Genomic DNA, 70,984 nt, shown 5'->3' on the forward strand with positions numbered 1-70,984 from the left:
AAGAAGTCAATAAAAGTTCAAATCAAAGGGGATGTTCTTCACTGGGGATCATCTTCATAAATGAACATTTTTTTTCAAAATGGAATAACAGGTTTATATAGAATTTGCAAAATGACTTCCTAGTGGGCAAGTAGGTTATCCCCATTTTATAGATGAGAAAATTGAAGGATCATAGATCCAAAGCTAGAGGCAGCTAGATGGCCCATCGGATAGAGTCCAGGGCCTAGAGTCAGGATGGCTCATCTCCCTGAATTCAAATCTGATTTCAGACGTTTGCTAGCTGTGTGATCCTAGACAAGTCACTTCACCCAGTTTGCCTCGGTTTCCTCATCTGTAAAATGAGCTGGAGAAGGAAACCACTCCAGTATCTTTGCCAAGAAAACCTCAAAAGGGGTCACAGAAAGTCAGGAGGACTAAACAAGATCTAAAGCTGGAAGGGACCTTGGGGTCAAGTCCTATCCCCACGTTTTTTGCAGATTAGGACACTGTGCCTAGGAGAGGTGAATGAACCCAAGTGAAAGAATCTCAAGAGGACACACCTTATTAAGTATATGAGACAAGATTCAAACTCAGCTCTTCCAGCCAGACTGAATCCAGCACTTTATCCACTACACTGCACTGCCTCTAAATGACTCACTTAGTGGTCACACATCTCTCTAGTAACAATCCAAAGTAGATTTTGAACCCAGGTCTCCTGACTCTTAATTCTATGAAACTAAATTGGAACTGTGGTTGAAATGACTGTAAGGGAGAAGTCTGGCTCCTTCATTTAGCAGACTGAGGTCAAAACTTACTCCCAAGTTTCTCCCTCACTTCCCAGCCTGTGCTGCCCACCCTCCGGAGACGTCCCCCACCCACCCACTCCCACCCTCCGGGCCGTCCTTCACCCACCCCCTTGGGTCTTGCTCAGAGCCGTCCTGCTCCCGTGGGCAGAAGGAGCCAAGCTGCCAGTCCCCCAGGGGCGGGCGGTACAGCAGGACAGCACGGCTGTCACAGTCAGTACCTCGGCCTCAGTTTCCTTATTTGTTATATTCCCTTTTCTATAATTAGGTGTCTTTCCAGCATCGCTTCCTTACACTGGGCGTATCTCATAGATACTTTTCTCCCTGGGCTTGGTCCACCTCCCTGAGGAACGTCGCTTTAGGGCAGAGGCTCTCATTGCGGGGAGGGGTGGTATGCCTAGACAGTAGGTGATACATAAATGCTTGTAGAATGGATTCGGAATCGGTGGTTTAGGACCGGAAGGAACTTCAAAGATCATATCGTCCAAACGCCTTCTTTTGGAGATGAGGAAACCGAGGCCCAAAAAGATGAAAGAGATTGATGCCCAAGGTCACACAGATAAAGGAAGATACACTGGACTTGCCCAGGGTCACAGCTACTAAGTGAAGTCAGAATTCGAACCCACGTCCTCCGACTCCGAGCCCAGCTCTCTTTCTAGCTCAGTTCCCTGAAATGAATGAAAGCTCAAACCCCAGGCCTTGCCCCTCTACAGGAGCGGCAGGTGGGGGCTTCCACAGCCCCTCCACCCGACCCAGTGAAGTCCACGGAATCCCGGCTTGCCTGCAGGACCTTTAAATGTCGGACAACAGCACTTCTCCCGCCCTCCGCCCTGGCCCCCTTTAAGACGCCCACCTCCCAACAAGCGGCGCTCTGATTGGCCGCTTCTCCCAGTCCTGGCGCTGCCTTGGCAACCGAGTGGCTGGGACGCCTGTGCAGGGTCCTCCTGCATCACTCACTGCTCCGCCGGTGCCTGCCCCGGCCCCCGCCCCGGCTCTGGCCCTGGCCCCGTGGCGCCATGTCGGTGCGCTCGCTGCCCTTGCTCTTCCTGAACCTGGGCGGGGAGATGCTCTACATCCTGGACCAGCGCCTGCGGGCGCAGAACATCCCGGCCGACAAGGCCCGCAAAGGTGAGAGCGAGCCCGCGGAGCGGGGCGCGTCCGCCCGGGACCCCGCGGGGGCTGGGGACGCTGCTCCGGGGGCCCCCCAAAACGGGAGACTGCTCCGTGAGATCTCCCGCCAGGGGCTGGGGACGCTGCTCCAGGGGGCTCCCCAAAACAGGAGACTCTGCTCCCAGGGACGCCCCAAAAAAATAACAGGCGACTCTGCTCTGAGGCCTCCTTCAGAAGCTAAGGGTACAGCTCCCAAGGCCTCCCTAAAAACTGTAGACTCTGCTCCCAGCGACCCCCCCCAGAGGCTGGGGACGCTGCTCCAGGGGGCCCCCCGAAACGGGAGACTGATCCCTGAGACCTCCCTCCAGGGGCTGCGGGTACTGCTCCCAGGGCCCCCCTAAAAACTGGAGACTCTGCTTCCAGGTACTCCCCGCAAAAAAATCAGGAGACTCTGCTCTGAGGCCTCCCTCAGGAGCTAAAGGTACTGCTCCCAGGGACCCCCTAAAAACTAGAGACTGCTCCCAGGGACCTCCCCTAGGGGCTGAGGACACTGCTCCCTGAGACCCCCCCCAAAGCATGGAACCCTATCCCCCTGAGACCCTCAAAACCAAGGAATACTTCTAAAACCCTTCCCAAAAGCAGGGGGCTTATCTCCCCAGACCCTTCCCCAAAGTAGGGAATTGCCTCAGATGATGCTCCCCCAAAACATCCTCCAAAGCAACGGACTTATCTGCCTGAGACCCCTCAAAAGCGGAAGATCCTTCCATGAACCATCCTCAGCTGTTGTTTTTTAATTATTCCTCAAAAGCAGAGGACCCTGGTCCCTGAGACCCTCAAAATTAATGGATGTTGCTCCTCTAGACCCCTTCACCCCAAGCCAGGAAAGCTGCTCCCTGTGACCATCTCCTCAAAAAAGTGAGAGACTGTTTCTAGACTCCCTCTTTAAACTCTATACCTTGAAACTCTCCCTCAAAAAAATCCTCTCCCTCCAAAACCCTCTTCAGGTACTGTACATTCTCCAGCATGAAAGAAGTTGTCCTTGGACCCCTTTCTCAGACCCTGATCCCTCCATAGCAACCTCAGACCTTTATCTTCCGGTTTCCTTTCCTCACACTCTGCTCCCCTGATCCCATCTCTAAAGACAGGGGGACTTTGCTCCACCAATATGCCCGTCCAATACCTTCTGAAGAACTTCTCTCCCATCACCTCAGGCCTTCCATTCAAATTCTGTTCCTTAGATGCCACCACTCAAAACTGGAGGACCCTGCTCCCCACCACACACCGCCTCCCTTCAAGTTCTGTCCCCATTATCTTTTTTTTGTTTGTTTCTTTGTTTGTTTTTAGGCAATTGGGGTTAAATGACTTGCCCAGGGTCACATAGCTAGTAAGTGTCTGAGGTCAAATTTGAACTCCTGTCCCCCTGACTCCAGGACTAGTGTTCTATCCACTGCACCACCTAGCTGCCCCCTGTCCCCATTATCTTATCCTTAGAACCAGGAGACCTAATACCTTCCCATCCAGACTGAAAACACTGTTCCCCTGACATCCTCCCTCAGACATTACTCCCTCAGCACCCTCCTCTCAAACTGGGACACTACTCAATCACCCAACCCTTTAGAAGTGGATGACTCTTGTTTCCCCAAGATTCCTGATCTTACACACATGGTCCCTCTGATATCTGAGGATTCCTAGTCTGGCTTGATTCTCCTCCTCCAAACTAGAAGCACTTGCTAACAATGGAAGTTATTATTATTATTATTATTATTATTATTATTATTATCATTATTATTATTATAAAAACTGAAATGTGTAACAGTGATTTAAGTTGTGTAACGGACTTGACCTATCTTATCTCATTTGCTACTTTGACATTACCTTCCAACAAACTCCTCTTCTCAATAAGAGTCTTAGTTCCCATAGTTCCATGTTCTTTCCTGATCAAGACCCCAGTGTATTCCCTTCCTTTGCCCTCAGCCCACTTTTCCTTAATGGTCCTTATTCTCTAGCATGGGACCTCCTGGCACTCCCATAACACAGCTTTTTGCAGCTTAGGCACCCTCCCAACAACCTCCCTTCCCAGCTAAAAAGTCTCGTGTCTCTATCCTGAGAAGCTCTCTTCCCCATCCTTTTCCCACAAGAGTTGGAACTGATCCCACAAGTTATCTATCATCATAGTAATTATTGTGGAAAGTTGAAGTGCCGTGCAGCATCCTATGGCCGAATAAGACAGTTTAGGGAAGTCTTAGATCTTACTGGGGAATTCCTTAGCCTCTCTGAGAAGTATGGGAATTGTCCTTATTCAAGGCATGGATTCCTGAGATTGGAAAGGTGACTGTCCATTTCCAAGACACCAAATCTGAGCCCCAAAGCAATGATAGTAAGGAGCAGCATGGTACAGTGGAAGGAATCCTAGCTCATGAGTCAGTATCTGGATTCAAATCCTGCCTCTGGATTCCTGCTTGTGTGACCTAAGGCAATCTAATTAACTTCCTTGGGCTTCAATTTTCTCATCTATAAAATGAAAGGGTTGACCCTTTGAAGTCTGTTCTAGATGTATGATCCTATAAGAGTCCCAGCTGTCTTTTGCTTGCTTCCCCTTGCCTACAACCCCACCCCAACAGACCTTTTTAATCACCCTTTTCTACAGACCCCTCATTCATGTACTGCCCAACAAAAAATTTACATATATACCTATATATGCATTTACATGTATGATATACATATGTACACATACATATATATGTAATATTTTTCTTATCAGACAGTCTTGAATTATCTCATGCAAGCCACCCCTGGTCCAGCATCATCAGTGAAGATGTTGCAGGCTCCCCCCTTAATATGGTCTTTGTTTCAGAATTCACCAGAAAGCAAGTTCAGCCTCAATGGAGCAACCTCTGAGGGTTGCCCACTGACTGTTGTAAAAGTTTAAAGCAAGGGGCAGCTAGGTGGCGCAGTGGATAGAGCACCAGCTCTGGATTCAGGAGGACCTGAGTTTAAATGCGGCCTCAGACACATAACACTTAACTAGCTGTGTGACCCTGGGCAAGTCACTTAACCCCCATTTCCCAACTAAAAAAAAAAAAAGTTAAAGCAAGAGTAAGAATGTTGTGTTTCTTTAGTCTTCTCTTAAAAACACTCATAAAAATAAGTTTCTACCACATTTTTGTATTCCTCATTTTACAAGAAGGGAGACTGACCTTATAGAGAGCTTAAATGACTTGGCTGGGACTTTAAGAATGCAGACAGCAGGGAGCCGATCAACTAGTTGGTACTATCTAGGTTAGGTTCTGTTTTTATATTTATTTATTTTATTTTATATTTATGATTCCAAATCATCTCTGGACTCCTTAGTCCAAAAAGTACTCCTTAAAACTGAACTATGAGTTCAAACCCAGAGAGGAATAGAACCAGAAAGGACCTAGGAAAGGTATGTGGTACATCCTCCCTCTTTCCAAGGAAATACAAGGCCTCCTAAGATCAGTCAACCAACCAATATTTATTGAGTGCCTTCTATAATTACTGTGTGTTGCAAATTGAGCATACTGCCAGGGGATTCCAGTTGTGGAAGATGTGGTGAAGCCTAAAACATTATAGTGCAATGGGAAGATTATTGGATTGGAGTTTGTTTCAGATCTTTTACTTAATACCTGGGTGATTTGATCTCCCTGAGCCTCAGGTTGCTTATCTGTAAAATGGGGGGGTGACTAGATGACCTTTATGGACCCTCGCAGTTTTAATTCTGTGATTCCATAAACTAGACAAAGAAGTCAGCTAGAGAATTAATAGAGCTCCGGCTTCTTGACTGCAAATAGGCACTTTGGAGCCTGTGGAAGAAACTAGCCATAAAAACAGCACCACAGAGACATCTGCTGGACATGGGCTTTATTGCCAGTGGACTCATTCATTCACCACCTGCTCACTCACCAACTATCTCAGCAATAGGGAAATAGACTGAACGTCCTTTAGACAGGATGAGCTCTTTGCAGCAGCGCCTTATTCCCAAGCACGCAATGTGACGGGACAAAGTGGAAATTCCACAGCTTTTCGTTATTTTTTGAGTTCCCAGAAGCCCACCGTTCAAACCTGCCTCCTAAGCAAACGTAAAAGAAAGAAAGAAACTTTGATAGAATGCCCAAGACATCACTATCAGCTTCAGAGAAGCCAGACTCATGGTGCTGCTTCATCAATCTTTCACCTCCAGAACACCATAACTCTCATGAAAGGTGGTGAATTTTACAGTTGCTGATTCTCTAGGATGTAATCACTTTGCTGCTAAATAAACTTTAATACTGGAGATTGTAGTTATGAACTATTGTCTTGCAGCACTGTTGGCTAGAATTAGCCCCTTGTATTCCATGTAAGTCAAAAAGTTACAAATACCCTTTTGTCATAACATCAAAAACACCTTCTGGCTGTAAACGCCTCCAATAATTACTGATTTCTCAATAGATATGTGTACCTACACTTATTTAAATCTCTGAGCAAACTAGATTAGAGATAAAAATCTTTTCTCATCCATTTTTGTTCATAATCAATGTCAAATGGACTTCAGTAGAAAAGGAGAAAGAACTTTTTAAAAACTACTTCAAACATAAAACAAGTAGGATTTTCAAGGACATTTCAAGCCCAGTGAATTTTGCCCGGTTTGATCTTCCTTTGAGTGAGTGATCCTGTGAGTATCTGCCTGAACAGCTATCCTTGGGAATATTCTATTCAGAAATCCATTTGTTGCTTAACTTGCCTTGCTTTGCAATGGGAAGTGTGGTAAAAACAGATATTGCCCTCTTGTTTTATTTACTTTGCAAGTTGCCCAACTTGAAAGGCTCTAGCTGAAGGGAAACCTTAACCGTAGAAGAAATCAAGCTGCATGTCAATACATTCTACTGTCTGCTTCTTGTTCTGTTCCCCCCCACACACACACACACAGACATCCCTCTTCTATGACACAGTCTTCACAATGAAGAGTTATTTTCAATATTGCATGCCTGTATAGCACTAGAGGAGATGTCTTCTCAAGCTATTAAAAAAGAACGCCAAGCTGAACCTTCTGATAGCCGAATCTGCTGACCCTTTCCTTTCTTCCCCTCATTACTACTGAAGCACTCTGTAGGCATTGGCCCTGCCTAGGAGATATCAGTAACGCTTTCTCTCTTCCCTTTAGAAGGAACAAATGACAGGCAAAGCTTTCTTGGCAAATGTGAAATGCTAATATTTTTTAAAATGACATTCTATTGGTTGGCTAGTTAGAGTTAGTGTCTTTTAAAAACTTCATTTGAAAAAAAAAAATGTCCTTGCCTCATGAACTGGTGTTTTTTTTTTTTATATGCTTCTTGTAGATGAATGGACAGAGGTGGACAGGAAAAGAGGTATGGTATCCGTTAGCTGCATGTCTTAGATCTCCATCCACAAGTATTAGTCCTCCAAATGTAGCAGTAGTCACTAACAGAGTGAAAAGCCTTGAGCCTGGCACCAAGACATTTTATTTTCTGTTAGAGTCTCAAAAGAAATAGATCCGGTAGTGCAAATGAGACCCCAAGAGCACTTTGCAGAGGAATCTTTGTACCTCCCTCTGCCCACCCCTGTACTCAGGGGACTCTGTCCTAAAGTACTGCAGGGCCTAGGAGGATAGTAGCGACACCTGTGTTTTTGGTAGGATTGTTTTGTAGTCCTTGGAAACAAGCTTACTGTGATATCACATAACCAACCAGGGCATGGTTTCAATAAGGAGTAACATTCATTGCCAGAATCACTTTCCTAATCAAATCTCAATGTCCATTGAGCAAGCTACAGAAATGTGGCTGCATGGATGTGGAATGCATGAAATTCATGCATGCTGTATGGTTTTATTCCTAATTCACCAGTCTCCAGCTAACCTGCATCTTAATTCGGTCCAAGTCCTCCAGGCCTGGTATCTCTATGGTGATGGAACATTTAGGAAACCTACTTTTCAAAACAAAACAGTAGATTTGTCTCAGCATTTCAATGACATAAGGATATTGGGTCATTTGGCACTCTGATGTATCTTTGGTATCTGCTCTGGATGATGTTTTGAATTTAATCCAGTATTCCCAATGCTCTGACATATGCTAACAAGTATCTAGAGGAAATCATTCTGGGCAAAGGGGATCAGACTCTTCATAGAGGAGTCAACACTCAAGTTGAGCTTTGAACAAAGTTAGGGATTTTGATAAATGAGAGCGCGGAAGAAGTGCATTCCAGCCTGAGCAAAGGCATGGAGGCTGAAGATGGATTGTCCTCGTGAGGAAAAGAAAAGAGGCCAGTTTGTCAGGATTGTAGAGGATGTAAAAAGAAGCCTGGAAAGACGTGCTGGAGTAAGGTTGTAAAAGGATTTAAGTGCCAAAGAGAATTTGTATTGGATCTTAGAAGCATCTAGGAGACACTGGAGTTTATCAAGAAGGGGCGTGAGATAGTCACATCTGTGCTTGGGAAGTAACACTTTGGCAGCTGTCTGAAGAAGAGATTGGAGGGGAAAGAGACTTGAGGCTGAGATACCAGTTAAGGGGCTGTTGTAATTATCCAGGTGGAAAGTGATGAGAGCCCAAACTAGTGTGGTGGCCATGTGAGTGCAGAGAAGGGGAGAGATTCAAGAGGTGTTGTAGGGGTAGAATCAACAAGACTTGGCAACTGATAGATGTGGGGGATAAGGGAGAGTGAAGAGTTGGGAATGACTCCAGTATTGTGAACCAGGGTGATGGGAAAGATGGTGGTATCCTTGACAAAAATAAGAACAATTAGAAAGAAGAATGGGTTTGGGGATAGAGTGGGGGGGGAGATAATGAATTCTGTTTTGGACATGTTGAGTTTGATATATTGATGGGACGTACAGTTGGCAGTTGGCAGTATAAGCCTGGTGCTCAAGAGACCAGGACTGGATATAGAGATCTGGGAGTCATCTACATAGAAATGATCATTGAACTCACGGGAGCTGAGGAAGCTGTCAAAAGCAAATGTGTGTAGAAAGCAGAAAAGAGCCCTCCATCGCACTTGACATCTGACCTGTTTCTTTTTGGGTCCAGTCACTCAACCAGTTCTGAGCTTACCTAACTGTACTATTATCTAACCAACATCACTCCCTCTTAGCTACAAGAATAGCATAAGATACTTCTTGTCATAGGTTTTAGAGGTCAAAGGGCCCTTAGAGGCCATCTAGTCCAACCCTTCATTTTATAGATGACAAATTGAGGCACAGGGAGGTTAAAAGGCTTGCCCAGAGACATCCAGGTTATAGTAAGGAGCAGAACTGAAATTTTAGCCCAGGACCTCTGACTCCAAATCCAGTGTACTTTCCACCATGCCACACTGCTATCTGTCTAGTGCCTTGCTTAAATCTTAGTATATGGTATGGTATAATGTCTATACCATTCCCCTGATTTTATGAGTCTCTAATTAAAAGGCTGTATTCCCTATCAAAAATGGAAATTAGGTTAGTCAAATATGACAGTTTCTTAATGAAGCTTTTCTGGAATTTTATTGATCATTATTTCCCTTTCTAAAGGCTCAAAACCATCATTCTAATAATGTATTCCAGAACTGTACTAGGAACTGGATTTAAGCTCACTAGCCTACAGTTTATAGATTTCACTCTCCTTTTTTGAAAATCAGAACATTTGCACTTCTCCAGTCTTGTAACCTCTCTACTAATTCCCTAGGGTCCTTCAACAATAGTTTGACAGTGGCCCTGCAATCATATTTGCTAGGATTTGGGGTCTGGGGTTTTGCCAAAGAGAGGAAGGTTGTTTTGTTGTTGGGGGGAGGGTTTCTTTTTTGTCTCCTAAGATGTAGTTTCTCTAGGTCGAATGACTTGAACTAAGGACAGCTAGGTGATAACTTCCCAACTTTTCACTTATCTTCATTTTCAACTCCCGGTTAGCTATTTTTGTTCTATCCTTCCCATTGTGAATGTCAGCCTTTTTGGGAGAAACAGAAAAGCAAAATAATCGCTGAGATTTTCAGCCTTCTCACCATTATCTATTATCTTCAGATCATCCACCTTCAGCAGCAGTCCTCCCCATTCTTTGATCTACTTTTTGTCCGAAATGTAGCTGACACTGTTACTGGGCCATCAGACAGCTCTTTTATATCCATTCTCATTTATTATCTGCCTTGCTTCTACCACCTTCCGAACATTTCTTTTTTAAAATTTGGGCTGGTTAACTACCCTATGCAAGCACCTCGTTTTTTTTGGCAATTTCTCCCTTTTCCTCTTTATCCTAATCAGTTCTGGTTGGATCCATTAACTGTCATTCTGGAGAGCTCTCTCCTTCTTGGGTCAATTCACATACAGAATATTTTGAACCCTACCCATCTTTTCTGAGGCATTTGAAATATTTCGTAAAATCTAGAGTGGCGTCTATCATAAACTCTTTCACTGGATGGTCCCTCACCCTTATGATTCATATCATTATTACTTCAACAAACACTTTGCTTATCAAAATCACTTTCAGAATAGCAGGACCCCTTACTGTATCTTCTACCTTTTGAAGGATGAAATTATCATTAATGCAAGCTAATAATTCCTCGGTTGCTTGGCTCTTGACAGATGAGAAGTCCAGCAGACGTCCATAATGCTGAAGCCCCAAATCACTACAATGCCAAGACTTTATTCGGGCTTGTTATCTGGTTTCCAAACTCATCAAATTCCTTTCCGTCCAGGTTTGTGGTAGTCTTTTACAACAATATCACTCTTGTTCCTTTGAGCCTCACCCAAATGCATTCTCAGATTTCCTCTCATGAGTATATCTTCTTAATAAATAACACAGCACATCCACCATTTTCTCTCTTCTATAATTTCTAAATAAAATATATTTCCATGGCCAAATTCTGTTCAGGAATTCCATCTCATCAATTTTTATTGATCCATCTGAGGTCAGATTTGCTTTCTTGTGTTTGAATCTCTAGTTCGTTCTGTTTATTACCTATATTTCTGTACATTTCTATATAGACATCTGAGGCCGTGTGTTTTATTGCTGCCTGTCTTCTTGGATATTGTTTCCCATGAATAATTGTGCCTCTCTTCTGCTATTCTTTTTTCCTTTAATCTCTGGTATCAGACTTGCCACATATATATGACCCTTTTTCTCCCTCTCTCCCCTTTCAGTTTAAAGGCTGTCTTCATTAGAGTTGCAAGGCTCCAAGCAAACATATTTTTGCCAGCCCTTGTTAGGTACACTGTATCCCTAACCATCAATCCTATTTATAAACCATAGTATAAAATTCCAACTCCTATTCTCAGACAATATCCTGACAGAATACTTCCCAACTCTACCTTTTTTTTTTTACTACCTTCAATCAACACTATACACTACCTTCAAGCAACGGTAGTGGTTAAAATTTTCCTCAAGACTCTTAGGTCTTCAGTTCCTTGCCCAAGACTTTATAATCCTTAGTGTTGCCTTCCCAAAATTTCCTTTTATAGTGTCGTTTGTCCCCATATGAATCACCAGGAGGAAATAGTCATCATCAGTTTTAACAAGACCCAGAAGGCACCCTCTCATAGAGAGAACACTTTCAGCATTGCTATCAAGTCAACAAATCATTGCTCATCTTTTCTCCCTTTAGTCATTACAGGATGACCTCTCATTTGATGGGACTTGTGGGTCCACATCATCATTCCCTGGAACAACAGTAGTTTCTTCCTAAAATGACCCAACTTCCCCTTTCCATGAAAAGAAGCTCTTATCTATTACTTAGGTCTAAATATTCAGCAGGCCTTCCTTTTCTGTGTCATGCTTTCCCATCTTCTAAGCCCCCAATAGATTCCTTGTATGTCTTTTTACGTCTTTTTTCTTGTTTATTTCTTCTTTGAAGCTTTTCTTCCATGTTTTCAGGGAAGTATTTATTTGTTCTGGTAATCTGGAGAGTAGAGACATCTCTCTGCATTCTTTTTGCTCTCTCTTCTAGCATGTAGACTAACTTGCACTTTGTACAGTAGAGATTTGTCTTTGTCCTGTGAGACTGGCAAACGTGGCTCAATTTCTGCAGGTGATAGCACATTTCTTCTTGTCTTCCATATTTGTCTGAAGCTAGACCCTTTGTCTTCTTTTTGGTGAAAGACTCAACTCGCTCTTGTGACCGGCTCCTATGGCTAAGTCTCTTGACTCCACTGACAATTCCCAAAAAGACAATTTATTTAGAGCAGGCTCCCAGGCTTTCCTCAAGACAGGACACGGCTATCCTCACAGCTGTCTTTAATTATTAGTTAGCATATGCCTGCCGCATCTTAATATAGTCAGAAGCAAGCCACAAGCAGACATCCAATTATCTAATTCAATTTAATTACCCACCTTGTTTCTTCTTGTCGCTGTACTTCCTTGGCTGCTTGGCACTCTCAATAATCTGACTTGCATTACTGGCAAAGCTTTATGGCTTTTATCGAGATGGCTGTTCTACTATGCCAAACTGAAAAACAACAACGATAACAGCAGAAGTACCTAACATACATCACAAGCAGTTCTTAATAAACAAAGCTGTCTGATAACGGAGTAGGCTGCTGCATGTGGTAATGAATTTCTCATCAGTAGAAGTTTTCACCCTTTAGGCAGAGCTTATATTACATGTCTTCTTGGGTCCCTTTCAAATAAGTCTATATATACTTTTCTGTGTTCCCCTTAAGCAATATTTAGTCCACACTTAGGATTCTGTTGATTCAGTGACTTCAAGGCTTATAATATACATTCAGATAACCTTTCACATATATATCTCCTTTGCTAAAGTCCTACTTTGATGCCTATTGTGGTATGGAAATGACCCTGTGTTCTCAAAGGTTATGCTAGCAGATTATAAATTCTGAAAAGTCCTATAAAGGTAGAAAAGTTTTAAGTATGGGCCTGGTGATGTATGTCTGTTGTCTGTTTTTGTTTTGTTTTTGGCTAGGCAATGGAATTAAATGACTTGCCCAGGGTCACACAGCTAGTAAGTGTTATGTGTCTGAGGCCGGATTTGAACTCAGGTCCTCCTGAATCCAGGTCCAGTGCTCTATCCACTGCGCCACCTGGATGCCCCTATGTATGTCTGTTGTCCAGGGATCAGCCTAGCTGATATAGAATCTTATCTCAGTTCCCGAAAGAATTGGCAGATATGATTGCATAGCCACTATCAATGATATTTGAAAGATTTTGGAAAATAGAAGGAAGTACCACAAAACTGGATACGTGCAAATGTCCCAAATTTTTTTTAAAGAAGAGTACATAGTCTACTCTAGTTCAGTGATCTTGACTTCAGTTCCTGGAAAATTTCTAAAAGGGATGACTAGAGATAATTAGTGAATGTCTAGAAAAAGAAGCAGTGATTCCAAAGAACTACTAAGACTTCATCAAGAGCAAATCATCCCAGACTAGCCTCATTTTCTTTTTTGACAGGATGGTTAAACCAATAGGTCAATGTTGTGGATCTAGTTTACTTAGATTTTAGCAAAACTTTTGATAAAAATATCATACTATTCTTGCGTATATGTTGGAGAACTCAGAGGTGAGGAACCAGCAGCCTTGAGGCTACATGTGGCCTTCTAGGTCCTTGGGTATGGCCTTTTGACTGAGTCCAAGTTTTACAGAACAAATCCTTTTATTAAGGGGATTTGTTCTGTGAAGTTTGGATTCAGTCAAGGGGCTGCACTTGAGGACCTAGGGGGCCACATGTGGCCTCGAGGCCAAAGGTTCCCCACCCCTGATTTAGGTAACATTATCCAGATGGGCCACTCAAAGAATAGCTGTTCCATAGCGCAAGGTCTCCAGTAGAATACATCAGGATTTATTCCTTAGTCCTGTGCTCTTTAACATTTTTATCTGTGACCTGGATAAAGACATGGAAGGCACGCTCATTGAATTTTGGCAGAGTTAATATCCAAAAGATTCTCGACAGGCTAGAGTATTAGGCTGAATATAAAGATGAAATTCAGTAGGAGTAAGTGTAAAGTCTTGACACTTGGGTACAAAACAATCAACCTGTGTGTGTAAGACGGAGGTTGTATGGATGGGCAGCAGTTGGTATGAATAGGATCTGGAGGTTTTAAAGGACCTCAAGTACAACATGGGTACACAGTGTGATATGCAGCCAAAAATGCCAATGCAATTTCAAGCTGCATCAGGAGAAGCACAGCTTCCTAAAGCAGGAAAATAATAATACCACAGTACTTTGTTCTTATGAGACCTCATGTGAAGTACTATAGTTGGTTCTGGGCACCGTACTGTAAGAAAGACATTGATAAGCTAAAGAGGAGTCAGAGGGCAACCAGATGGACCATGAGATCATGACATATAAGGATCAGAGATCATGACATATAAGGATCAATCAGAGGAACTTGGCATATGTTTAGCCTGGAGAAAGGAAGTTAGGGGAGCGCATGATAGCAGTATTTCCATACTTAAAGGGCTGTCATGTAGAAGAGGGACCAGGCTCAGAAACAGAAGCAGTTGGTGGAAGTGAAAGAGGCTGAATGTGAGGAGAAAGGCCCTCACAACTAGCACTCATCACTGAGGGACAGCTCCCCTTGAGAAGCTTCTCAGACTTCAGGAGGCCGGAGGACTCTGTGTGGGGGATGTTAGAGCAGGAATAGGGATTCCTTTGTGTCAGGGTTAGACTAGATGATTCCTGAGATGATGATGCCTTCCATCTCTCAAAACCTATGAATCTGGGATTCTGGGATCACAATTTAGCATGTAATGATGCACTTTTTGTCCTCAGAATTCTTAAAGTCTGTCTGCTAAACTCTTAGAGGACTTACAATTTGTTTTAGAGGAAGTATTACCTTCTTGACACTCGGCAAGCATTTATTAAGTGCTTACTGTGTACCAGGCGCTGTGCTGCCAGTTTTCCTGGATTTTCTGAGGATATAGCAAAAAAGCAGGAACAGTCCCTGTCCTCAAGAAGCTTACATTTTAACAGGAGGGACAGTCACAAAAATCAGAACCTAAAAGATCAATACAGATTAGGTGGAAGGTAAGCTATGAAGGGATGATGGCATCAACAGCTGGAGAAATGAGGAAAGGCCTCCTAGAGAAGGTAAGATTTGAGCTGAGTCTTTAAAAGAGCCAAATATTCTAGGATTTGGAGGTTAGGATTTTGGAAAGAGAGCATTCCAGGTGTGGGGAACAGTCAGTGCAAAGGTATAGAGCAGGAAATGGAGTTGTAAGCAAGGAAGAGCAAATAGGCCAGTGTTGCCAGATCATAGAGTACATGGAAGGGAGTGGCATGTAAGAAGACTGGAAAGAGAGGAAGCTCAGCAGAATAGGGATTGGAGTGGGGGACCAATTAGAAGGCCATGGTAATAGTCCAGGCAAGCAATGATGAGGGTCTGAAGTAGGGATGTGACCAAGTGGAAAGAAAGGGACATGTTATAGAGATGTTGTAGAGAAAGAACTAGAGCTTAGGAGAGAGGTCTGGGCTAGATAAATAGGAGAACAGGCTGCATAAAGATGATCATTGAACCCATGGGAGCCAATAAATCAGAGAGTGTAGAGAGAAAAGAGGAGAGAGCTCAGGACAGAGGTTTGGAAGATACCCACAATTAGTGGACATGACGTGGACAAAGATCTGGCAAAAGAGACTAAAGAGTGGTCAGACAAGTAGGAGAAGAGTGACAGAAATCTAATGAGGAGAGAGTATACAGGAGGAGATGCTCAACAGTATCAAATGCTATAGAGCAAGAAGGATGAAGATCAAGTAGAGGCCAATAGACTTGACAATTAAGATATCATTGGTAACTTTGGAGAGAGCAGTTGCAGTTGAATAACAAGGTCTGAAGCCATATTGCAGAGGGTTTAGGAGAGAATAAGAAAAGAAGGGGAGAAACCAGTGGTAGATGGCTTTTCCAAGTTTAGATGAGAAAGGCAGATATATGATGACAATTGGTGGGCATGGTAGGATCTGGTGAGGATTTTGTAAAGATAGTGAAGCCTTGGGTATGTTTGTAGGCATCAGACACAGTGCCAGTGGGTAAGCAGAGATTAAAGATTGGACATAATAAGGAAGACAAGTCTGCTGGAGTAAGTAGGATCAAGGGTTTGTGTAGGAGGGTTGGCCTTGACAAGTGGAAGGACGACCTCATCATCAGAGGCTGGAATGAAGGAGGGCATATTGGGGGAACGTGTCAGAGGAATGTGAGATGAGTAGGGGAGAGAAGGGAAGCCGTCTCGGCAAATGGCTTCAGTTGTTTCGGTAAAGTATGTGGCAACATTCTCAGCATCAAGAGTAGGGGGAGAGTAGCTACTAAAGGAGGCTAAAGGGTTTGGAACAGCTGCTGTGGTGAATGGGATAGGGTATCAGGGAGGATTAGCAGGCTTGCCTTGCCATAGTGAGAGTCTGGTTGAGATTAACTAACCTAGATTGAAAGTGGATCCAGTTTGCCCTGTTTCATGATTTCATCCAGTTCCATTCAGGATTGTGTGATTAGGGACAAAGGAGGTTGATGGTGAGAATAATTCGTGGTTGAGGTTTATCCTGGTTTAATTGGCCGTAGTATGACATAGGAGCAAAGGAATCAAAATGAAGAGTCAAGGATAGTGTGGAGTTGGACTGGGGTCAAGATTGAGAAGAATGGAGAGTGTAACCAAAGCACGGATAATGGCCTAGAATGATGCTGAGGAACAGAGGGGTTAGAGGTACTTCTGTTGCACTTTTCCTGGGAAGGGAAGGGCGACCTTGCCCATGCCCTCAGCCATCATCCTGGGAAGCTACCCCTGAGCAGATGCAGCCTGGCAATGACTCCTGCAGCAACTGTGGCCAAAGCTGCTGAAGACCCAGAAAGGAGTGTTCTTGTCACCAAAGTCCTTGGCGCCATCCAATGACTCAGCATCAGAAAGTAATAGGATTTAATCAGTAGAAATGAAACCAAAGAAGAAGCATCACCGTCTGCTTAGCCAGTGTATGCTAAGATCCACAGGACTTCTCCATTTGACTTGTGGCTGAAAACCTTCCATTTGTGTTGTCCCCCTCATTGGCATATGAGCTCCTTAAGTGTAGGGACTGTCTTCCCTTTCTGTTTGTGTCCTCGGCTCTTAGCACAGTGCTTTGCGCATAGTAAGTGCTTAATAAATGCTTTGTTCATTCCCACTGTATGGATCTTGTATATACATGTTTGTTTGCATGTTGTCTCCGCCATTAGACTGTAAGATACCTGGGGGCGTGATCTTGTTTTTTGCCTGTCTTTGTATTCCCAGCATTGCTTAGTAATACTTATAGACTGACTGCAGCATCTGGTACTGCCCTATCTCATGGTTTTATAGACACCAGTAATGTGTTTTGATCACATGACCTCCTATTTGAGTGTCAAAGACTGTTATTTGGTACAAATAGATGTATAAGATTGTGGTATATCTTTGGCATGAAATGGACTATTTAAAAACATGGTCATTTTTGTGGTCATAAAATGAGATATTCTTTAAAGAAACAGCTATTCACTAAGCCTGTGCTTTGGAGGGCATTATAGACAAGGGGAAGATAGAAAGATGATATGCTCCCCACTTTCATAGAACCTTCACTCTAATAATTATCATACAAAAAAGAACCCACTGAGTGCATAAGAAAGGGGCAGTGTTGTAAGGGTCCTGAGGAAAGAAAGATTCTTCTCATTGAGGGGACCAGGAAAGCTTTTGTGGAGGAGGTAACATGTAAACCAAGCTTGAAGAAGGTTTCAACAAAGACCGAGATGAGAGTATTCCAGGCAGAGGGAATGGCCTGGATAAAAGTACCGAGTTGTTTAGGGAAGGACAAGTAGCTTAGTTTGGTTGGAGCATGATGAGTTAGTGGTGTGATAGGGCTGGAAAGGTAGAAAGGGGGTGGATTCCAGAAGATCTTCTGTGTCGTGCCAAGGAGTTTGGACTTTATTCCATAGGTCACTGGAGAGATCAGGCATGTGCATGAGGAAGATTATTTTGTCGGAGCAGTGACATAATTTAGAACAGGGAGATACAGGAGACAGATCATGAGACTATTGTAACAACCCAGGTACGAGCCTTCATTGAAAGTCTAAGCAAGGGTGATAGCAATGGATCACCAGACCCCAACCATAAAACAGCAAGGGTTTTCTCTCTCCTCTGACACTTCATCTTCCTTGCATCCCACCCGCAGGGAGTCAACTCCATTTGTGCTCTTGCCTCCTCTCTGCCAGGGTTCTTGGACTGCTCTCCTAAAAGGAGCTATTATAACCAGGATAGACTATTCACATTTCAGAAGGGAAGATTTGACTTCCTTTTTTCCTTTGCCAGCATGGTTAACTCATTACCTGGGGAGCCCAGCTCTCCTTTAGAATAGCTTCCTTTGGTCCTAATCTCTTTTTTTCCCTGGATTCCTGCAGGGTACTCAAAGGTCCCAGAGAAAAGAAAGTATCCCAGAGCTAGCTGATAGCTATTTCTAAGTTTTAACAGACTCACAGGGTTGCCAGTGCTACTTTGTAGGGTGGATTCTTACTACTTTCCTCTCTGCCCTAACCACTATTATCTCTGAGAAAAGGACTCTATTCTTTTTTAAGCTTCCTGATGGGGTCTCATTTGTGTAATGATGGATAAGGCACTTAACCTCTCTAAGCTTGAGTTGCCACATTTGTAAAATGGAGATATCACATTTGCACTCTATACCTCTCAGGACTGTTTATGGGAAGTGTTTTTAGACCTTAAATTGTTAGATAAATTTGAATCATTAGCCTCAAAGCAACCACTTACTTGTTTTTTTTTCATCGTTTCAGAATAGTTAAGGTATGAAGGAAACAAAAGATATGTGTTTTAGAGTAAGAAAATACCATGAGCTTGAAGGTAATGAATTTGATGTTGTTGGGTTTTTTAACCCATTAAGGTGAAATGTTAGTATACATTAAGATAAAGCAAAAAGGAAGTTGTTTTTTTTTTTAAATAAATACTTAGTGGGAAAAGAATCAAGGCTATGGCCAACAATTATCCTATTATGTGATTTGAGGCGAATCTTTCTGCCCCAGTTTCCTTATCTGTAAAATGAAGGGATTGCACCAAATTATCTTTCAAGACCCTTACTGTTCTAACAATCTAGATCTAAATTATAAGACATGAGGAATGAATATACGATGTTGATTTGATGTTGGTTATTTTCAAGTGAATAACATGGTTGCTAGAGTAGAATTCGAAATTCAAGAAATAGGAAGTAATGAGGATTGCCACACCATTATTTTGTGGATTGTAGAAAAAAAAATTTTAAACTGTTATTTTAGCCATGGCCCTTCCATCCAGAGTTGGAACAGAATTGACCAATTAGAAAATGTTTTTAAGATGTCTTATGGCTTCATTATTGCTTACAGATAGGGAGGGACTTATATATTCATTATTACAAATATTTCCTACCCAGTTCTGAGCCCTGAAAACTCTGACTTAGCTATACAACTTAGCACTCGCTATGGGGAAGAGGAAAGCAGCCATGTCAGCTTTCTCACATTTTGGAGTAATAATTCACCTTTCAAACTCTCCTGTTTCTTTAATGCCATGCCTTCCTCCTTGTGACCTAGGTTGAGAGTCACCTCTGACTCCTCCCTCTTCCCATATCCAGTCAGTTGCCAAAATTCTGTTGGATCTGTTTCTATCCTGTCTTTCGTGCCCATCCTTCCTCTCCACTCACACTTCTGCTGCTCTGGTCCAGGCCCTGACGTCCTCTTCTCTGGGCTATGATAGGCTTATGAAAGCCTCCAGTCTCTCCCCCTCCAAGCCATCCTTCACACAGCTGCTAAAATTAGCTTCCTGACACACAGTTATAACTGCCATGCCTTCAGTGGCCTATGAAGTCCTTACGGTGGCATTTAAGGCCCTTCACAATCTGGCTTCCACCTCCCTTCCAGCTTTATTTCAGATCATCCCCTTCACGACCTTCCAGCTACACTGGACTGTCCTTTGAGCACAGCCTGTCTCCCACCTCCATGAGTTTGAGCAGGCTGGCCACAGTGCCTCAGCCACTTTGCCTCTTCAGTGCTGCTTTTAGTAATCCTCATCTTCCTTTCAATTCAACCAAAATGTGTTAAATGTCTACTACATGCATGACTCAGCTTGGCTACCAGGGGTGTCCTCTCCCTCTTAAAATTTCCTTGGAGCATTTTCCCAGGATTTCTCCTTTACCCTGTCACCCCCTGCTTTGTACTATTCTTTTCTATGAAAACCTATTCCTCCTCCTACCCCAGAAGGCTGCAGATCCTTGAGAGCCCAGATTGCAATTTTTATCTTTACATCCCTCACTCATAACCTAACATAGTGCCTTGCACATTTGGGGTTTTCTTGGCAAAGATACTGGAGTGGTTTGCCATTGCCTCCTCCAGTTCATTTTACAGATGAGGAAACTAAAGCAAACAGGGTTCAGTGACTTGCCCAGGATCACACAGCCAGTAAGTGTCTGAGGCCAGATTTGAACTCACAGCCTCCTGACTCCAGGGCCAGCGCTCTATCCACTGCAAGGCTTTCCATCCTCTGTTTGTGAGCTGTGTTTTCTGTTGTAGCACTCCTCTCCTGGTAGCATTTTATAAAAAGTGCAGCCAAGCCTAGACCTGTGTACTCCCAGGTGCGTCCTTCTTGGATGCTTCTGAAGAGTTTCCTCTTGCACACTACTCAGCTAGGTTCTGTTTTTTTCTTTACAGTTATGAATGACATCATCACAACCATGTTCAATAAAAAATTTTTGGAGGAGCTGTTCAAGCCCCAAGAGCTCTATTCCAGGAAGGCCCTGAGAGCAATCTACGATCGCCTGGCTCACTGCTCCATCATGAGACTAAACCAGGCCAGCATGGACAAGGTGAGCAGACTCTCTCTGTTCTCTGGCTTACATTTCTTCTGCCCTTCCTTATTTTTGTTTTATTGCCTCAGTCTGAATTGATAACCTAAACTAAATAGTCTTCCCTCTTCTCCCACTTAATTCATTTTCATTCTTATCTGATTTCCAATTCTTATTGGACCTTCAGTTAGGTGTATTATTGCAGAAAACCAGAAATCTAAAAACCACCTTTAAATTAAAATATTTTCAAATTTGTACCAATCTAGTAACATAAAATTGTCACTTCAGGAAAACAAGTTGGGGCATTTCAATCTGAGGAATAGTAGTTCTGCTTAGAGGTGCTGCATTATGTAGCTTATAAAAATCTTGAAGTCTGACTCTATGGATACCACACTTGCCAGGTGTTTGCTTCCATCCTCAAGGAAATATCAGATGCCGGGGCAGCTAGGTGGCTCAGTGGATCGAGCACCAGCCCTGAAGTCAGGAGGACCTGAGTTCAAATCTGGCCTCAGACTAAACACTTGACACTTATTAGCTGTGTGACCTTGGGCAAGGCACTTAACCCCAATTGCCTGGAAAAAAAAAAAAATAACTGCCTCAGCCCATGTACCAAGGAGATCTTGAGCTGTGGCACATCTTTGGAGCTTCATCCAACCCTGCAGCCCACTGTCGTTTGATTCATCTTGGCCCCCAGTCACTTTCCTTCCCCATTCTCACCTCCCACTGTACTACAGAAGTTGGTGTTTATGTACCAGAAACGTGGCTGCATCAAGAGTCAAGAGACCTGGTTCAGATGCTGGCTCTGACATTGACTACCTCTGTGACCATGGAATCAGCAGTCAACCTCTCTGAGCTTTCGCTTCATTTATCACAGGGAGCTAATAATATTACACTCTCCATCTTACACAGTCATCAGAAAGAAAGTGCTCTGTAAGCTTTTAAAGGACTATGGAAATATAAAACGTTGATACTTGGATGATCATCAAACACCACTCATTTAAGTGTTACAGCATAATATAATTAACATAGCCCATTAAGTAATACAATAATAAGGCGATTATCCAGTGTGAGTTACTACATTGGAGGCAACTGGATGGCACTACTGTGCTGTAGAATATTGGCCCTGCAGTCAGGAAGACTTCAAATCCAGCCCGACTCACTTACTAACTGTATGACCCTGGACAAGCCACTTAACCACTGTCTGCCACTGAAGGTGGGATTTTAGTTGAGACTTAAAGGAATGCTGGGAAGTCAGTAATCAGAGTAGAGGGGAGAGAGCATTCTGGGCTTGGGGGACAGCCTGGGCTTGAGCGATAAAGGATCTTGTTCATGGAACTGCCAGAAGGCCAGTGTCACTGGGTTAAAGAGTACATTTTGGGGAGTAAGGTGTAAGAAGACTAGAAAGGTAGAAGGGAGCTAGGTTATGAAGGGCTATGAATGTCAAACAGAGCATTTCGTGTTTGATCTGGGAGGACACTGGAAGTTTATTGAGTGGGGAATTGGGAGTTGGTAGGGAGTGAAAGTATGACATGGTCAAACCTGTGCTTTGGGAAAATTACTTTGGTGGCTGAATGGAGGATGAGCTAGAGTAGGGAGAGACTTGAGGCAGGCAGGCTCACCAGCAGGCAAGAGTGTAGCAGTGTCAGGAGACAAAGAGATGTATAGGAGAGATGCTGCAGAGGTGAGGTTGACAAGCCTTGGCAGCAGTTGAAATATGAGGAATGAAAGGTAATGAGGAATCCAGGATTACTCCATGCTTTCGAGCTTGAGGGACGAGAAGGGAAAGTAGGAGGAGGGGAGAGTTTAAAGAGAAAAATAATGAGTTCCGTCATATCAGTGATGATCCCTATGATCCCTTTTGGTTCTAAATCTATGATCCTATATCTTTTTTTCCCTTTCATTGCTGTACTTCTAAAAATATGTGATTTATGCCTATTACCTCCCAGTGCCTCCCTTTTCTCCATCCTTAGCCCTTCATAATGTGGTTTCTACTTACAACTCTGCTGAAACTGCTCTTTCTTCCATCCAAATTTTCTTGACCTCTCCAGTATATTCGACACTAATGACCAGCTTCCTCCACCCTGAAACTGTCTTCCTTTGGCTTGTATGACCTACCTCTCCTCCTATACCTGTATTTCTTTCACTGACTCAGAATTACAGAATCTCAGAACTGGAAGAGACCTCTGAAACCATCTAGGTCAGCCTAAGAATGCCTTCTACAGCATCCCAACAAATGGCCATCTAGATTTATTTTGAAGACCTCAAGTGATGGAGAACAGATTACTTCCCAAAGCATCTGATTCTACATTTGGATAACTCTGGTTGTTGGGAGATTTTTTTTTTAAAGCCCATAGCAGTGGTGAGGAACCTGCAGCCTCGAGGCCACACATGGCTTTCTAGGTCCTCAAGTGTGCACATTCTGTGAAGTTTGGATTCAATCAAAGGGCTGCACTTGAGGACCTGGATTTTTGGCTACATGTGGCCTCCAGGCTGCAGGTTCCCCACCCTGGTCTATAGCAAGATAATCCTTTTACTGTTTCTTAATTCACTCTATTGAACTTCCCTTAGCAGCTATTCCAAACCTTCTCTCCTCAAGCCTCCCACACACCCCTTCGCCTACAATATCATCAAAATACCTCACCTCAGATGTTACTGAGAAAAAAGAGGGCATTTGCTATTCACCCACTCTTCTCCTTTTTCCCTCCATCACAAAATAACTTGACATCATCCTTCCTCCTTTATTCCAGTCTGATAAAGAGGTGGACCTTCCCCTCACCAACACTAGCTCTTCTAATTGTACCTCTGATTCTATCTGTAATTGCCTCCACAATCATACCTTTTGTCTCAATCTTCAACTTCTCCCTATCTATTGCCTTCTTCCCTCCCTCCTATAAACTTGCTTCAGGTCTTCTCCAGCCTTAAAAACCTTGACTTGGCCCTACTGTCCCTTTAAGCTATCGTCCTATCTTTCTGTTTGATTTCAGAGCTCAGCTGGAGGGGTATGGGACGATACCATCTGCATCCATGGCCTCCACTTTCTCTCTTCTCACTCCTTTTTTTGTGCTTCTCTGCATATTGGATGTTTTTATCTCCTTCAGATCTTCTTTTCATTTTCCTCTCTGAAAATTTTTTTATTTTATTGAACCAACTTTTTTTTTTACAATTCTCTCATTTCCTACTGACTCAGCCTCCACCTCCACTCCCAGTGTAAGTCCTCCCTTAATATATTGGCCATGTCCAAAAACATGTATCTCATTCTGTACCTCTGTTCTATCATCTCTCTGTCAATAAGCATGAAGCATGCTTCATTATCAGTCTTCTGAAGTCATGATTAGTCACAAGTTGTTTTCATTTACAATATTGGGGTCATCATGTAAATTAATTTCCTAGTTCTGCTCATTTCACTCTGTATCAGTTCATAGCAGATCTTCCCAAAGTTCTCTGACTTCTTCCTGTTTGTCACTTCTTACATTTTAATATTTTGTTTTTTCCTATTATATGTAAAAACAATTTTTAACATTTACCTTTTAAAATTTTGAATTCCAAATTCTCTCCCTTCTTCCTTCCCCTCCCCTTTCATTGAGAATGCAAGCAATTTGATACAGGTTATACATGTGCCATCATGCAAAACATATTTCCATATTTGTCATGTTATAAAAGAAAACAGACCAAAAAAAGAAAAAAAAAACAAGAAAAATAAAGTGAGGAAAAAATATGCTTTAATCTGCATTCAGATTCTATCAGTTCTTTCTCTGGAGGTGGATAGCATTTTTCATCATGTGTCTTTGGGAATTGTCTTGGATCATTGTCTTGATTAGATTAATCAGAGTTGATCATGGTACAGTATTGTTGTTAATGTGTACACTGTTCTCCTGTTTCTTTGCATCAGTTCATAAAAGTCTTTCCAGGTTTTCTGAAAGCTTCCTACAATCATTTCTTTTTTTTTTTTTTTTTAACTAGGCAGTGGGGGTAAATGACTTGCCCAGGGTCACACAGCTAGTAAGTGTCAAGTGTCTGAGATCAGATTTGAACTCAGGTCCTCCTGACTGCAGGGCCAGTGCTCTATCCACTACATTACCTAGCTGCCCCTGCAGTCATTTCTTACAACACAATAGGATTCCATCATAGTCACATACCACAACTTATTCTACCTATCCCCAGTTGATGGGCATCTGCTCAATTTCCAATTCTCGGCCACTACAAAAAGAGCTGTTATAAATATCTTTGTACATATAGGTCCTTTTCCTTTTTTTAAATCTCTTTGGGATACAGACCTAGTAGTTGTATTCCTTGGTCAAAGGGTATGCACAGTTTTATAGCCTTTTGGGCATAGTTCCAAGTTGTTCTCCAGAACTGATTGTATGAGTTCACAATTCCACCAGCACTGGTTTACTATCCCAGTTCTTCCAAATCCCCTCCAACCTTTGTCATTTTCCTTTTCTGCCATATTAGCCAATCTGATAGATATGAGGTGGTACCTCAGAATTGTTTTAATTTTCATTTCTCTAATCAATAGTGATTTAGAACATTTTTTCACATGGTTATAGATAGCTTTGATTTCTTCTTCTGAAAACTGCCTTCCATATCCTTTGACCATTTATCAATTGTGAAATGACTCATATTCTTATAAATTTGACTCAATTCTCTATTTGAGAAATGAGGACTTTATCAGAGAAACTTGTGGTAAAAAATTTTTTTACCGTTATGATACCATTGTATTTTCCTCTATCCTGTTTTTCCCATATATCCTTCTCTCTCTCTCCTTTCACTCTGTTCCTCATCAAAATTGTTTTGCTTCTGACTACTGCTGCCTCCTATCCTCCCCTCCCTTCTATCAGCCCCCACCCCCTTATGCCCATCCCCTCCTACTTCTCTATACAGTAAGATAAATTTTTATACCCAACTGAATATGTATGTTGTTCCCTTTTTGAGCCAATTCTAATGAGAGTAAGATTCAAGTATTGCCTGCCATCTCCCATCCTTCCTTCTACTGTAAAAGCTCTTCTGCTTCTTTTATATGAAATAACTTACCTCATTCTCTTCCCTCTTCTCGCAGCACATCCCTCTTTCTGACCCCATAATTTTATTTTTTTAGATATCATCCATCATAATCAACTCATACCCATGCCCTCTGTCTGTATATACTCTAACTGCCCTAATAATGATAAAGTTCTTAGAAGTTACAAGTATCATCTTCCCATGTAGGAATGTAAACAGTTTAACTTTATTGAGTCTCTTATGATTTCTCTTGCCCAATTACCTTTTTATGCTTCCCTTGAGTCTTGTATTTGAAAGTCAGGTTTTCTGTCCAGCTTTGGTCTTTTCATCAGGAATGCTTGAAAGTCCTTTATTTCATTAAATATCCATTTTTTTCCTCTGAAGGATTATATGTCAGTTTTGCTGGGTAGGTGATTCTTGGCTGTAGTCCTAGCTCCTTTGCCCTCTAGAATATCATATTCCAAGCCCTCTTTAATGTAGAAGCTGCTAAATCTTGCATTATCTTGACTGTGTTTCTTTCTGGCTGCTTGTAATATTTTCTCCTTAATCTAGGAGTTCTAGAATTTGACTGTAATATTCTTGGAAATTTTCATTTTGGAATCTCTTTCAGGAGATGATTGGTGGATTCTTTCAATTTCAATTTTGTCTTCTGATTCTAGGATATCAAGTTAGTTTTCCTTGGTGATTTCTTGAAATATATTATTGAGGTTCTTTTTTGATCATGGTTTTCAGGTGGTCCAATAATTCTTAAATTATCTCTCCTCAATCTATTTTCCAAGTCAGTCATTTTTCCAGTGAGATATTTCATATTTTCTTATATTTTTTTTTCATTCTTTTGCTTTTGTTTTATTGTTTCTTGATGCCTCATGGAATTATTAGCTTCCACTTGCCCAATTCTAATTTTTAAGGAATTATTATCTTCAGTGAGCTTTTGTACCTCCTTTTCCATTTGGCCAATCCTACTTTTTTAAGGAGTTCTTCTCTTCAGTATTTTTATGCCACCTTTACCAAGCTGTTAACTTTTTTCATGATTTTCTTGCATCACTCTCATTTCTTTTCCCAGTTTTCCCTCTGCCTCTCTTATTTGATTTTTTAAATCCTTTTTGAACTCTTCTGGGAATTCTTTTTGGGCCTGAGGTCAATTCACATTTGTCCTTGAGGCTTTGGATGTGTCTATTTTGACTCTGTTGTCTTCTTCTGAGATTGTGTTTTGATCTTCCCCATCACCATAATAACTTTCTATGGTCAGGTTCTTTTTTTGTTGTTTCTCCTTTTTCCAGCCCATTTCTTGAGTTTTAACTTGATGTTACAGTTGGGCTCTGCTCCCAGAGTGGAAAGGGCACTGTCTCAAGCTTTAAGTTTTTTGTACCGCTATTTTCAGAGCTAGTTCTGGGGATCTGTAAGCTTTCAGTTCTTCCAAGGTAGTGTGATCTAAGGAAAGGTGTGGTCACTGCTCTTCTGGCCTGTGCTCTTGTCTGTGAGTAACCATAAGTGCCACCCTTTTCCATCCTGGAACTGTGACCAAGGCCTTTGTCACCCCTGCTGCTGCATACTCTCGTGTGCTAGTGCTTCTCCTTGCCCTGGGACTGTGACCAGGAATTATAAATAGGCAATGCAACAGAGTCCTGCACCCATTGCCAGCAAAGGGTCCAGTGTAATCTTCTGACCAGTTGTCCAACCTCCTTAGCATCTGTGGACTGAGAGCTCCAGAAGCTGCTATTTCCCCTTCAGTTATCTCCAAGGCCTGACGTTGGTTTACCAGGGAGAGGCCTCCAATGGACTGTGCTCTATTATCACCCCAATGAGCAGACCTTTCCTGTCAACCTTTCAGATTGTTTTGGGCTGGAAAATTGTTTCACCCTGTCCTTTTGTTGGTTCTGCCACTCCAGAATTTACTTTAAGGCATTATTTTAAAGTTGTTTGGAGAGGAATTTGGGAGAACTCAGGTGAATCCCTGCCTTTACTTCTCCATCTTGGCTTTACCCCTATTTGTCATTTCTTATAGTACAATAGTTTTCCATTAACTTCACATACCACGATTTGCTCATCCATTCTCCCTTTGATGAATACTCATTTTGTTTCCAGTTCTTTGATACAGCAAAAAGTGTTTCTATAAATATATTTGTCACCTAATCACAGAATTTGAGGGTTAGAAGTCTATGATGTAGTTTTCTACTGGGCTTTTTATCAAACTGTGAATCTTCATCATTTGTCCTTGGTTTCTAGTGTTTTAGTTGCTGTCAGCTTATCAGAGACCCTTCTAAGACACTGTGGGAAGATGGGAGGTCTTCCTTAACTACAGAATTCACTAGGTCTTCCTCCGGTCAGTGGGACTGGAGGAAGAAGACAGACTTCAGATGAGGGTACCATTCCTTCCTCCTAATAAATTCTTTCTCAGGGGACTAGCTAGAATTGCCCTAATCTCCTGGGCCTGAACTGGTTCAGTATTTTGTCAATGACCCACGGGCAAATCCAGGTTTCCTTAGCCAACCCTGTCAATGTCACTCCAGTTTATCTAATAAGGACTTTCTCATTTAATCTGAAGTCTTTGATTGATTGCTTGAATAGAGACGTTTAGGCCTTGTTCACACCTCTGGGTTTGACTGATTCAATCAAGATGTGGTCTCAATTGATGCTGAGTTTTCTCTCTCACTAAGGCAGCTAGAATAGTGCTCTGGACTTGGAGTCAGCAGGAGCTGAGTTCAAATCCAGCCTCATACCGTATGACCCTGTATGACCCTCAGCAAGTCACTTAGCTTCCTCAGCTGTAAAAATAGGGATAATGAAAGCACGTATCTCTCTTACTGTTGTTTTGAGGATAAAATGAGATAACATTTTTCAAATGCTTTGCAAACCTTAAATAACTATATAAAAACGATTTTGTGTTGTAGTTATTAGTATGTAGTTAGTTATAGTTATTGTTATTGATAAATATGTCAGGGCTACATGAGGTAGGATAATTACAACCCCATCTTCACACTAGACAAGAAGTAGTAAGGTAGAAATTAGGGTGGTGGCAGTGAGTGGAGAGAAGGGGACAATACTGTGAAGGTAGAATGTGAAACTAATTGAATATGGGGAGTGAGGAAGAGGGAAATATCAATGATGATTTGGATCATGGAGCAAGGTAAGTAGAAAGATGATGGTACCCTCAATAGAAATAGAGAAGTTTGGAGGAAAGACAGGCTTAGAGGACAATTTAATGAATTTCACTTTGGACATGTTGAGTTTGAAATATAGGAAATCGAGGAGATGTCTAGAAATAAATAATGTGGGACTAGAGGTCAAGAGAGATTTCTGCTTGACATATAGATCTTTTCTCGAATTTTCTAAGATCTAAGAGTCATCTGGGTAGAGGTGATGTTTAAACTATGGAAACAAATGAGATCGTCAAGGGAGAGGTATAAAGGGAGGAAAGAAGAGAGCCAAGGGCAGAACCCCGTGGGACACCTACACTAAGAGTTGTGGAAATGGATAATCCAGCAAGACTTAGGAAGGGCAGTCAGACATCTGGGAGGACAACCGGGAGAAAGCAGGGACAAGAAAACCAAGAGAAGATAGATAATGACTATCCTGCTAGGAGATACTGGTCATCAGTACTAGAAGCTGTAGAGCAGTTAAGGATGAGGACTAAGAAAAGCCTCAGATCTTGCAGAAGAAATCGCTGATGGCCTTAGAGAGTACATTTTTGGTCAGTTGGTGGAATCACCATCAATATTGCCAGGAGTAGAGAAGGAAGTGGAGGCAACAAATATAGATGCCTTGTTCTGAGAGTTTGGCACTGGAAGGGAAGAGAGAGAGTGAGAATTTGAAGGTACGGCAGGATCAAGGGAAGTCTTTTGTAGGGATGGGGGAGACCTGAGCATGTTTGTAGGCAGTAGGCAGAGAGCTAATAGATAGGAAATAATCGAATGTAATTGGGAGAGAGGGAATGATGCACAGGCCAAGCCCTTAGAGAAGAAATGAGAGGATAAGATTTAGGGCACAGGTAGAAGGACTGGCCTGGACTGGGAGAAGTTGGCTTAGACGTCCTACTCAGCAGAGACAGAAGTAAGTAAGGAGAAGGGAGGGGGTGAAAATAAACAGATAGGTAGGTAGATAGATCTTCACCCACCGTCTGCTCATGTACACACACACACACGTATATGTGTGTGTATATGTATATATAATATATATATATGAAGTGTCCCAAAAGTCTTAGTGAAGTTTTAAGCTATAATAGCTGTATATGTTTAATACCCTGTATATGTTTTGAGGTATGGAGTAGAGGAGATAAAGGAACTCAAGATGGATGGTCTCAATTTTCTCAGTAAAGTAGAAGACAAGAACATTTGCTCCTTAGTAAACAAGAGGAGATGAGAAGGCATTAGGGCTTTGAAAAGAAAAGATAAGATATAGAACAGCTACTGAAAAGACTGGGAGAGGGAATAAAGGAAAAATAGAAGTTTTTCTGTGTGCTAGTGAGGACCCAGGAGAGATTAACCACATAGAACTGATCCAACCATTCTGGAGGGAATGCCCACCTATGCCCAAAAGTCCTTTTGTAAAACTGTGCATACCCTTTGATCCAGCAATACCACTTCTAGGTCTCTATCTTAAAGAGATTATAAGAAAGGAAAAACATTTATAGCAGCTCTTTTTGTGGTGGCAAAGAATTGGACATTGAGGGGATGCTCATCAATTGGGAAATGGCTGAACAAGTTGTGGTATGTGAATGTAATGGAATACTATTGTGCTATAAGAAATGATGAGCAGACTGACTTCAGAAAAACCTGGAAAGACTTAAATGAACTGATGCTGGGTGACATGAGGAACCAGGAGAACATTGTATACAGTAACAGCAACATTGTGCGATAATCAACTATGATTGACTTAGCTCTTCTCAGCAATACAATGATCCAAGACAATTCCAAAAGACTCCTAATGGAAAATGCTATCCAGATCCAGAGAAAGAACAATGGAGTCTGAATGCAGATTGAAGCATACTGTTTTCTCTTTTTTTGTTGTTTTTTGTTTTTTCTTTCTTATGGTTTTTCCCTTTTGTTCTGATTCTTCTTTGACAACATGACTAATGTGGAAATATGTTTAACATGATTGCACATGTATAGCCTATATTAGATTGCTTGCTGTCTTGGGGAGGGAAGAGGGAAGAAAGGGAAGGAGAAAAATTTGGAACTCAAAATCTTACAGAAATGAATGTTAAAGAACTATCTTTACATGTAATTGGGGAAAAAAATAAAATACTGTTAAGTGAAAAAGAAAGAGAGAGATTAGGCCACATAGTTTGCAGTGAACTTAGTTGTGTGTCTTCTTCCAGCAGCACTCAATAGATATGGGCTGAGAAGGTAGATAGTGAGGTGATCTAGAGTTGGGAATTGGCAGTAGCACAAGAGAGCAAGGGACGATGGGATGCAGGACAATATAAGTTGAAGTGATTGTCTATAAAGTCAAGTCTCCCTTAACAGGAAGAAAAGAGGAGCCAGAAAAGGGGTAATAAATTGAGAGAAGGGGGAAAGATAGAGGGACTTGTAGTAAGGATCAAAAATAGGTCTAACAAGAGGCAGAAGAAATGGAAGGGTAAGAGACTATGCCCAGAGATGGGGTTTCACTGTCCAAAATTAAAGTGATGCCTCAGCTGTGATGGTGTTCTAAGGTCTAACCGACCGTGCCTGTGGGTCACTGAGGTAGAGTAAAGCTGTAGGTCATAGGTGGTGAGATATCTGAGGAGACCTCAAGCTCCCAACTGTGAGGACAAGTTGGGCTGGGGAGATGATTGTGAGCTGGTCTCAGACTTCTTGAGAAAGGAGGGAGAGGGACTGTGGGAGTGGGTTAATCACAACAGCAAGGCTGCAGCCCAGATCACAGGATCACAGATCAGGAGTTGTTGGGGGCGGGGGGGGGGGGGGGGGGGGGGTTTGGAGGGCATTTGTTTCAATCCCTTCATTTTTCAGGTGAGGAAATTGAGGCTCAGCTCACTTTAGTGACTTGCCCAAGGTCACACAGGGAGAAGTGATAGAGCTGTGATTTGAACTCAGGTTCTGCACTCCCCCAAATTCAGCATTCTGTGTTTAATCATTGTCTCTATGCATTTGACTCATAGATCTTCACGTCCGGGCCAGATCTCCCCTGAGCTTCAGGCCCTTATCGCCATTGTCTATTGGATTTTTCAAACCAAATGTCCCAAAGATGTCCCAAAGATGTCCCAAACTCAACGTGTCTAAAATTGAACTCATCTTTCCCCCAAACCTTCTAGTCTTCCAGATTCCCTGTAGGTGCCTATAGAAGGCACCATCATCCTTCCAGTTGCCTGGGTTCTTAACCTCAGCATTATCCTGGGCTCCCCATTCTCCCTCACCCCAAATATCTAATCAATTGCTAAATCTTGCTGTTTTTACTTCCACAACATCTCTGAAATCCAATCTCTTCTCTTTACTCATAGAACTAACCAACCACCTTAGTTTGGGCCCCTATTGAACTCTCATCTTGATTGCAACAGACTCTTTTGTCTCCCAACCTCAGGCCTTTCCCTGCCACACCTATCCTACTGCCAAAGGGATTTTCCTTAAATGCAGATCTGGCCGTGTCACTCCCATATTCAATCAGCCCAGAAACTCCTCTGTTTAGCTTTTAGCAACCTTCCTACGTCTCCAACCCTTTCTTTTCAGCCTTATGGGACATTTCTCCCTCTTCCACACCTTGAGATCCAACTCAATTAGCCTCCTCTTTATTCATTGTGCATGACCCTCTATTCCCTCTCTCTGTGCCTTGGCCACAGCCATTCCCCAGGCCTGAATGAACTCCTTTATCTCCGTCTCACAATCCGTCTCTTCCTTCCAGTCAGTTCAAGCACCACCTTCTACACAAAACCTTTTCTGTTGCTTCTGTGTGCTAGTGCCCCAACTGCCTTGTGTTTAAACACTTTGCACTTATTTGTATTTATTCTCTTTATAATTACTCTGTGTATGTCTATATATGGATCCATTGTGTCCCTATTAGAACATCAGCTCCATGGGAGCAGGGATTGTTTCGTTCTTTGCATTGATCCCTATAGCATAGCACAGCGCAGAACCTGGCACACTGGGGATTCATAAATGCTTGTTGATTGATCGATAAAGGGAGATGGAATAGCCCCCAAAGCAGGAAAGGTTATCGCGTGATGCTGGCGGTGGCGATGGGGAACATTGGACACTGCCACCTCCTGTCATGGCGTCTTCTTCCTTTGTGTCTGAGGATATGAATCACAGAACTTCAGCTTGAAAGGAGCGAAGTCCAGCCCATTCCTCTAAAGCATGAGACAGATTTGGCCCTGGCGTGTCAGCTTCCCCTGTGGAGCCTGCTCCTTTCTGGAGTACCTCACCCCTCACAGAGCTCTCCTGGGCAGGACCCCCTTCCTCCTCCCCTCCACCCGAAGCAAACCTTCCTTCGGCTGCTCTTCATATTGCAGAAACCCGACGCAGCCCTTCGCTGCCCTAGTGACTCTTGTCAGACACTGTGGGCCAGAGTGAAGGGTGGAGCCAGGAGTCACCAACACCTGGGTTCAAAACTTGCTGCAGATCCTAATTCTGAACAGTATGACCCTGGGCAAGTCACCTCTCTGAGCTTCAGTTCCCTTGTTTATTCCTAGGGTTGTTGTATTAAACAATAAAATGTACATAAAACACTGTACAAACCTATACATAAGTGCTACGTAACTGTCACCTATCATCATTGCTATTATCAATATTATTATTATTATTATTATTATCTGTAAATGGGCTGCTCAGAGCTAAACAAAGTACTCCACACGTGGCCCTGCCTTGTACAGACAACAGTGGGACTGTCCCCGCAGACACCTGCCCCTCCTGCCTGTGGCCAGGCAGCGAGTTTTGACCAGACTTTTTAACTGCCTCAGCAAGCACGCTAGTTACTAGTTAACACTCATAGTGAGCTCATAGTCCCCTAAGGAGAAGCTTTCCCTAAAGAGGGTGCTTAGCAACACAGTCTTCCCAAGAGGACGAGGTTTCAGTGAGCACAAGATGGAAAGAGTGAAAAAAGAGGAGATTGGGGATAAAAGAAAGTTTACTAATTGAACAGGGTTTTAGAGGGTGTCATGGAAGGAGAGAACAGAGCAGTACTTTGGAAGTGATAACCTTGAGCTGAATGGTTAGGAGAGGAATGGGATAGGAAGCCAGAGAACGTCCCAGGACGCAGTGACACTGAATCACTGGGATCATGGGAGCAAGAGCTGAAAATCTGCTGGCCAGAGGCCTGGGAAATAACTATTGGTTGGAGCTTCTGCAGTCCATTGTCCTGTGATGGTGGAGTAGAGTGTTCCCTCCCTAAATACCAGGGATCGGGGGATGAGTGAGTGGCAGGAAGTTTATTCTAGAAGTCTGGGTCCCCAGAGTAAACTTAGATGGTACCAGCTCAAGAATGTGGAGAATGAGGCACTTATTTGGAGAGGCATTTGAGTCCTTGTCAGTCCTAGTATCTGTCCCAGGCCTAGTCTAAGATCTAGAGAAAAAAATGAAGATGAGATCAAGAAAAGACATGAACCCTGTAAATGCATGATTTTATCATTGTGGGCACTCTCTCCCAGATCGCACTACTTCACGCATTTGGAAGTGGTCCTCATGCGATGCAGTGGACAAGAAAATTAATCACCAACTTTCTGCTGATGAGTCTTTCCAAATTTAGCTGGGCTAATCCTGAGAAAACTGATACACAGTCATGCCCAAACCTGTAAGTGAAGCTTTTCTAGCTGGAGAAAATCTAAGGTCGCTTCCGTGTCACAATGAGACAGTGGGGAGGATTTTAATGGAGGAATAATAATAGGTGGTGCAGGGGATAGAGCCCTGGGCTTGGAGTCAGGAAGACTCATCTTGCTGAATTCAAGTCCAGCCTCAGATGCTTACTAACTCTGTGACCCTGGGTAAGTCACTTAACCCCATTTACTTCAGTTTCCTCATCTGTAAAATAAGCTGGAGAAGGAAATGGCGAACTACTCCAGTGTCTTTGCCAAGGAGACCCCGAATGGGGTCACGAAGAGTCAGACACAATTGAAATGACTCAACAACCACAAAAGATATGAATAGCGCAATATCGTTACCACATTGATTGATCCGCCACTATGACTCCAGTAATTTATTTTTGTGTTTATTGTGTGGGTTTTCAGCTCTACGACTTGATGACCATGGCTTTCAAATATCAAGTGTTGCTGTGTCCCCGGCCTAAGGATGTATTGCTGGTCACTTTCAACCACTTAGATTCCATCAAGGATTTTATCCGTGACTCCCCAGCCATCATGAACCAAGTGGATGAAACTTTTCGGCAAGTAATTGAAGTAAGGACGTAATCGGTCAATAAACCTTCAGCCCTGTTAACATTCTGGTAAATTCCATGGCCGTGGAGGCCTGCAAGTCTCCTAACCAAATTCCGAACTCTCTGACAAGAAGCTGCTATCTCAGGAAACATTTTAGGCATTAGCTTCAATTGTTTGCCCTTGTCAGTGACCACAGAAAGCAGCCAGTATTTTCTGTCCTCTTTGGAGAGGAGTTCCTAGAATCCTCGAGTCTCTGAGCCATAGTATACAGGATCTCAAAATGGTGTCTAATCCAACCTCACGCCCAGAGATCTCTTCCACCACATCCCCAACCAGTGGTTCCTCCAGCTTCTCCGGAGGTCGATAGTGAATGTTCTACCAGGTGTCCCCTGGTGTCAGTCTGGGTGCGAGTCTTTTCTCCATTAAGCTTTTGTTTCCTCTTCTGTAAAACTCGGGAATGGGGAGAGAGAGGAGGGGCTTAGGAAGACTGTAAGATGTCTCCCTTAGAGTTAGAACTCTGCTTTTTATTAAATTCTGGGGTATGCTCTCAGGAGCTTTTGGGGGGAAGACAAAAAGTACTATAAAGATATTTTAAAGGTATCTTTCTTTGATAATTTTTCCATGCTAGTTTCATTTTGTTTTTATTCTGTAACTGTTCCCTTGGGTAGCCCAGCTGTCATGGCTGCAGCTGCTCTGCTTTGCTTTTCTGGTCCATTCTGGATCCTTCATTTCACTGTGCACCCACCCGTGCCCCTTCCCAGAAAGGTCATGGGCCTTGTTTTCTCTGCTCTTTGGCAGGTGTATGGTTGTCTTTCTGCTGGTGAGTTCCATCTCATCAGACAGACCCTGCTGATTTTCTTTCAGGACATGCACATCCGGGTAAGTGGATAAACAGTCTCTTACAAGGTCAGTGAGCTTTAAAATGGAGCTGGTGTCAGAACACAGAAGTGTGGGTTTGGAGGACCCGCATTGAGAGGCAGCAGGGTCCAGGAAAACACTCTGTAGAGGGCAAGTACAGGGGACAGCATTCTGCCCTTCAGGTAAAGGTTTCAGACTCAGCCCTGCAATTTACTAGCGAGAGCAAACCATGTGAGCTGTCTGGGCTTTCCTCATCTGTAAAACAAAGACACTTGTACTGTCTACCTCACAGGGTTATGATAAGGAAAACACTTTTTAAACTGTAAAATTCTCTAGAAATGTGAGTCGTTGTTAATATCAACAACAATAATATTAGCATTAATATAGTAAGGGTCTATAGGTCCTACAGAGTCATCTATAGGTATAATTTTGTCAGGGTCCTTTTTTTATTTTATTCTATTATTGTATTCTGTTTTATTGATTCCTGTTTTTAAATCATACTACCAATCTTCTAGGGACAAATATCTCACTTGTTTCAATTAAACATAAAGACCATTCTGCCTCCATTTTCAGGAGAATGTGAGGTAATCTCCAGAGATCACCTCCTTAATCACCATTCTTCCTACAAGTGAAATTCTGATTGCAAAATACAGGATCTATGGTTAAATTAAGAAATACAAGTGGCTTTTAATATGGTTGATTTCTGACAGAAATTAACACAAGCAGCTTTTTTTTTTAATATAGTTACATCTCCACTCTTACTTTTCATTACTCCAGACACCTGGTCCTGACAGCTCAGTGCTCCGTTCCCACCACTCCTCACCCCATTTCCATGGGTCCTTTTCAGACACTCAGTACCAAGCACAGGACCTTACACATAATAGTTGCTTAATAGGTGATGCCTATTTAAAATGGAAAGTCAAGCCACTTTGTAAGATCACCTGATATGAGAATATTGTGTTTCACTTATAAATCAAATTTTAAAAGTCCTGAGGAAACCACAGTGCCAAACTTCTTTTTAGTCACGTCATATAAAAAATTAGTAATAGGTGATATTAAAAATAGATTTTTTGCAGTACATGAATAGCTATAGTTAATGTGATTCGCTTGTTAGAAGTCTCTTAACAGCTTTTAGTCCATGACACATCAAACTCCCAGTGAACAATGGGATAAAAAAAAGGATTTTCATTTGTGAAGAAGGCTGTAAAACAAGAATTCACACCTGACTCATTTGTGCATGGATGCCTTCCTCCTTATTGCCTTACACATTCCTCCTTACACTGATGACTGTAACAGCCCCAAGTTCTAGCATACTTAACCAGTCTCAGAAATGATTTTGTATACATTTGATTCTTAGAGTACTCACTTTGCTTGATACTAAAAATGATTATGTCACTACTGTATTTTTCCTAGGTGTCCATATTTCTAAAGGACAAAATCCAGAATTCAAATGGCCGTTTTGTGTTGCCAATATCTGGGCCTGTTCCATGGGGAACCGAAGTTCCTGGACTCATCAGGTGAATTCTCAGCAATAATGATTTGACAGAGGTTCTTAATACCTTTTAAACAATTAACTTCATGAGTACAGGACAGAGGAGACACAACTTGATATCATGTGGGCATCTTAGTGACTAAAAGTTTAATGTAAGTCAACAGTATGATATGGCTATCCCTCCCCCCCCCAAAAAAAAAAAAAACCTAAGGTTCCATTAATAGAAATTCAGTTTCCAAAGCAGGGAAGGTTATTTACACATCTCTGAACGGGCCAGATTACCTCCTAGAGTATTGTGTTCCACAGGAGAAACAATGATCAACCATCCATGGAAAGCAACCCAGCAGAGGGTGACCAGCATGGCAAGGGGTCCTCCTGTGTGAAGATTAGTTCAACAGACTAGTCAGGTTTAGCCTGGAAAGGAGAAATCTTAGTAGAAACATGATAACTATCTTCAGATATTTTAAGGCCCTTTATGTGAAAAATAGATTAAACTTGTTCTGTGGGAATTAAAAGAAAAGAATTTAGACTGGTAGGTAGGTTATGGGGAGGCAGATTTTGAATCAATATAAGAAATAACTTTCTCTTAGTTAGAGGTATCCAAAAATGGAGTGGGTTAGTGAGCTCACGATCACTGGATATATTATACTGAGGCTTAATGACCATTGGTCAGAGATGATGTAACTCTTGGTGATCTGTGTATCAGACAAAGATTTGGACCAGGTAACTTTCAGTTCTCTTCTTGTTTTTTCCTCAGTTCTCTTTGAACTCTGAGATTTGTTTTTGTTATAAACCAAGGCCTCAGTCATTGGCCTTAACAAGACAGAGTTCAGTAAAGTTTCCCTCTACAAAGCACACTTCTACCCTATGTGGTTATAAAAAGCATTAGAGCCTATCCAGTAACATTGGGAGCAATGTTTTATAGGCAAAAACAGCAACTAATTATTCTCTAGTATAAATAATAAAGCACATAAAGGTCTTTGCCCCTTGGGATCATTCTGAACCATTTGTTGTGTTGTAGGATGTTTAATGACAAAGGAGAAGAAGTGAAGAGAGTGGAATTTAAGCATGGCGGACAGTATGTCAGAGCACAGAGTGAAGGTTCTTTTGATCTTTATGGAGACAGAGTCCTTACACTAGGGACAAATATGTAAGTAAACTCTATCTTCCTGAAAGAACCCGAGTAGAATGGCTTTTAATTAAAAGCCTCTTTGAGCCTAGCAACAAAAGCCACTGATAGAGGCAGAGATGGCTCTCTTCCCCCTGTGGAATGAGCACAGATCCTTGATCTTGTCATAGAAACTAAGAGTACGACACTGAAAAGAACTCTGTAGGTAAAGAAAAAGGCACCAATCAGCCTGGAAGAAATCATGCCCTACAGCAAACAACCAAAGAGGTAGTGACCCTGTATTGTTGTCTGCCTTGAAGCTATCCCCTGAAGACCACTGGACCTTTCCTTTGGACTTGCAGCTAGAGCCTCCAATATGTTTCTGCCCTTAGTGGAAGGAGAGCTTCTTTTTGTATCCCCAGCATTTGCATATTTTTGTTGTTCAGTCATTCAGTCCTGTCCAGTTCTTCATGACCTGTGGACTGTAGCACACCAATACTCTCCATGGGGTTTTCTTGGCAAAGATACTGAAGTGGTTTGCTATTTCCTTCTCCAGTGAATTAAGGCAACAGAGATTAAGTGGCTTGCCCAGGGTCACACTGCTAGTGAGTATCTGAGGTCATATATGAACTCAGGTCTTCCTGACTCCCAGCCCAGTGCTCTATCCACTGAACCACCTAGCTGCCTCAAATGTGCATTTGCACATAGTAAGCATTTAATAAATACTTTCTCATTTACTCTTTTGTTGATCCAATAGTGTGCATTTTTTCAGTTACACATACTTATCACATTTGGCCCTATTTAGGGATGACTTTAAAACATGAAGGGAGATGCTTCCCAATTCTGTGTTTCCTTTTTTTGGTCATTCCTGAAGGATTGAAAATTCTGAATGTTTGATACCCACTTAGTAATCCAGCATCCAAATACCTTTCCAAAATCCATAGACCTAAGAAGACCATACTCTTCACTCATACTCAGTGCCTCAAAGTAACTCATGTGGGAATTGTAATGGGGAATAATTAGGAAGTCTGTGAAATGATACAGGAACCAGGAAAATAACTACTTGTTACTGATACCAGATACAGCGTTAGTCGGCCAGTGGAAACGCATGTGTCTGGAGCATCAAAGAACTCAGCTTTGAATACTAAGGTGAGCTCCTCTTTACCGTCCAGTGTTACCTGCCATTTTACCTTTAGTCTATGTTGAACCTTTCCTGTGAACATTGCCTGCAGCAGTCAAGGTGGAGATTTGGGCTGTTTGGAGTCTAAAACAGACGTTTGCCTCAGTGCTTGTCCTCTTCTCGGGTCCATCAGAAGTGTCTGCCCATTTAGAATGTGCCCTTCCTAACCTCCATTTAAGGTGTGCAGTTTCAGTGAAGAGATGTAAATAACTCAGACCTTTGCCCGACAAACCCAGACCCCACACACCACATCATATGAACCAGTGCCCTTAAGCCAGTGGTTACTATAACTTGATACCAGCACTTCTGTGGATCCTCTTTTTCTAAAAGTGCTTCTCTGTTTAGTGATGTGGGGCTTGAATTCTAAGCAAAGTTTTAAATTTCCTTATATATAAATTCCCAGTGCTTTGGTAAATAGCTAGTTATGGAGTAAGTAACTTTTACCACTGATCAGTCCTCTAGTGCCTCGGTAACATCTCTCACCACCAGAGGGCAGTATGAAAGCTCATCCAAAGTGAGGCTTGGGAGCAAGCCCTTGTTCCCGTAGATTTCATTGATAGCACCAAAAGAAGAAAAAGAAAATAAATAGACCCTAAAGTAAAAGGCAAAACTCTCACCTTTACAAAGGGAAAAACTCTGTAAAGAAAGGGTTGGCACTGCCGCAGCCAGGGCTTTATCTGGCCTCTTGTCTCAGAGCACGTCACTGGAGCCATTCCAAAACCTGTCATGGAGGCCTAGTGCATGTCAGCTGGGCTTGTCAAGTGAAGCCCCTCTACTTAGGGTTCAGATGACTGCTCTCTTATGATGAAGAGCTTGCATCTGCTACTGTTGGAGAATGGTTAGAGGCATTCCCAGGCTTTCTAAATGGACCTAACTCACCCCAAAAATCATGTTTTATTTTTATTTGAGCTATATTTTCCTTTATTTGAAATGTTAACCCCAAACCTGTGTGATCTGTTACTCTCTCTGAGGTTTGTAAGTATGAACACCTTCACATAGCTAAAAAGCATGAAATTGTTTTAATAGGAGAGCACTGCCCCGAACTCTCTTGCTAAAGAAGAACTGAATTTCTTGGCCAGGTTGATGGGAGGAATGGAGATTAACAAAAACAGCGGCCCTGAACCTGGATTTCGGTTGAATCTGTTTACCACTGACGAAGAAGAAGAGTATGTTTTCCTCCTATTGGTACTTTGGTGGGTCTGTCAGGATAGGTACTCTCTCCCTGTACCGCTTCAGAATACAGCCCTCCAAGCTTTCTGCTTCTCTGCTGAGAGAGAGAGAGAGAGAGAAACAGAGACAGAGAAAGAGATCATGTTTATGAATGTAATACTTGGATTATACATTTGTTGTCCTTCATCTTGCTGTATGAGTGGCCAATCTCCTGGTCATACACATCATATCATAAAGTGTTTTGTACCCCTTCTCATATATGTCACACATATATGGGAGGCAGCAAGACATAATGGAGAGAGCATTTGACTTAGACTCAGTAGACCTGGGTTCATGTCTTAGCTCAGAAACTTAGTGGCTGTATAAACGTAGACAAATCACTTAAGTGCCCAGAGCCCATTCCCTCATCTCTAAAGGGAGATGACTCCACACTTCTCTCTGAAACAAAGGCCCATCTTTTTGACATCTCTGTCCTTATGATGCTGAAAGGCCACATTAGAGCAGTGGATTAGTCATTAGAATGAGTGACTTGGGTATGCTGAAGCTGCAGCATAAGTCCAGTAAAGAACTGAGGGGGGAAATCACATAAAAGAAATTACCTAAGAAACATGACCCAGAAAGGAAGTGGGCTAGGGTTGTATTGAAAGTGTGTGGTGACTGAGGGATGACCCATGGCCTCCAGTGGTACCCACACAATGTCAAGAGATCTAGGAGGGCACTCCACATGTCATGGAGACTAGGACACAGGATGAGATGTGTGACCTGCAATGGTGAAGGAAGGACCTACTGGAGAAAAATAGGGATGACATACCACACAGTGAGGAAAGGCGCTTTCCCAAAGCACTATTGAAATGTGAGCTCTTCTTGGCATTAGTAGCGTGCTGCAGCTACTTACCCTCACTGCGTGTTCTTCCTTTGACCTCTGAGTTACTTGCAATTTTGATTTTCTGAGATCCTGTCCTTCTATGATTTGTGGCCATGTGGTATTACTAACAACATTTAAGAGATGGGCTTTTGTGGCACTGAGCAGTCTGGAATTAAAGTGCTACACAAGTTCTCAAATGTGATCTAGCCTCATCTCCTCATTTGCAAGTCTAGATCTACCTCAGGACAGCAAGCACTGCTGAGCCCAGAAGTAAGGAAAAGGACATAGGTAAGGTTTATAGTGGGAACCTGTGCAGGGCATTAATTCCAGACTGCTCAGTGCCACAAAAGCCTATCTATTTCTATGGAATATAATTATTTTCCTAGGCACACTGTGTGGTTGCAAATCATAAATGGCATGAATTCAAAAGAATCAAAAGTATATGTGTATAATTATAGTTATATATTTATAACCCTTCCTCAGAATCAGCATGGAGGTAGATTACTTTCCCCAAATTTACCAGTCTTATGATGTCAGTGGCTAGTGACCCTGAAAAATAGGAAGGCAAACAAAACTAACTCAGCAGTCTGCTCATCAAACTACATGTCATAGTCTTGGAAATATGTACTTTTCATCCACTTTATAATTCTGGTATTGATGGTCAAACTAATCCATTTTATTCCTGTTGTTGTTGTTATTCAGTCATGTCTGACTCTTCATTACCCCTTGGACCACAGCACACCAGTACTGTCCATGGGGTTTTCTTGGCAAAGATACTGAAGTAGTTTGCCATTTCCTTCTCCAGTGGATTAAGGCAAACAGAGGTTAAGTGACTTGCCCAGGGTCACACAGCCAGTAAGTGTCCGAGGCCAGACTTGAACTGAGGTCTTCCTGACTCTAGGCCCAGCATCCTATTCTGTGAGCCACCTAGCTGCCCAGCTGTTTTATTCCTACTCCATAAAAATAGAGTGATTGGGCTAGCAATTAGGTGACTGCCCATCAGCGGCTCCTTCGAAAGTTCCTCCAGCATGGCTTTAAATAAGGGGATGTAGTTGACAGCAATAAGCAGTGTTGTTGTAAGGAAGCACTGGTCATTTTGGGGAAACCTGCAGGAAATTAGGAACCAATCTCTTTCTTCTTATGTTTCACTTGAGAAAACATATCTAAACTCTAAAAATGTGTTACTGTTTTTCTTCCTACCCTTTGTCCTTAGGCACGCAGCATTGACCAGGCCAGAAGAGTTATCCTACCAAGTCATCAACATTCAGGCAGCCCAGGTGAGTGAGTACAGGGCACCACGAAGCAGGGAGATGACTTAGCTTGGAGGAGCAAGAACCTTATAATAGGACCTACTTTGTATGGAAAACAGCTTGGATGGGAGATAAAAGTGGGGTGGAAAAGAATAAGAAACCCCCTCAGCCAAACAGAGGAGAATTGTAATAATGAACAGTGTAGGAGAGAAGAGGAGAGACTCCTCTAAAGAAAAAAACCCCCAATTAACTTGATGCCAGGAAGAGCATTGGATGGAAAACTGGGAAACTCAGCTCCTAGTGCTGCTACTTCCCTTTACTTGCCAGGTGACCTTGAGTAAATCTCTCTCTCCACCTCAGTTTCTTCCACTCCAGAGTCAAAATCTAGTTCTTTTCATCACTTCACATCTTGAATTTTAAATATTATTAATAACCTTTAAAAACCAATTCAAAATCCAGCTTCAGATGCTTGACACTTACTAGCTGTGTGACCCTGGGAAAGTCACTTAACCCTGATTGCCTCACCAAAGCCAATTCAGTTTAACAAATATCTATTTTAGTTCAATAAACATTTATTAAATGCCTGCTGTGTGCCAGACACTGTGCTAAGTGTTAGGAATACCAATAAGAAAAAAGAAAAATGGAGGCAACTAGGTGGCGCAGTGCATAGAGCATTAGCCCTAGAGTCAGGAGGACCTGAGTTCAAATCCGGCCTCAGATCAGACACTTGACACTTACTAGCTGTGTGACCCTGGGCAAGTCACTTAACCCCAATTGCCTAAAAAAAGAAAAGAAAAAATAAAAATGGCGTCCCTGCCCTCAAAGAGCTTACAATTTAACAGGAGAAAATAACACATAAAAGGAGGCTGGCAAGCAGGGGTAGGGTGTGGGTTGGAACCAGGTAGAGCAGCAGATGCAAAGTAGAGTGAGCTGAAGGTCCAGTTACTGCCCTCTATAAAGGAGGGCTTTGGGAGGAATTTGATACCCCACTTTCCAGCCCTCCAATCAGAAGAGAGCGGAGACTGAGGGCGGTGGTACCCAAGGCTTCAGTTAGCAGCATGGTGGTGAGGTTAGAAGTGATGAGCTTATCCTGGGAGGGGCATCTTGTTCTGTGAAGTTGAAATCAGGCAGGATAACAGATGCAAAGTATGGTGAACATTTACTGCCGGTAAGGCCCAGTGCTGGTCCCTGAAAGGCCAACCCCCAATAGAAAACAGCCCCTGCCCTCAGAAGGCTAACAATATAGCAGGAAGATAAGACAAGACAGGCCATTTCTATACAAGCCAGAACATAATCAGTACCATTAGGGAGCTATGAACAAAAACACTGTTTAGGTTAAGAGAAGGAAAGAAACCCCCTAGTCAGAGCAGATGGGGAACTAAAGTTTACTTACTACCTGGAGTTGTTAGTGACCTGACATGATATACTGTGTAACAAGATAGAACTGTTCTCTCAAAACAGACTTCCTCCTGGACCCTGGGCCAACCAAGCATCCTCGCACGCTTTCTGCTCATTTCTGCCTTTACTGTCGTTAACAGGACCAGCAAAGAAATGAGGAGCTAAGTCGGATCATGGGGGAGTTTGAGGTCCACGATCAGCCCCAACAGAGCACCAGCAAAGGAGACGATTTGCTGGCCATGATGGATGAATTGTAACAGTAACCTGGCAAGCTGGGGGTCCCACCTACAGCAGAGACTGCTGGACCATAGCAGCCTGAGACCGGACCAGGACCCTCGAAGATGCTGCTAGTTTTCTACCAAGAGGAACCTTGATGTCTCCTGCTTTTTTGTAGTGTGACCAACTGCACACACTTCCTTCCAAAAGGCATACACACACACACGCACACACTCAGCTAAATTCATTCTGATTTTCAAACCTGACCTTTCCGTTTTCTTCCCACGTGTTTCAGCAGCCATCTGTGGCTGAGCAGGCTCAGATCCCAGCCCCAGAGTACCTCAGAGCAGGATCACGTGCGCCTCCTCTCAGCTTTGCTCCCTCGTCTCGCCCGTGGGAGGTCTGGATCTTGTCAGCATCTCTGATTCTTAATGGGGAATTCTGCCTCATAGGGGGTTTGGAAAGCTCTCTTCTCCCTAGTGTAGTAGGAGCAGGAATCTCAGGGAGGCCGAGTAATCAGGGCTGTGTCCTAAACAGGGACTGGGGAACATGTGGAGAGATACAGATATGTTGCTATATATATATATATGAAGAAAATATTTTGGTTTTCAGCATGGTCTGTGCTCTTTGTCCACGGGCTTCCTCTATCTTTGCCATCCCTGGGCTGGCATACCGACAACCAGGAGGTCATGAGATGTGTCTCACAAGTCCAATGCTTTGTGCTCAGGAGAATGAGATACCACAGAGAGCTGTCACCTTGCCTTTCGATTACCAGCCAAGCAATTTCCCTTCTGGAGGAAGATTCCTGAGTCTAATTAGGGCTCACTTAAAGTATTCATAGGCTTTGCCCTCTTTCTTTTCAGGAGATTGAAATCAATTCAGCTTCTTGCTGCTGAAGTAGGAGTGATCTGGGGAGTCCCTCCCTCCCATCGGCTAGACTGTAGCCTGTGGAAGCTAGCCATGGAGCATGCTTGGGGATGGGCCTGCACCTCAGCCCCTTCGGGTGAACCAGATGTGCTCTCACTCAGTGCTGAAGGATTCGCACTTTAGAACGAGGCAGTAATCCCTTATCAGTCCTTATGAACCATGGTTGGTTCAGTTCCAAATAAAGTATATAGGTTAGACTTAAATTATTTATATATAGGAAGCATCCAGCTTGGTGATGTAGGACCTCACGAGGGGTGACTTGGCTTCTTCCCCTCCTGTAGCCCCTTTACCTGTCCTGTCCGAACTAAAACATGCCTCTTCTGCAGTGAGAACAAGGGTAGAGGTCACCCTATTTTCATCTTTAAAAGGCTATTATCAGATTTATTCCTAGAACTGTGGGCTGTGTCCTGGCACTGGAGGAGGGTTTTGATATGAGTTAATAAGTCTTCTTTACAAACCAAACAAATTTAAGTTGCTTCCTGCTCATCTATCTCACAAAAGCACACCCCCCTCCCAGTAAAGTGTGTGGTAGATAGGGGGTAGCATGCATTAACACTCTTCAAGGGTTTACAAAGTGCCTTCTGTTCAGCCCCTTCCTTTGACACAATTTGGGCTCCCTTTGAAGGGGGTAGTTTGGCTGGGTGCTAAGCAAGGGGGAATTGTTCCAGCCTGTTTAAAGGCTAGCTCCTAGCCCTTTGTTTCAGCCTGGCTGAGCATCCAGTACAAAGCCAGGTTTTAGCGGCTGCCGGGAGCATGTCCTCTGGGCCCTTGGAGGTGAGCCACAAACTACCACCAGAGGTGGCCACCTCCCGGTAACATATTCCTGAACGATGCCAGCGATTTCAAACAGATCTGTCTTCTTGGTAAATAGACAAGATAAAAATCTCTAGCCCTAAGTAGCTCTTTGATGAGGCAATCTTTTGGCTTATTGCATCCCTCTGGACTTACATCAATGCTGAGAAAGTGAGTGTAATTCCTTTGTGTGGGGCAGTAGGAGTGTCCAGAGGTCACAAGGGGACAAGGGGTAAGTCAGACATAACAGAGAGGGTGGGTGGCAGGAATAAAATGCTCTGAACTCTATTCATTTAACCCCAAACCAAAGGGAGCAGAGAGAGAATGGTGGTACCACGAAGCCCCCTTTTTATGGCAGTTTAAGACTGTTGGTGTAAGGAGACCACCCAACCACCTATAGGTTTAGCTTTCAGTTCCAAGTGAACAGTATGATAGTATTGGCTACCAGGAAGGGTGTCCTAAAACTGAGGGGGTGAGGAGGTATAGAAAGTGAGACAAATAAGAACAATCTGCAGCCAGCACATCCTTAGTTAGCTTCAGTCTAGGCCAGAAGGTAGACCAGCATAATCCAATGGAAGGAGGGCAACATTACCCGAGTTCAAATCCCAGCTCTGTCTCTTACTCCCTTTGTGACCTTGGGCGAGTGATTTCACCTTTCTAGGTCTATTTCCTCATCCATTAAAAGATCTGAACTTTCTGGTCTAAATCAATGATCCCATCATCTTGTGGGTCACCCAAGAGTACCCAGGCCTTCCCTGTCTGTGTTACAAAGCAAAACTCCCCTTTTTCTGAAGTTGTGGACAAGGAAGCCTCAGGAAGTGGGGTCTGCCATACCAAACAAATCCCAAAAAAAGCATTCACCCTTGTGACCCAACCCCAAAGCAGCCCAAATGCTTCTGCCCACTCCACTATTCTTCTGCTCTACCACAGATCCCAGTTCCTCCATGTAGAGGATAGTTTTTGTAGTAGCTGCAGCCCAAACCAAAAAAATGGCTACCTAATTACCTTCTAGCGATGAGACTGTCGCATTTTTTAAAAATTATAACAAATTTACTTCATCCACTTCAGTCAACAAACATTTATTAAGCATCAATGTGAAATGCAATGTGCCCAACACTGTATGTTAGTCATTTCATGGGTTGATGTATCCAAAAAAAAAAAAAAGGCTCCTTGGTGGCCCGTTTTCTGTTGAAGAACCTCCCTGTGCACCATACTGTTTTCTGAGACGCATCTTTGTCACCAGATCTGAATGCAAAGCCTTTCCAGCTTGGTTAGACCTGAGCAAACTCAGTCTCTGATTGATGGCAAAATCTTAGCGAATGAAGGACCACCACACCCCAATAGGGCAGTGCAGCAGATGGCTGCCTTTCATGGATCTCAAAGCGTTTTCATTGACGTTTTCTCATTGGATCCTCCTAGGCTAATGTAGTGAATAGAGCCCCGGACTTGGAGTTAGCAGAGAACTAGCCCCAAATCAGCTTCACCACCTTTCACATGTAAGTCATTTTAACTCCCTGACCTCAGTCGCTTGCTTCCACTCCAACAGGAATAACACCACCTACCATCCTCAGCAATGAAAATGGACTTTGTAAACGTAGGAGCCCTGTCTGTGTTGAAACCAACAACAAGCCAGCGAAGTAGGCTGTGTGGGTGTTGTTATCCCCATTTTACAGATGAGGGAAATGAGGCCCAAGCAGGTTTTGACTTACCAACCTGTAAGCAGTAAAGTCAGGACTTGCCTGAGGCTTTTCTGATTCTAACTTCAGGGCACTAACCATTCTATTACCCTGCCTCTCAGTATTCCTGTCTGTAGGAGGTTATAGCAATAGAAAGAATGTTAATGCCCAATGTCAGAGTAAAAGAGCAATGTTAATGCCCAATGGCAGAGCAAAGCCCTCACCTTTGCTCTTTGCCAAACCACAGATTGAACACTCACCCAGAAAAAATTTGTGAAAATAAATAAATAAAACAGTCATCATGGAGAGGGCAGTAATCCCTAGTGGATGGAGTTGCTGGGCTTGGAATCTGAAAGACCTGGGTTTGAATCCCATCTCTAATGCTTGTTAGCTGTCACCATATTATTTAACCTCTCAGCCTCAGTTTCCTTTTCTGTAAAATGAGGAGAATAGCACCTACCTCACAGGGTTGTTGTGAGGTTCAAATGAGTTCCTGTCTGTAAAGAGCTTTGCAAACTTTCAAGCATTAAATAAATCAGCCTTTGCTATAAAGATGCAAATTTCAAAATATGTACCCTTTCTTTAGTTACATCCTCACTTTTGCCTTTTTCCCCCGTGTGTGTGTGTGTGTGTGTGTGTGTGTGTGTCCCCAGAGCTTAACATAGTGCCTGGCACAGAGAAGGCACTTTTTTCTCTTTTGCTAGGTAATGGGGTTAAGTGACTTGCCCAGGGTCACACAACTAGTAAGTGTCTGAGGCTGGATTTGAACTCATGTCCTCCTGACTCCAGAGCCAGTGCTCCATCCACTGCGCCACCTAGCTGCCCCTCAGAGAAGGCACTTAATAGAAATAGAAATAGAAATTTGCTGATTGATTGACCATCCTTCCTCAGCTGCTGCATGGCATCCATCGTACAATATGTCCAGCAAGGAATGGGTTGCAGGAAGGTGCTGGGGAATCAGGTTGGGAAACTCCAACTCTTCCTGAGTCACGTCTTAATCATGTAATTGGATTTGAAGTCAATTCCCAGAATATCAAGACACATCCATTTTCAAATGTAAATATGACATGAACACACCAAATCAAAGCAATCTGAGTTGTGGGATGACCCCAGCATCTCACCTCCACCCTTTGGGTTCTCTCCAATTTCTAGGTATTTGGCATCTGTCCTCTGCAGCCAGAGTCAAGGCTGCCCTTCAATTAATAGGAAGGGGAGTTGTTAAGGAATACGAAGGGCTAGACCAGACCTGTGGTTTCCTGACTACGTTTCCCGCTGTGAGAAAGCCAAAACCGTGGTTGGGAAAAGGTTCACACTATGTCCTGGACTAGATTAGAATCCATGAATCCTAAATTCTACTACTGCACTTTCCTCAAGATTCTACCCTTTTTGATAAAAAAAAAAAAAACATAAAAAATTCCTTTTGAAACTCTGGCAAGCATGCTTGTAACGAAAGGAGCTACCCACTGGGCTGTCCAGGGTTTTCCCATTTTTTTCTGCCCATGTCAATCAGTCTGCAAGCGTTAAACACCTACTGTGTACAAGACACTGTGCTAAGTGCTGGAAAAACAAAATAATAGCTCCACTGTAGTACTTTAAGGTTGTCAAAGCATTTTACACATGCTGCCAATAAATATTTATTAAGCAACTACTTTGCACTAAGCCTTGAATATTAACTCATTTGGTCCTCACAACAACCCTGGGAGGTAGGTATATTCCTATTTTATAGAAAAAGAAACTGAGGCCAAGAGGTTTAAGTGACTTGCCCAGGGTCACACAACTAGTAAACATCTGAGTCAGAATATGAACTCAGGACTTTCAGATGACTCTCTCACTTTGGTTATCGTTGGTCCTTCATTCCGAAAGAGGGCCATGACATCAGGAAGGGGTGATGCCCCGTGACTTGGAAGTGAATTGGATTTAAGTGAGGCAGGGCTGTGCAAAGTCACCAGCCTCACTTTCTCCTCCAGAGCCATCTGGGTCCAGCCGAAAGATATAGATCAGGACGACTGGAGATGGCCTCCTGTCCACTTGGAAACCTGGCCTCAAAGGGATCTCATTCCAATGGCTGAGACAACCTACAAACAACTACATACATATGAATCCTCATTTGCTCAAAAGCTATGCCTATGGGAAAGTTCCAGAGAGAATAATCACTAGGGGGGTGACCACAAAGTGTGATGATTTTTTTAAGCCCAACCCTCACATGAAATCAGCTGTGAGGGGTGTGGAAATCATGATTTTCTTTTCTTCTAGTACCACAAGTGTGTCTGTCACAGGGATTACAATAGGTAAGAAGAATGAGGACATTTAGCACGCCTCTCCTCTCCGAAGCTAATCTCTTCACCTACACATAAATTCCATTCCTACCTGACTTCAGAGAGCTAAATTTCATCATGTATTCCCTCCTTTCTCTCTAGGGGAAGGAGACAATTCCTGTTCAGGTATGGGTTGGACTATGGCTTGTCAATTCTCCCCCAGCCCCAAGATTCCACGTGATTCTTTGATTTTCAAGGCTTCCCTCTCCACCACTGGCTCCTTCCCCTCTGCCCTAAAATTCACACAAGCCTCTCCCATTTGGGGGAGGGGGAACCCTTCTATGACACTGCTCCTAGCCACTGTCTCTCTCTGCTCTAGTTGGCATTTACAGGGTAACCTAGCCCCTCCTACCTTTCCAGTCTTCCTACATCTTCCTCCCTGACGGGTACCCTTCAACTGATTCAGCATCTCTGGCCTCCTGGCTGTTCCATGGATAACATCTCACTACTGCCATTTTCTCTGGATGTCCCCCATTTCCAGAACCCTCTCCCCTCTCGACTCTGACTACTGACTTCCCCGGCTTTAAGTCCCAACTAAAATCCCACTTTCTGCGGAAAGCCTTCCCCAACCCTCTTAATTCGAGGGCTTTCTCTCTTTTATTTCCTATTATTTCCTATTCTTTACTTATCCTGTATATAGCTTGCTTTGTACATATCAGTTTGCATGTTGTCCCCCCTATAACACTGTAAGCCCCAAGGCAGGGACGGTTTTTGCCTCTTTTGTATCCCCAGTGGTTAGCACATGCCGGGCACAGAGTAGGTGTTTAATAAAGGTTTACCTATTGATTAACTTTTACAACAAAAGTGAAGCTCAAGGTCTACCCTAATTTCCTCCACCACCACCCTCACGTAATTAGGATTCTCAGTTTGCCACTGAAAAACTCACTCAAGAGTCTAAACCCTAGGATAACCCCGGTTCTCCTTAGCCAACCTTTGACCACACCCCACTTTCCCACACCTGTCACCGCCTCAACAGCTTCATTCACCCAATAAAACACTGGCTTCGCACCTACAGATAGGAAGATAAATATAGACCTGCCCTGCGGGAATGCACAAGCCCCAGCTGGGCAGAAAAGACAAACTTCAGTAAAGCTGCAAAACTGCAGGGCGGTAATAGGGCTATTAATAGCTCACACGTCTACAATCCTCAGTTTGGTGCCATATACTGTATTATTCCATATTATACAGGAGAAAGGGGTTAGCTAGGTGGCGCAACGGATAGAGCTCCCCGGCCTGAAGTCAGGATCCCGATTTTAAAACGGAGCACTGCCACTTACTAGCTGTGTGACCCTGGGCAAGTCACTTAACCCTGTTTGTCTCAGTCTCCTCATCTGTCGACTGCAGAAGGAAATGTTAAACCGCTCCAATATCTTTGCCAAGAAAACCCCAAATGGGGTCACAGGGAGTCAGGACAGGACTGAAAAACGACTGAAAAAGAACAACAGGAAAAAACTGGGGCCAAATCAAGTCAACAAGCATTTATTAAGCGCGGTATGGGGCGCCGGGCTAAACGCAGGGATTAAAAAGATGAAAGTGGCCCTGCCCTCGGGGAGCTTACAGTCTACAAGCCTGCTGTAAACCGGATAAACTGAGGACCACCAGGGGGAAGGCGCCGGCATTAGAGGGGCTCAGGAAAGGCTTCGTGGAGAAGGTGAGACCTGGGAAGAAGCCAGGCGAAGTGATGAGGAAGAGGGAGAGCACTCCAGGCATGGAAAAGTCCAGCCAACGGGAAATGCCGGGAGTCGAGAGCTGGAGTCGTGTTCGAAAAACAGCAAGGAGGCAAAATCAGGCTTGGGAAAAAGTCCCTTCCACTTCACTGTACTGAATTGCGTACAAAGCGCCAGAAGAGATGACACACTAATAGAAGAGATCAAGGAGAACTCCGCGGAGGAAGAGGGCTTTGAAGCGCCTACGGGCGGCCACTGGGAATGGGAGTATATGACGCCTAGCAGCGGGGCTCTCCGCAGCCCCAACAGGCGTGCGCAGGAGTCAGCTGGAAGGAGCTCGGGAAGGGCCTAGCGCCGCGAAGCCTTTTGGGACTTGTAGTTTTTCCGCTCCCGCGGCGTTCGCGCGACTGGGTCACGTGGTCACGTCCTCCCATCATCCGTGCCTTTCTATGGCCCTGGAGGCCAAGTTTGGTGAGGTTGCGCTCGGCTTCTCCATGGCCCCTGGAGACCTCCCGGGCCTGAGAGAGAGAGAAAGAGAGAAGGGCAGGGCCCTGCGTGGTGGGTCCTCAGGGCGGGGAGGAGGCCTAAATGGAGGGAGCTGGGGGGGGGGGGGGGGGCCCCGGGGGGGGGGGGGGGGGTAAGGTGGGGGGGGGGGGGGGGGGGGAGGCTCCCGGATAAGGGGGGGGGGCTCCTGGGGAGGCGTGGAAGCCCTGAGACGGAAAGTGGGGGAGGAGACCCTGCAGTGTTTCCCCCGCCACTTTCCCGATGGCGTTCTTAATAACAATAACAATAATAATAATAATGGCCATCATTTACGTAGCGTTTATTGTGCTAAACGTTTTACACTCATTACCTCACTTGATCACAATAACCCTGCCTTTATTATCCTCATTTTACAGATGGGGAAACTGAGTGAGTGACCCAGCTAGGAAGTGTCAGAGGGCTGGATTTGAACTCGGGTCTACCAGACTCCAGGCCTAGCACTCATCCTCCGTGCCCCCCTGCCCTTCCCCTGCTGTGGACATAGAGTTGTTACCCCTTCCTCGGGCTGGACCCTTCACCAGACCCTGGCTAATAACCTTCTTCACCTCACCCCGAAGGCCGAAGGGCTTTGAGCGCCCATCTGCCCTGCCCTCCCAAGGGTGCTTGTCCCTGAACCCCACCACGGCCCAAGAGGGTGACAGTCTACCAGGCGCAAAGCCTTGATTATCCATCCTCAGGGCCTTCCTCACAGCTGCTAGAAAGGCAGTCTGGTCTAGGGGCAAGAGCACTGGATTTGGGAACGGGGAGCTGCGCTGGCCGAGATCCTCTCTCTCCCTGAGCCTCAGAGGATTGCTAGCGATCGATTGAGGATTAGCTCAGCTGGGCCCCTAGAGGCAGAAGGATGGAAATAGTCCTTCCTGGGATGCTGACTACCTGTGTGACCTTGGACACGTGACTCCGCCTCCCTGGGCCTCAGTTTCCACATCTCTAAAATAAAGTGTTGGACAAGGTGACCTCTGAAGTCCCTTCCAAGTCTAGATCTGGATCTGTGACCTTATTAGCACGGTGTTCTAGGTGCAACAGACGTTTAGTAATAGAATTAATGATTGCTAAGGGCCTTGAACTTGAAGCAGTGGTAGATGTTGCCAAGAGGTAAATTTCTGTTTGATATTAGGAAAAATTTACCAGAAGTGGAATGGGCTACCTCTAGTAGTGATTTCGGGGCAGCTAGGTGGCACAGTGGATAGAGCAACGGCCCTAAAGTCAGGAGGACCTGAGTTCAAATCCAGCCTCAGACCAAACACTTGACACTTACTAGCTGTGTGACCCTGGGCAAGTCACTTAACCCCATTGCCTAGCCAAAAAGAAAAAAAAAACAATAAAAGTAGTGATTTCTCCTTTACTGGAAGTCTTCAAGCAAAGATGGAATAAGTACTATTTGTCAGGTCTGAGTGGCCACCAAAGGCTTTGCCAACTCTGAAAATCTGTGATTCTCTTAGGAATTTACTGATTAAATCCTACTGAAGTTAGCAGTGATTCTTAACCTTTTTTTAATCTTGGAACCCTCTGGCAGTCTGGTAAGCCAATGGATCCCCTCTCTGGAGAATGTTTTTAAATGCATAAAATAAAATACGTAGGATTATGAAGGAAATCAGTTATCTTGAAATAGATACCAACACTTTTTTTCTTTCTCTTTTTTTTTTTTTGCTGAGGCAATCTGGGTTAAGTGACTTGGCCAGGGTCACACATCTAGTAAGTATCAACACATTTTTATAAAACAAGTTCACCTGTCACAGGTTAAGAAATGGCTGGATCATTGGATCATGCACTAAAGAGTTTATAGGGACCTTAGAGAACGTCATCTAGTCCAGCTCCCTCATATTACCTTCATACAGATAGAGAAACTGAGACTTAGAGAGGGAAAGGGGCTTGCCCAACTAACAGTTGGGAGGGCAAGGATCTGTGTAGCCAGGTCTTAGGACTCCTAAACCAGTGTTCTTTATCATGTATCTCCTTGGAGATTACCTAGTTCAACTCCCTCATTTTACAGGGAAGAGTGAATTCCAGGAAAATGGGAAGTGACTCACTGAAGGTCACCCAGGTAGAAACAGCACAAGACAAATAGACGTCCTGTTCTGGCACCCGTGTGTGACTCCATCTCTCAGCTTTCCCAGCACAGGGTTGAGGCTGGTTTCTCTTTAAGGACAGAGGAAGAAGACCTAGTCCTTCCCCTAAGGAGCTCCTAGGCCAACACAAAGCCACACAGGCCATAGAAGAATACTACAAATCAACATGTACCAATGAATGTTGTCTGTTAAATCCCAGACTACTGTGAGAAATGGAGGCAGGTAGTGATGGTCAGGTGGTTCCTAGAGTGAAGTGATTTGGAGGTAACGTGAAGAAACCCTGAGAATCAGTGCTATTTACTACCAGTATGACTCTGAGTGAGTCAGGGAACCTTTGTCCCTGGACCTCGATGTCTTCATGTTTAAAAGAAGATAGTTGGACTAGGTCAAAGGTTCTTAACCTGGGGCCTGTGAACTTGTTTTTTAAAATATTTTGATAATTGTATTTCATTGTAACTGGCTTCATTGGTAATTCTATGTATTTTATTTTATACATTTAAAAAAACATTTTAAGAAAAGGTTTCTTAAGTGTCACCCGATTGCCATATATGTCCATGTCACACAAAAAATCTTGATGACCTCAACATAAGTCCCTTCTAGCTCTAAAGATTCTATAAAGGTGAGTTGGGCCTTTTATTTGCTGCTGCTTACATCTGTTTCCTTTTGTCTTTAGTGAAGTGTTGAAATATCCCAATCTCTTCACTGCCAGATGGAGGTCAGCCACTCGGTAAAGGAGCGTACTATTGCTGAGAATAGCTTGGTCATCCTGCTGCAGGGTCTCCGAGGCCTGGTGACCACAGTGGACCTGCGGGATGAGACTGTGGCCCGTGGCCGAGTGGACAACGTGGATGCCTTCATGAACATCCGCCTGGCTGAGGTCACCTATACAGACCGGCAGGGCCAGCAGGTCCAGCTTGATGACCTCTTTGTGACTGGTCGCAATGTCCGCTATGTCCACATTCCTGATGATGTAGATATCACTGCCACCATCGAACAGCAACTTCAGGCCATCCATCGGGTGCGCAACTTTGGCAGTGAGGGTAAGGGCCGAAGGGAATTTCCTACCAGGAAGTACAAGTGAAAGACATTCTCCCTTCACTCAGATTCCTTCAGAGCCCTTGGCCTTACAGCTTTAGATGGGGGCTGCTACTGTGCTTCCTGATAGCCAGTTCTCCCCCATCGGGACACAGACCACAAGGAGAAGGACAAGTTCATTCCGAAGCCACATTTGCCTTTTACAATCCCCGGATTTGATCTGGGTACCCAAAATCTGATATGTCTGTAATCTTGGATTAGTTGAAGACCATTCCCCATGCTTCTTGGCCATTGAGGCTCAGCTAACTGACCAGTCGGACCCATTGAGCTCCTCGGTTCTGTATTAAAGGGTTAATTTCAGCCATTTTTAATACTTTCCTAAAATGCATTGATGATCTTTGCTGCTAAATGTGCCAGCCTAAGAGTATTTTGTGAATCCTCTCCACTCAATTGTTTACTTCTAAAACCAAACTTGGATGCAAACACATGAGTCCTAGGCCTTCCTAGGCCCTCAAGTCTCCACCTGTCTGTCCTTGTTGTGCAGAATTAAAACACTTACATCCAGTGGAAAAGGGATTGTTTGTTGTTGTTTTTTTTCCTCTGAATCATAGAATTCTAGAATTTGAAGATAGCTCAGAAGTCATCTGTTCAGAGCTCCCCCCCAGCGCAGGACTCTGCTGCAGCCTTGCTGACCAGGGCTCTTCTGCTGGGGCCTAGTTGAACACTTCAGTCGATAAGCTAGCCTGGAATCACGACATACACGTGAGTTCTTGCCAGTCCCTTGTTGGACAAGTCTCCTTATTAGGAAGTCCTTCCGAATGTTGTGCCTCCCTGTAACCTGCCACCACTCTTAATTCTGCTCTTTGGGTCCTAGAAACATAAGTTTGATTTCTCCTCCAAATGACAGTCCTTCAAAGAGTAGAAGATTCAGTTACCCCTAAACCTCTGTTCCGGCTTAAACATCTCTGTTTTCTCAGTCAAGGTGGTTTATTTGTTTGACCCTTGTTTCCTGAGAATGAGGGCAAGCTGTGGGTTCCTGGTTCCTAGGAGTTTAGCCTCAAGGGACTCCCTGAGGCAAGCAGAGGGAACATCTCAGGGTTTGAAATGATGAGATGAAGCCCTTGGGAGGAAGTTGAGTCAAAAGTCCCTGTTCGACAGGGCTAAAAATTACCTCCATGGCCTAGGTGACTGGCAATAATGTCAACAGTGCCACTGACGAGTGTTTATTAACGCTGAAGTGGTTTTTGTCGGTGTCAGCCCAAGAGGTTGTGGTCAGAAAAGTGTTTTTTAGGATGAGACTTTTCCAGTAGTCCTGTCTCGTCTCTACCATGCTGCCTACACAAAGTGGGACCACTCTCCCGTTTGGCTCTCCAGTGCATGTAACAGCAACCCCTCTGACTGCCCACGCTGAGGGGACAAACCCATCGAAAAACGTTCCCTGCATTCGAGAGACAAAGATCAAAGAACAAGAGTCCAAAGCTAACGTGCTTTATGGGAGTATGTTTTCCTGTAGTGGGGGGAGATGAGGAAAAGCTACCTCATGAAGTGTAGCTTCATGAATATATTGCTTGAGTATCTGGCAGAAGGAAGGCCTGAGAAGATCAAGGTCACCGCCATCTGACATGCACTTTCCTTGATAAAGGGCTGAAGGTTAACAAACGTCAGGAAGGAGCAGGGTTCTGCAGAGGGTAGGGATAATGTGATTTAGATGGAGGAGCAGACTGCTGGCTTTTAATATGTTCTGAATCTATAATGGCACCAGTGAGAGCAGACCCAGACAGAAGGAGCTAGGGACCCCTAATGGCGGCCAGATGCTGGGGGCATGAGGAACTCAGGATTTGGAAAGTTGTGTGTGTGGTTTGTCCTTTGTTCTCAAAGAGGACCAATGACTTCAGGAAGATGATGCCATGATTTGCAAGTGAATTGGATTACTGTGAGGGAGGGCTGTGCAAAGTCACCAGCCTCACCTTCTCCTTCCATCTGGGCCCAGTAGCCAGATACAGATCAGGACAACTGAAGATGGCCCAGATTTGGAAAGTAGTCAGGAAGAATAGCTAGGCTCACCTTGGACACAAGGACAACTATAGGGGTTAGAGCACTGGCTGTCTAGGACAGCATTTGTTTTCTTTCTGTGTAAAGCTCAGGTGAGAGGCCATATGGAATAGCGGAGGGATGGGCAGCCTGGGATTTTAGACCTGAGATCAAGTGCTATTTCTGATGCACACTAGCCCTACAACCATGGGCAAGTCACTTAGCCTATCAGTGGTCCAACCAACTCTCCAAGACTGTTACCCTTAAATTGCCTCTGTGGAGGCAATCTCCATATCTGGGGTTCCCAGTGATGATGTAATGGAAGGTCTGGGACTGCCCTCTCCCCACATAGGGATGATACCTGCATTACCAACTTTGCACTGCTATTGTGGGGAAAGCAATTTGCATACCTTCAATGACATGGAAATGTGAGATTATTATTAACAGTGTATAAATCACTGGATTACAGAAGACAGAATGATGGGAAATTAATAGAGAAATGAGTTAAGTAGCAGGCTGAAGGGTGACCAGCCCATATAGGCTACAAGTGAGTGTGCCTACTCCCCCACCACCACCACCACCACCAAATTTCTGTTAAAACAGTATAATAACAATAGTCACCAGCATTTATATAGTGTCTTGAGGTTTGTGTATGTTATCTCATTTGATATTATATGGCAGGCTTTTTAACCTTGAGGAGTAGGCTGCCAGAACACAAAATGAGGGATCTGGAGTTTTATTCTATTTCCTTTTCTGTCGAGGAAAGAGACAATAGAACTGGGAGAGACCACTAGAGAGGGTGAGGAGAGCTGAGTCCCGATTTTGCCTTGGCATGGCCAGATGGAGCTGTAATCCCCTGATTATGTCCCAACTGCTTTTCACTAAGCCCCCAGCTCAAGGGACAAAGAGAGAGGCCTATGCTCTCCCTCCCACTTCATCAGGGAAATTGATGTAACCACTGGTTACAAGCCCCTGGAAAATGGAAACCACCCAAACGACTTATTGCCCACCTTACCCTCAATGAACTAAAATTTAAAGAACACTATTCCCCCTTAGGGAAGAACAGGAATGAAAGAGGAGCAGTTAGCTATGAGTTCAGATCTCAGTTTGACCTACGGGCAGGCCTAAAGTCGTCTGCCTCTGGCTTTTTTTTTTCTTCCTAATGGAATGAGCAAGTGACTGATCGATTCTGAAAGACAGGAAGGGGCCTCAAGACAACAACGAGGCTAAGTATAGGAAACTCAGCGCCAGGGAAGGGTCACGTCCAAGGTCAGAAAGCTCATAGTGGCAGAGCCGGGGCTGCATGAGAGATGTATAGGATCAATGACCCAGATCCAGAACAGACTTCGGCAGGCATCTGGTCTAGCTCCCTCATTTTACAGACGAGCACACTGAGACCCAGGAAAGGGTCACCCAAAGTCGTACTGGTAGTGACAGGTAGGATCTGAGCCCAGGTCTTCTGACTCCAGGCCTGTGTCTACTGATTCCCAAGCCAGAGATCTCTTGTCCTTATATTGATGGCAAGGACTAAGAGAGGAGGTCAGATAAACAACTTGTGCTGGAAATCCACCTGGTCCTCTAGCTGCCTCTCCCCATAAGCCATGGCAGAGAAATGACTCCCACCACAGGACCTGTTTCTCCTGGATTGCCATATATCCCTTGCCCCCAGCCCACCAACCCAACCCCCTACCCCGTGCCAGGGAAGCCCCCAACCAGGATGGTGTCGAGGAGGGGCCGAGTTGAGAGCCTGAAGGGACAGGAGATGAGTGAGCGTGCCTGTTCCCTCTTCCCCCTCCTTTCTGTGACAGTCACCAGCTGCTCCGGGAGCCTGTGCGTCGTCAGCCAGCCATCTCAAGCTGTTGTGACAGGCGTCATTTTGTTATGGCAGTGCTGTCTGCATCCCCAGAGCAGGAGATGGAGTAGACTCTGTGTGTGTGTGTGTGTGTGTGTGTGTGTGTGTGTGTGTTGTCACACACCAACCTCCCCTCATCTATGTCCTGCTGACAGCTCCCCGGCTGGCGCCGTTGGGTTGGTGTTGGTTTTTCTCATAGCTTTGTCATCATGTGTCCTTCCTTTTTTTCTTTCTCCTTCTCTGCCCCCATAAAGTCCCATATTTTTAATCAGCTAAGGAGGCGGGGTGGGGGGCAGAGTGTAGAAGGGGTAGGGACAGGAGCGTGTCAATGTCAAAGAAAAGAAGATAACGAGTCTCCTGGAAAATCCAAACTCATACCGTGTCAGGAGCCATTCCAGGGACTTTCCAGAATCCCAGCCACATCCTGTCCCGTCCCCTGAGAAGGGAAAGTAGCATCTTGAGGTGAGGCTGAGGCCCATCTGGGCATCCCTTATTCAACCTCACCTAGCCACTCGGCCAGATTCCATGGTGCTCTAAATCAAGAGGGCAGATCTAGGAGCAGAGAAACAAATTAATACTCAGACTGCTTGGCAATTCCAGCTGCCTCAAAGGGGCATGGGGCTGCCTTCAGAAAGAGTGTTTCGTCTCACTGGAGGTCTTGAAGCACATGACTGATGGCCAGTTACTAGAGGTGTAGCAGGGATTCCTGCCCAGGTACAGGGCCCACTAGACCAGTACTTCATAACCTAAGAGGGTGCCCTTTGGCAGCCCAGTCAAGCTTCTCGGCCCCTTCTCAGGAGAATGTTTTTAAATGCATAGGATTACAAAGGAAACCAAAGGGTAATCAAAATAGGATGTGATTTCTTTCGCTATCCATTTGTTGTTGTCCAGTCATGCCTGACTCTTCATGACCCTATTTGGGGTTTTCTTGGCAAAGCTACTGAAGTAGTTTGCCATTTCCTTCTCTAGCTCATTTTACAGATGAGGAAACTGAGGCACACAGGGTTAAGTGACTTGCCCAGGGTCTCACAGCTAGTAAGCGTCTGAGGCCAGGTTTGAACTCAGAAAGATGAATCGTCCTGACTCCAGGCCTGGCACTCTATCCACTGCATCCCTAGCTGCCCTGTCCAAGTTCATAGACCCCTTGAAGTCTATGAGTCTATTGACCCCAAGTTAAGAACCCCTAAACTAAATGGTTTCTATGATCTCTTCCAGCTCTGAGATTCGGTGAAAGATTTTATCTACCAGGTTTCCTGAAAGACAAATCTATAAGCTCCACAACCCTGTCTTTCTTTGAAATGTTAACCCCAAATCTATGTAATTGGTTATAGTATCTGAGGCTTATAAGTGGACATACCTTTACATGGCTAAAAAGCAGGAAATTTTCAATAGGAGAGCACTGCCCCGAACCCTCTTGCTAAAGAATGGAATTTCTTGACCAGGTTGATGTGGTATTGTAGCAGCTCTGTGGATGGGGACTGGGAGGGACAAGAGGGCAGGTCCTATGGAGATTTGGTAGGGAAGGGGATCAAATCACACATATATACAAACACCCCAGGACCCATACTCCCAAGCCTTCGTAACACATACACACACACACACACACACACACACACACACACACACACACACACACACACACACACACACACACACACACACACACACAGCCCCTGGCCTACTTTTCTTCAAGAAAGAGAAAGCATGTTTTTAGGACTTTTTCCCAGGAGCCAGAGAGACTTTCCTTCGGGTCTTCATGACACCCTACCCTAGTTTCCTACCCCCTGGCTGTTGGTGAGGACTGGGAAGTATAGCAACAAAAGAAAAGACAAGGAGTGAGGCCATTGAGGAGGAAGTCCTATTTTGTCACTGGGGAGGCAGGATGGTACAGTGGAGAGAGCGCTGCATTTAAGGTTACAGAATCTCAGAAGGGGCCTTAGAGACCATGCAACCCGGACACGACCAAGTTGCTTAGAGGACCTAAGCCCTAGTCCCAGCTCTGCCACTCTGACTTCAGGCAGACCCCTTTCTTTCCCCTCTCTTGGGCTTAATCTTCCCATCTGTAAAGTGGATTAGGTGACCTTTAAATTCCAAACCCTGTGAAGTGTCCAGAAGTAGGACTTAGCACTGTCTGCAGCTGAGTGGGAGGCTGGATCCCACAAAAGATTTATACCCACAGAGGGTGCCCAGCCACACAAATACCCATGCCCACAGGCGTCCAGAAACTGTGGCATACAGAGGGCCAGATTTGACCCACGTGGCTACACAAACATCAGACTAGGAGATGGTGACAACCTAACACATTCAGGGAGAGACATGAAAATACCCCTGCAGAGAGATAGAAAGGGAGACACACACATAATCCATATGCCAGTGCTGTTAGCCTCCCACTTCTCCCCTGGAGGCGACAGCTCTCTGGGCTTTCCCTGGAGGAGGGATAAGGTGGGGAAGGAAGATTTGGGGTTGTGGCCAGGCTAGGCGGCTCAGCTTCTCTGTTTGGCAGATCCTTAGCTCTGGGAGGCACAACAAAGCCCAGAGAGGGGCATGAGTCACCTAGCATGATGCAATCTCTTTTAAAGGCCCCATCTGCTGCTGCAAGAAGCTGATTCATGGCGGGTGTGGTTGCTGACACAAGAAGGGAAATAGGCTGCCGAAACTGCAGCAGGAGGGACTGAGGTTAGACAGCTCAGAGCCACGAGACATGGGAACAGGTGACTGAGAGGATCCTGCCTGTGTTGTCAGTAGAAACAGGTGAAATTTGTCAGAGCTGGGGGAGAGGGAGGGAGGAAGACAGAGACCTAACAACTTCTTAGCAGGCCCTCATCTTCAGGTCAGTCTGGGATTCAGTAGAGCAGGGGTTCTTAACCTAGGGTCCATGAACTTGGCTTCTTTGTTTTGTTGTTTTTTTAATATTTGGATAACTTCAATGTAATTGGTTTGCTTTATCTCCCTGTGTATTTTATTTTATGCATTTAAAAACATTCTGAGGAGGGGTCCATAGGCTTCACCACACTGCCAGATGGGGTTAGATCATGTCTACAAGCATTTATGAGGTGCCTACTATGTGCCAGGCACTGTGCTAAGTACTGAGGATGCAAAGAAAGGCAGAGACAGTCGCTGCCCTCAAGGAGCTCACAGTCTAATGGACTAATGTGTCTAACATGTCTAATGGGTCCATGACACTAAAAGGTTAATAATCCCTGCTGTAGAGGAAACATGGAGAAGGATGAATCAATCCATCAATGTGGGTTTTATTAAGCAACTATTCTGTGAACCAGGCACTGGGCTAGGCACCAGAGATACAGGGACAAAGAATGAAACAATAACTATTCCAAATAAGTTTTCTGTTCTAATGGGAGAGTCGACAAGGGCATACACAAACATATACAGCATAAATATAAAGTTAATAAACACAAATATATTTGCATATATGTATACATACATTTATATAACATGTGTATGTGTACATAAATACACCTATGTGTGTATGCATGCATACATACATATACAGATGTATACATATATATATATACATATATGAGTTGGAAGAGGCTTTAGAGCCCATAGGATTATAGATTTACAGATGTAAGGGATCACAGAGGTCACCTACCTTAAAGAGAGGTTCCTCATTTTACAGATGAGGAAACTGAGGCCCAGAGAGAAGGAACTCAAGATCTCACAACTAGTCAGCAGCAGAGCAGAAATTTAAACCCACGGCCTCTGATCCTATATCCACCAGCTTTCCCACTGTAGTACACTGGTAGACAAGGGAATGGATGGGATAGAAGGATGTGGCCTAGTGGACCACAGGTAGGAATGAATGAATGAATGGATGAGCATTATTACTTGTGCTTACTATGTGCCAGGCATGTCTGGGCAAACAAATTGAAAAAGCAAGATAGTCAAGAAGCTTATACTCTAATAGGGGAAGAGAGTATAAATGGAAATGTTGACCCTGTTATGGTTAGGTATGTCATAGGAGTGCTTTCAGGCAGCATGACATTCAAATGGCTTGGAGGACCAAGGCTGGGCTGGTGAAATCAAGTCGACAAGTCTGAAAGCGTTTATTAAGCACCTACTATGTGCCATTCACTGCTAAGCACTAGGGATACCAAAAAAACAGTCCCTGCTCTCAAGGAGATCATGTTCTAAATACTTGCACCATCTACCTACTGGCCAGGGATCTGTGTTTAAAAATGTGGGGCTATTATTATTCATAATGTCATTATGTTCAGTAATAAACAATAATTCTTAAAGCCCTAGAGTCAAATCTGGCCTCTTAAACTTATTAGCTGTGTGACCCTGGGCAAGTCACTTAACCATTGCTTAACTCAGTTTCCTCATCTGTAAAATGGGATGATAATAATATCACCTACTTCCCGGGGTTGTTTACGAGATAACAATTGTAAAGTGCTTGGCACATAGTAAGTGCTATATAAATGTGAGCTATTATTATGATAGGGAATATAAGCACAGCTTCAGAAAGCTCGTTTCCAGAGGTTAACATGGGGTTCTGGGAGCCGGGCCACTTTTCAGAAAAATACGGTATTCCCCAAGGTCGACCCCCTCCGGCCCTCGCAGCCCTGAGTAACTGTCAAACGGTCAGAGCGGATTTCCGAAGGGGGCGGGAGGTGGGTGAGACTGCGTGATTCAGGACTCTGTAGGATTCCGGCGGGGGTGGTGTGAGGGGCGGGGCTAAGCCGTCACCGTCTCCGCTGCCTCATCCCCGAAGGAGCCGAACCGGCTGAGCCCGCCCTCTCCCTTACTCAGCCACCAATCACCTCTCTCCTTTCAGCCCCGTCCTCACCGACAGCCAGTCCCCGCCAGGGCCCGGCCCCTCAGACCTGAAGTCGAACAGCTTCCGCCCTGCACCAATATGGCCGCTCCCCAGAGGCCAATCAGCGGCTCGAGGGGCTTTAGACCAGGGTCCGGATAGGGAGCCAGCAGGCCGTCCCCGCACCCTTCTCTGGAAGAGAAAGGCGGAGCTCCGGGCTGGGTCGTGGGGGTGGCGGTGCGTCACTTCCGTTGTCAGGTGGCGGCGCCGCAGCCATGGAGGGAGGCGGCGGCTCGGGCGGCGGCGGCGGCGGCTGCGGCGGCGGCTCGGGTGGCTGCGCTGGGCGGCAGCGGTAGAGCGGCTCTCCCGCCCCCGGCCCCCCGGCCTCCCGCCCCCCGGGACGGTGCGCCGAGCAGCTCCCGGCTCCGGGACGCGGACTATGGGCGAGGAGCGCTGAGCGCCGGGGGAAGGTGAGCGGAGCTGGGGGTGGGGGGAAACCGAAGGGGGGGGCAAGCAAACTGGGGTCTGCAGTGAAGGGGACTTACCCTGAAGGAGTCGCCGAGAGGGGTCTCCTCTGGGGGAGGGGGCGAAGGACCTGCCGGGGGGGGGGGGGGGGGGGGGGGGGGTCTGTCCTGCGGTGGGGGGTGGAAGTGGGGGCTGCTCTAAGGTGTATGACTTGTGTAGACCCTGTGTTTAGGACCATACTGGCTGTTTCCCCCTTTAGAATAGAAGCTCCTCGAGGGCAGGGACTGCTTTTTTGTCTTTGTATTCCCTGAGCCTAGTTTGGTGCCCGGCACCTTAGTAGAAGCTTAATAAATGCTTTCTGATTGATTGGTTGGTTGGTTGGTTGGTTGAGGCGAGGGGCAGCCGGGAGGTCTAGACTTTGTAGAGGAGGAGAGCTGGTAGAGAAAAAGGATGGATAGAGAGAAGGATGGGAACATGCTGGAGAGGAGGTAGGGCTGGGATGACAAGGTTGGGCTAAGTAGGGGGTAGGGGTGGGGAGGGAATTCTGGAGGGGTGATTAATTAGGATGGACAGAGGTGGTAGATTGGGTAGGGATTGCCGAGGGGCCCTGGGAAGGTGGTAACAGTGCTGGTGCATTTTGGCTCTCCTGTTTGAAGGTCTCACGGGCTCCTGTGCCTTGCAGCCCCCTCGGCTTCTCCAGGACCGAGTGCAGAAGTGACTCGACATTCCCTTCAGTGTGCTTCTCAAAGTTCCCTTGCTGTCCCGCAGGTGATAGATGAGCCCAGCCGGATGGTGGTGTGGCTCAGGGTGCTCTTCTGATCATGAGCGCCTAGGAAGGAAGTGGGGGGGGGGGTTGGCAGAGCTTGTAGGGGGACTGTTTCCTGGGAGTCCTGTTGAAAACCCACACTCTTTTGGCATGTGAAGAGCCACACATTCTTTTCCACCTAGTGACCGACCTTCATGGCATGCTGCATCCCTAGGAGGCTGGGCCCTCCGCAGCATTCACTTTTCAGTCCAAGCCCTCCCTCCCACTTGCCTGTCTGAGCTATGCAGGTTTACTGTCCCAACCTGGCTGGCTTCCTGTGTTGGATCTGGCACCTGGTCACTTTAGGTGCCATAGCCTTCTGTGGTTTGTACCATTCACCTGACTGCTAGATCTAGATCCTCCCAGTCCCACTTCTGTTGGCACCACCTACTGATAATAAGCAAGGTAGTTTAAATGTCCTTAAATGGAATGGCCTTTACTTGAGTAGAAGGAAGAACAACTTTCTCCTATAGCTGTTTACATACTGCCCTTTTAAGTTAGGAAAAAAGCCTCAAATTGTTGAGTTTACTATTGAGTGCTTCTCAGGGAGAACCTATAAGGAGGAAGAGAAAGTCTTACTGGGTGTGTTTCACTTTAGGTTTAAGGGTTCGGCAAGAGATAAGGAAGCACAAAATTTGTGGAAGTCCAGATCTTCAAATAAGGAAATATAATTGTACATAAAGAGGAGTACTTTCTGCTTTTAAATAGTGGTCATAAATTCCTTGGAAGCTTCATTTCCAAAGCCTTGACTTCTTTTAACGTTGTATCTGAAAGTATGGGAAAGTCTTTCCCTTGGACTAGAAGGGAAATAAAAGGGGATTAAATATACCCCAAATAGTGGTTTACTTGCAAAAGCCTAGTTAAACCTAACACAGTTCCCATTTAGTTAAATCATAGGTAGGCTGTGTGCATTTACTTGCTTAAATTCCGTGCACTTTAATATCCCAGAGGGATAGAGAAGGGAACACTTAGTAAGAGGCAGGTGCTGTGGAAAGCACTTTACAAATGTTATCTCAGTTGACCCCCACTTCAGCCGGTGAGGAAGCCCAGATTAGGCAGAATAGAGTCATTGCACTCCACAATTAGGACAGCTGTACATTTAGATTATCAGGTTGCTTTCTTAAGGATTTCGTTAATGCTAGATATCAAACAGATATATAGGATTTGCTTCATTTTTCAGCATTTGTGGTTGCTAAACCCCATACAGACTTAAGGAGGTAACTCCCAATAATTAGTTGATGAAATTAGTGGCAACTGAAGGTGTCCCTTTAAATTGAAGGAAGTGCCCTGAAAGATCTAATGTTTCATTTTACTCTTTCTAAAAACAAAGTTTGTGAGAAATTGACCCAGAGCAGGCTGGGGTATTGGGAAGAACACTAGCCTGGAAAATCAGGAGGGGTGGGTTTTAGTGCTAGTTCTTTGTAGTCATGGACAAGTCACTCAGGATCAGAGATCTCAGCATGGGAGAGACCTCAGGCCATCTAGCCCAACATCTTTATTTTATAGGTGGGAAAACAGGGGCCTAGGGAAGCTAAGAGACTTATCCAAGGCCACTTACATAGATTTAGTCTGAAGTGTCAGAGGGTCCCTGGGGCTCAGTTTCTTCTGCAGAGTGGTGGGGTTCAGTGAGAAAAGGAGTTTGTACTAGATGAACTCAAGTTCTAAAATGCTATGATTTTAGAGTGGTTTTGGGAGGAAAATGGATAATTTAGGTAGCACCTTGTCTAGGAAGGTAGGAACTCCTGAGAGAATATGGATTTCAAAGCAAGCATGAGGGGAAAGGGGAAGGAGAAAGAATCTACAGATTCTTAAAAGTGCTTACCTTTCCAGTAACCTCAGTCCCATTTCTGAATTGGCTTAGGAAGGAAGCAAATGCTGTATTCTCTGACCCCAGATACAGAATTCTGCAGACTGGATCCAGTAATCACTTTCCACACTAGCAGTTGAAATACAGGGTGGCTGGCTTTAGGGGAAGTATTACAAAGCCTTTGAGAAAACCTGTCTCCCTTTTAAACTATAGTGCTGGTTTCCCTAATAGTTTTTACAATTTTATTTTAACTTTTATTGACAAGCATTAAAATACAAAAGTAGGAACAAAAGAGAAGTTTTAAATGATTGAGTGTGCATGTAACTGTCTATTTCTGTTATTTATAGATTGTTCCCTAGTATTATGACTTATTTACTTGTCTTTAAATGGTTTCCTAGGGAAGGGCAGTTGTATACAACAGGATGGGGAGAATGAGGCCTACCTATGCCCCTCCATTCAGTTGCATACATTTAGGCAGGGAGGTGAGCTTCCTGGATTTTCCAGAAGCTCAAATTTCTTCACACAGCTTTCCTAACCCCAAAATGCCTTATTTAGAAACAGCTCTTTGGGCTGAGGAAGTCCCAGAAAAGCAGCTTTTTGGCCACCGAATTATAACCCCTTCCTCTCCACTATCCTCCTCCCCTTCAAATGCCAGCCAAATTGACCAGGGTCATTAGCAGAATGAACTCTCCAAGAAGTCAACTTTTCTAGAGGAGACCTAATCCTAGAAAGGGATACTAGTATTAGGTTTCTCTTCCTAATTCACTGCCTAAAAAGTGGATCAGAAGTTTGTCACCATTTGTTAGTGAATCCAGAATAGCTACCCTGGAAAACCTAGGTTTTGTGAATCCCGAGCTATTCACTATCTCCCTAATACGGAATACAAATATGATTCCTTTGATAAATTGGCTTTTGTGTCCATGCAAAAGGTCTTCATCAGAAGTAACCTAATGAAGATTCCTCCTTTCATCTTTGGGGTCAGATTTAGAACTGTACTTGGGGATTTCTGGGAAACTGTCTTAATTTCAACTATGCCATTACTCTGCGATTTTGTCCTTGTGAAAGAGATAAGAGATCATGCCAAAGAAGTCAGATAGGTCTCCTCAGGTAAAGCACATGTACTTTCTAATAAAATCCTTTCTCTAGACTGTAGCAAATTAACTCTTAGTGAGGATTAAAAGAAGAATTTAGTTTTCTTTTTTTTTTTCCCCATCAAGGAAAATCCACCTTCTCTCCTTCCCATCCCACTGGACCCTCTTATTGAGAAAGACAGAAAAACCAAAACTGTTATAGCCTGGGATAGGCAAACTGCATTGGCCACATCCAAAAAATATACAGGATGTCACAAAAGTCTTAGTCCAAGCTGTGAGCTGCTAAAGTTAAGACTTTTGGAATATTTTGTACGTTTCTCAGTCTCTTAAGCATTCTTGAGCCCATCACCTCTCAGGAGCTTTTTCTGAATTTCTCCTGGCAGATATTAAAGATGCTTTCTTTTCAAGGAACTAGGCTTAGCTGAAAGGAGCTTTCTTCTCTGTGTGATTTAGTGATTAAAACCAAAGGGCTAATTGGTATTGTGAAGTGGACAGTAGTGATCTGTATTGGAAAAAATCCTTGCAGTCTAGAGTCATAGGAGACCAGATTGGACATTTTTCTAAGTATAGACTGCAAAGATTTCAGGTCGGTGCTTTCATTTTTTTTTTTTCAGTAAACATATCGGGCTGAAATTATATGGCACGATAGGACCTTAAAATGTCTCCTGACGAAGATGGCTAGCCAACTGACTTTTGCTAGCAGAAAATAAATTGTTTTAGATGTTGGGTCTGAAGATGTCAATAAGATTCTATTCCAATGTACATATTTTGGAGAAAAATTGATATGGGAAAACCCCAAATGCACAAAGCAACAAGATTAGAAGTAGTTAGTTACGTTACAGAAAGCAAAGGAGTTCCTTTATATAGCAGTTCTCAAACCTTTTGGCCTTAAGACCTCTTCCTTTACACTTTAAAGAATTATTGAGGGAACCCCCCCCCTCCCCCTGAGAGTTTTTGTTTGGGTTTTATCTATTAATATTTACAATATTTAGAAATTGAAATGTCTTATTATTATTATGAGATTAGTTTTGACCTGACAGGCCCCTTAACAGATCTCAGGAACCACCAGTGTTCCCTGGATCACATTTTGAGAACTCCTGTCCACTATAGTAAGTTTAAAGAATCTTAAAAGTTAAGTGGTAGAAGCCACTGCCCTTTGAAGCTCATTTTTTTTAATGTGTCTAAAATTATAGTAAGTATAAATTAAACAGGCTTGCTTGACAAAGGACTTTTTTGGAACACGCCTGTGGTTCTAGCTCTTTACCTGTTGTCTTCCTACATTAGGATATGATGTCTTTGAAGTCAGTAACAGCTTAATATGCTCATGTTTGTATCCCCAGCACTTGGTAGCACAGGACCTGAAACAGATAAAGCCCTTAATAAGTATTGTCTGTTTATCTGTCTGTCTGTCTATGTTTGGTACATCACAGAGGAATTATGAGCAAAAATCAAAAATGCTTCCAAGCAGGAATGGGTCGGGTTCTCTCCAACTTCAGGTTGGAGTGGCATGTTAATCTTTTCGCTCTCCCAAGTCAGATTGGTAGCCTTTGTTGACCCTCGGAAGTCAAAGCTGATAGGCCCTCTTTGCTGTTAGGATGTAGTTTTTGAAGTCCTCAGGAGTCACAGAGCTGGAAGGGATGTTTGGGTGCCTCTCCTGGTCCAAGCCATAGAATCCTAGAATGTTAGAGCTGGAAAAGAGTTTGGGGATCACCCAGCCCCGTTCCCTCATTTCGAAGATGAAAACATTGTGGCCCAGAGAGATTGTGACTTCTTAAGGCGTTTTTCAGACTTCTTAAGAGCTGGTGTTTGAACACATTAGTGTTCTGATTGCAAGCCAGTGGTCTTTTTGTTGTGGCCCTTTCTTCTCCTGCTTCTCTCCCTGCATAACTGTCCTTAAAGTATGCATCCCCTCCCCAACGTGGTCATTAAGCTTCTATTTGGATACCTCCTCAAGTAGAGATACTGCACAAGGCAGCCCATCCTGTGGTGAAGACAGCTGGAATGGTTAGGAATCCTTGCTTGGATTGACCAGAAACCCACTTCCCTAGACCTGGCAGCCCTTAGTCCCAGCTCTGTCCCCTCTGGAACCATTCTAAGTTAGGATTCTTTCCCTGACAGAAACATCAGAGGATGGTTTGAAGGTCATGCTTGTCAGTAGTTTATACTATCCCCTAAACATTATGAGATGCCCTTTTCAAACTATTTCTGTTTTCAGCCTATAAAACTTCTTGGCAATTTCATGAATGAAAACCCTCTGTGGTAAGTTTATTTAAACTTCAGCTACCTCTTTCAGGCTTAATCATAGCGCCCTAGAATTTGGTGACGTCTGTGTTGACCCTGATCAGACCTTTCGTGGTTTTGTTTTCGGACTTTAGTCTCTCCCCACCAGAGGCCTCTTTCCCCCTCGCCTCGGGCCTTTGATTTTGTATACTGAGGTCCTCTTCTGGGAGGCTGGGTGGACTTAGAGTTCACCTGCCTGATTGTTGCTCTTCAGTGGACCTTCTGTAGGGCCCTTGGTAGAGTGTCCCGTGTGATATGCAGTATTCCAGGGGGCAGCCCCCGTAGTTGTGTATATGACATTTAACTTGTTATATTGGTTGAGGTACATAGTTTAGGTTGGGCTTTTATGACTTTTTGTTGTAATTGGTCTGGGAGGTGAGTAAAGCATGAGACTGCTGTAG

General features: G+C 44.1%; 3 protein-coding genes across 7 annotated transcripts in view; all 3 read left to right on the forward strand.

Annotated features, from left to right (window-relative positions):
* Positions 1–1,798: 1,798 nt before the first annotated feature.
* OSCP1 (organic solute carrier partner 1) lies at positions 1,799–47,340 on the forward strand. Of its 2 annotated transcripts, none has more exons than XM_027864794.1 (10): positions 1,799–1,910; positions 20,488–20,642; positions 34,774–34,941; positions 35,719–35,799; positions 37,192–37,295; positions 38,292–38,420; positions 39,458–39,527; positions 40,585–40,724; positions 42,807–42,870; positions 44,382–47,340. In XM_027864794.1, the coding sequence occupies exons 1-10, from the start codon at positions 1,799–1,801 to the stop codon at positions 44,496–44,498; spliced, it is 1,140 nt and encodes a 379-aa protein (XP_027720595.1). In that variant the 3' UTR covers positions 44,499–47,340. The 2 variants fall into 2 exon arrangements, with proteins under 2 accessions (XP_027720595.1, XP_027720596.1); XM_027864795.1 differs by lacking the exon at positions 1,799–1,910 and adding an exon at positions 10,486–10,565.
* A 4,915-nt stretch (positions 47,341–52,255) lies between these two features.
* On the forward strand, positions 52,256–56,050 carry LSM10 (LSM10, U7 small nuclear RNA associated). 4 transcript variants are annotated; one of them, XM_027864675.1, is made up of 2 exons: positions 52,256–52,392; positions 55,117–56,050. In XM_027864675.1, the coding sequence occupies exon 2, from the start codon at positions 55,153–55,155 to the stop codon at positions 55,522–55,524; it is 372 nt and encodes a 123-aa protein (XP_027720476.1). In that variant the 5' UTR covers positions 52,256–52,392; positions 55,117–55,152; the 3' UTR covers positions 55,525–56,050. The 4 variants fall into 4 exon arrangements, with proteins under 4 accessions (XP_027720476.1, XP_027720477.1, XP_027720478.1 ...); XM_027864676.1 differs by having other exon boundaries at positions 55,153–56,050; XM_027864677.1 differs by having other exon boundaries at positions 52,287–52,305.
* Positions 56,051–64,530: 8,480 nt separating this feature from the next.
* The window catches only part of STK40 (serine/threonine kinase 40), a 53,763-nt gene continuing 47,309 nt past the window's right edge, over positions 64,531–70,984 (forward strand). The window contains exon 1 of the mRNA XM_027864447.1: positions 64,531–64,605. The gene's annotated coding sequence lies outside the window, so the exon portion shown is untranslated. The remainder of the gene's footprint in view (positions 64,606–70,984) is intronic.

This window comes from Vombatus ursinus, unplaced genomic scaffold, assembly GCF_900497805.2.
Source record: "Vombatus ursinus unplaced genomic scaffold, bare-nosed wombat genome assembly UNPS02014775.1, whole genome shotgun sequence".
In the NCBI taxonomy this organism is placed as follows: Eukaryota; Metazoa; Chordata; class Mammalia; order Diprotodontia; family Vombatidae; genus Vombatus; species Vombatus ursinus.

Excerpts from the sequence above, each read along its gene's own strand:
- OSCP1 (XM_027864794.1), top strand. The coding sequence starts at position 1,799 with ATGTCGGTGCGCTCGCTGCCCTTGCTCTTCCTGAACCTGGGCGGGGAG. Across the intron at positions 1,911-20,487 it reads GGCCGACAAGGCCCGCAAAG|TTATGAATGACATCATCACA; the intron begins GTGAGAGCGAGC and ends TTTTCTTTACAG. Across the intron at positions 39,528-40,584 it reads ACTCAGCTTTGAATACTAAG|GAGAGCACTGCCCCGAACTC; the intron begins GTGAGCTCCTCT and ends TTGTTTTAATAG.
- LSM10 (XM_027864675.1), top strand. The coding sequence starts at position 55,153 with ATGGAGGTCAGCCACTCGGTAAAGGAGCGTACTATTGCTGAGAATAGC.